This window comes from Onychomys torridus, chromosome 7 (assembly GCF_903995425.1).
Source record: "Onychomys torridus chromosome 7, mOncTor1.1, whole genome shotgun sequence".
NCBI lineage: Eukaryota > Metazoa > Chordata > Mammalia > Rodentia > Cricetidae > Onychomys > Onychomys torridus.
In genome coordinates, this window is record NC_050449.1 from 16132661 (window position 1) to 16198433 (window position 65773).

Genomic DNA, 65773 nt, shown 5'->3' on the forward strand with positions numbered 1-65773 from the left:
TGGCTGTCCTGGAACTCAATCTGTAGACCAGGCTAGCCTCAAACTCACAGAGATCCACCTGCCTCTGCCTCCTGAGTGCTGGAACTAAATGTGTGTGACACCACTGCCCGGCCTCAGAAGAGCTTCTTGATCCTAGGAGTTGGTAGCCAACTGGACAACACAGAATGATGAAATCTCAAAAAGTGGGAAGATTTGGCCTTGTTGGTTCACATCTATAACCTCAGCACTTGGCAGGCTGAAGCAGCAAGACTGAATTTGAGGCCTTCCTGGGCTACACATCAAGAGTCCTCTCTTTCTCTCTTACACCACGTCACACACCACATCCAAAAGCAGACAGGATCTTCTTCTTTTTGTTTGTTTGTTTGTTTTTGTTTTTTCAAAACAGGGTTTCCCTGTGTAGCTTTGAGCCTTTCCTAGAACTCACTTGGTAGCCCAGGCTGGCCTCGAACTCACAGAGATCTGCCTGGCTCTGCCTCCTGAGTGCTGGGATTACAGGCATGTGCCACCACTGCCCAGCTTCCCTCCCCCACCCCTGATTTATTTATTATGTATACAGAAGAAGGTGCCAGATCTCATTACAGATGGTTGTGAGCCACCATGTGGATGCTGGGAATTGAACTCAGGACCTCCGGAAGAGCAGTTGGTGCTTTTAACTTCTGAGCCATCTCTCCAGCTCCAAAGCAGGGAGGATTTTTTTTTTTTTCTCGAGACAGGGTTTCTCTGTGTAACAGTCTTGGCTGTCCTGGACCAGCTCTGTAGACCAGGCTGGCCTCGAACTCATAGAGATCCGCCTGGCTCTGCCTCCCGAGTGCTGGGATTACAGGCATGCCAGGCTAAGGAGGATCTTATAGCTATGTAGTAGCATGCTTGCCTGTCATGCAGGAGGAAACCCTGGCTTTAACCCTTAGCTCTGTCCCTCCCCCACAACTTTAATAATTTCCAATAGACTGGAAGTTATCTACATGAGTTCCAGCACCCAGAAATATCTTAACTGGGTGTGGTAGCTATTAATCCAGCACATAAAAAAAATGGAGGCACACTGGGCGGTGGTGGCACACACCCAGCACTCGGGAGGCAGAGGCAGGCAGATCTCTGAGTCCGAGGCCAGCCTGGTCTACAGATCTAGTTCCAGGACAACCAGAATTACACAGAGAAACCCTGTCTCAGGAGCAAACTTGGAGGTAGGAAGATCTGAGTTCAAATCCAGCCTAGGCTTCATAGCAAGTTTGAACCAGCCTGGACTATGTGGAGTCCTGCCTGGAAAAGAAAGAAAAGATAAACCTTCTTGCCCTCCTGCAGCTGGTGTTCTATCTTCTTTCTTTTAAAACAAAAATTTCTTGAGACAGGGTCTCAGTATGAGTCCTGCCTGGCTTGGAACTCACTATGTAGACCAAGCTGGCCTCACACTCACGGACATCAATCAGCTTGCCTCTGGCGCCAAGTAGTGGGATTAAAGATGTTCCACGTTTTTCATTCTGGTGTTCGTGTGTTTGCACCTGTGTGGGTGCGTTCACATGTGGGTGCACACGGCAGCCAGAGGTCAACAACACATGTGTCCCTCTATTGCTCCCCTCCTTATTTATGAGACAGGGTTTCTCTGTGTAGTCCAGGCTGTCCTGGAACTCACAGAGACCCACCTGGCTCTGCCTCCTGAGTGGTGGGATTACAGATGTGCGCCACCACCATGCAGCGCCACCTTATTTTTATTTTAGAGACAGGGTTGTACTATGTAGAACAGGCTGTCCTGGGACTCACTATGTAGCCCAGGCTATCCTCCAACTCACAGATGAGATACACCTGCATCTGCCTCTGAGTGCTAGGGTTAAAGGCTTGCACCATAACGCCCGACTTTTTTTTTTTTTTTGGTTCTTTTGAGACAGGGTTTTTCTGTGTAGCTTTGCACCTTTCCTGGAACTCACTTGGTAGCCCAGGCTGGCCTGGAACTCACAGAGATCCGCCTGGCTCTGCTGGGATTACAGGCGTGCGCCACCACCCGGCCCAACATATTTTTTGAGACAAGGTCTCTCACTGAACTTGAAGAAAGTAATTTCTCTAGACTGGCTGGTCATCGAGCCCCACAGTCCTCATGTGCACCTCCCATCGCAGCATGGAGGGTTACTGGTGTACCTCACCCCACCCAGCTTTTACGTAGGTTCCGGGAGTCTGAATCCAGGTCCTCATATTTGCATACAAGCACTTTTCTTATTCCATCTCTCAGCCCAGGCTGCAGCTGGTATTCCAATGTAGGCAGACAGAGGTCATAAATGTAGTAAAAAAGTAACATGTCAGCACTGTGGCCATGTCTACTACAGAAAAATTAAAGCAATCTACGGAAGAACAGGAGTTCCAGGTGGGCTTGTAATTTTGCTTTGGGAGCCCTAGAAGGTGAGGAGCACGAGGTAGAGGGTGAGGGTATATGAAGCAGAAACCTACCTGGTGAATGCCTTTAATCCCAGCACTCAGGAGGCAGAGGCAAGTCGATCTGAGTTTGAGGCCAGCCTGGTTTACAGAATGAGACCTTGTCTAAAAAAAGAGTCTGGCCAGGAAAGGCGCAAAGCTACACAGAGAAACCCTGTCTTGAAAAACCATACACAAACAAACAAATAAATGCATAAATAAATAATAAGTAAATAAACGAATGCATGGATAAATAATTAATAAATGAATAATAAAAGAGTCTGGTCGGGCAGCGGTGGCTCACACCTTTAATCCCAGCACTGGGAGGCAGAGCCAGGCGGATCTCTGTGAGCACAGCCTGGTCTACAGAGTGAGTTCCAGGACAGCCAGGGCTACACAGAGAAACCCTGTCTCGGGGGGGAAAAAAAAAAGTCTGAATATGGCTCAGTTGATAGTGCACTTGCATACTGTGCAGCCCTAAATTGGATCCCTTAAAATGGGCTTGGTGTTGCAAGCCTATAATCCGGGCACTGAAGTGGAGGAAGAGGATTAAGATGTTCAAGGTCATAGGGTGGAGGTCTGAGGCTCAGAGAGGTGAAGTCAGAGACCCATGGCCACATAACCCACATCTTCAATGTCAGGGTGTGAAGGTAAAGTGAGCCAGCCTCTCCCTCCCCTGCGCCTGTGTCCCTGTCTGTCTGTTTCTATTTCCACCAGTCCCTGTCTGTCTCCGCGCCTCTGCCTTGTGCGTCCCCCATCTGTGCCCAGAAGCCGCCGTCTCTCTCGGCGCCGGCCCCCGCACACCGCAGCTATTTTGGGGATTTTGGGTGTAGCAGAAAGCCCAACAGCTCGCAGGAGCGCTTCCTCCGGCCCCCGGCTCTGACCACGCGCAGCACGCGGCCGGCTCCTCCGTGGGATTCCCGGACGGGGAAGTCCCAGCGTGGGGCCGCGAAGAGCGAGCAGAAGGACCACCGCGCCCCCAGCGGCCGGCCGCCGCACCTACACCCTCCCGAGCGCGCGTGCGTCGCCCGCCGTCATGGTAACGGGAGGGCGTCATCTCCCGCAAGCTTTGAGTCAGCTGCTTGCTGACGTCCGCCGACGTCACACACACCCTTGGGCGAGATGAGTGCTGAGCGAAGGGGCAGGGAAGGTTCCAGACCCAGTCTTCAGGGGGAACCCGTGGGTTCTATGGGAAGGCGCCTCTCGTCCTCCGCACAGGCAGGTGACCCTGAGCGGGGACCACAGAGGAGATGAGGGAAGCCGGATGAGGAGGGAGCAGCAAGGGTCAGCAGGAGCCTGTGGTCCCGACCCAGGCCCCAGGGGCGGGGGCGGCACCTGGGCTTGGGGCAGGGCTTAGACCAGGAATCCGTCTGGAGACAGCCCTCTAGCCACAGTAGTTGTTTCTTGAGCGTACTTATGCCTCAGTTTACCCCTTTGATGACTGCACTTACACACACACACACGCGCGCGCGCGCGCTTTCCACACTGACAAATACTCAGCCCAAAGATAGTGAGCAGGAGCCTTTCCTGTGGCTTCTCAGGTAGGGAGACAGTTTTGGCCAGCTGGTGGGGAAAGGTCGCCCAGGTGAGGTCTTGTAGGTCTCAGTTGTAAGGAAAAGTAAGGCAGGAGACAGAAACCCCTTAGAAAACACGAGTGGAAGGCCGGGCGGCAGTGGCGCAAGCCTTTAATCCCAGCACTCAGGAGGCAGACAGAGGCAGGTGGATCTCTGTGAGTTCGAGGCCAGCCTGGTCTACAGAGCAAGATCCAAGACAGGCACCAAAACTACACGGAGAAACCTTGTCTCGAAAAACCGAAAAAAAAAAAAAAAAAAAAGGAAACACGAGTGGATCACTGACAAAGGGTGGTACTGGATGCAGAGACGCAGGCCTTGAATTCCAGCGCTTGGAGGAGAGGCAGGTAGTGATTTCAAGGCCAGCCTGTGCTATTTAGCGAACCGCTAAAAGGAACAAAAGAAATAGGTAGAAAAGGATGGTAAATAGGGCAAAGAGGCACAGGCCTGCAATGCCAGCATGTGGTAAGCTGAGGCAGGAGGAGGCCAGCCTAGGCTACATAATAAGTTCCCCCACACTCCAAATTATATGGCTTAAAGAGACTCTTTCACACCTAAGTGTGGGAGGGCACCATGGGAGCTCAGAAAGGAGAGGCCTGCATGTGCCCATTAGCTGCTCCCTGGGGTAGCTAAGTAGTTGTGTTCCTGGGGGCAGCATTTAGGCCCGCAAAACACATCCCGATTCCACCCATGTCCCTCCACAGAGGCCCAGGGAGCCCACAGAGTCCTGCTGTGCCAACATGCTAGGGGCGGACCTGTGCCGCCCTCGACACCATCTCCTGGTCGGGGCTGGGCTCAGCCTGAGCCCTTGGATCCTGGGGTCCCTCCAATGCCAAAGCCCACCACACTACCGCGGCTGATCCCGCCTCGAATATTTATCACCAGAGCTATCCCCAGTGCGGAGGCCAACAGGTAGGCAGGAGGGAGATCCAAGTGGGAGCAGAGCCAAGCGGGAGCCCTTCCCCAGCTTCCCGCGTTTGTAAGCGTCGCTTGTTCTGGCTGGGACGGCTCTCCTAGGAGGCGCCCTGGCAGCCTCAGCGAGCCTTTTCCTAAGCCGCGGAGTCAGCAGGAGCCTACCTACATAGAGGGAAAGGGTTTGCACCCCTCCAGAGCCTTTTGGACGCCCCCAAAATTCGCAGAGCTGAGGGGCTGGCCTTTGACCAGTGTGTGGTGCGGCTGCCTGTTTTCCCGCCAGCAGCATGCTAGATCTCTCAGCTTTAGCCAGGACGGTGGCGTCTTGGAGTAGGTCCAGGACTTACAATTTTTACTGGGGCGGGGGATGGGGGAACAGGGTATGAAAAAAGTCTGAGCCTGTCTGCAGTTCTTTGTGTGTGTGTGTGTGTGTGTGTGTGTGTGTGTGTGTGTGTGTTTTAAACGATTTTTATTGCTTTATTTATTTATATACATATTTAGTGGGGGGGGGGTGTCTTGTTCAAAGGACAACTTTGGCTCTCTCCTTCCACCATGTGGGTCCTGAGGATCTGACTCAGGTCATCAGGCTTGGCAGCAAGCCACCTTTACCTGCTGAGCCGTCTCACCAGCCCAGTAGTTGTGCTTTCTAGCTGTTCCTCATCCGGGTCCTCCCAGGGCCGCCTAGCCCCTACTCCTGCTTCTTGGCTGGGAGCTCAGTCAGAGCCAAACAGCTGAGCTGGCTCTGGCAGCCCACCCCTGCAGCCCACCCCTGCAGCCGACCCCTGCCCGAATCTCCATCTTTGTAACGCTAGTCTCACCTGCCCGCAACCCCCATCCACTCCTTTGGAGGGTGTTCTCTGTTTAAGCCATGATACTTTTTCCAGATGAGAGGAAAAGTCCCCTCGCCCACCCTCCAGCCTGTATTTGGTTCAAGTCCAGCTTGTTTTCGCCTCAGGGCTTGAGCCTTGGCCCACAGCTTCGAGCCTTCCAGCTGCAGCTCCCCCACGTCCCAACTCGAGGATCACATGCCCTTGACCCTCATCCAGAGTTGGGGCCAAGGCTACACCTCTCAGCCCCATCCCCAGAGACTTTGGTACATCTGGGCAGCCTCAACACTTGCAAATCCCGCTTAGATGCCCGGGGGAAGGTTCCTGAGAGAAGTGGGGGACAGACACAGTTCTGGCTTCGAGGAACACCTGGGGCTGTTGGGGGGGCAGTTCTTTTGCAGCGCGTTAGCCCACGCTTGGAGTCCCCTCCAGCTAGAGAAAAGTGGTTGACGAAGTTGGAGACTGGGAAAGGTTTGTTGCCTGTATGTTAATAAGAACCGGGGTTGGGGAGGCTAGAGTACAAGGCTTGTCCCCCTAGGCGATCAGAAGAGGGGGGAACGTACGGGGGCGAGGGCTTGGACCAGGGGACACTGCAGCGTCTGAGCAAGGATCCAAGCTGGGAGGGAGGTGGGGCACGGGGGAGCAACAACCCCCCCAAACCCAGCAGCCATCAGGGCTCCGCCAGAGCTAGGAGGAGGGACAGGGAAGCGCTGGAATCCCCGCTCACTCTTTGCTCGATCGCTCGGCACGGCGCTGAGGGAGGCGGGAGCGTGAGTCACGGCGACTCCGGATTTAGGTGCCGGAAGGGGGGTTCTGCGGGCGGGGGACGAGGGGAAGAGGCTCCGCTTGTTTACTCGCCTAAAAACGACAGAGGTGGGGTGTACCCTCCAAGGCTCTCCTGTCCCAGCTACCCCTCTCATTTGCCTCAGTTTACCTTTCGCAGAAGCGCTTTGAAGTTTTTAATAATAAAAAGAAGAGGGGGTGGCAATTGGGCCGGTGAGATGGCGCAGTAGGTAAAGGCATTTGCCTTCAAGCTTGACTGAGTTCGATTCCTGGGGCCCACAAGGTGGAAGGCAAGACTTGACTCCCGCGGATTGACTCTGACTTCTCCTCTCCAAGGCATCTAACGGATATTCTCAAGGACTAAGGGTGCACAGCTGGACCAAATCTTGCTGCAGGGGAAATTGAGATATGTAGCATTTGGATGGTGAGGTGGGGGACACGTGTGCCCACACACATGCACACAAAAATAATGTAATAACAAAAGAATGTTTTTAAGATTAATAAAAGGGTAGAGATACCTGTGTATCAGCTGCAGGGGAACCCAAAAGGACACACCCCCGACACACACACACACCTCAAGAGGCCGAACACACCAACATGCACCAGCACACACTCTCGGGAGTCGCAGTCAGAAAACAGAAGAAATCCCGTGGACAGCTCGCACCAGCATCCTCCCATCATAATCACAAAACAGCGCCGGAGCGCGTGGGAAGGTGTGCGCAGCCCCGGGCCACCGGAACAGACCCCATGGGACGCTCCACCCTCCCGACGGGCTGCACACGTGCGCGCGCATCCTTACACCCCCGACAGCAGCAGCGGGAGCAACCACCACGTGCGCGCACACACTTCCAGGCGACATCGAAAACACAGACAACCCTCGGAAGGGGCCACGTGCGCTCACACCCCGCCAGGCTGTGGGGGAGCCACTCGCCGTCACGGTCCTGCGCGCAACACTACTGGCTTGCAGACCCGGCGCCTTGGAGGCACTAGGACCACTCCCCGAAAAGGGGGCCTGGGAGAAAGGGTGACTGGGGTTCTAGAGACAAGGAAACGACAGCCCCTGACTCCGCCCCAGCCTTGATGGATGCGGCTGAGTGACACCCCGCCAACCAGTCGGATGTCTCCGTCCGGATGCCATTAACCCTTTAACTCTTCGGTCCCTGAGCGTGCCTTGCTGTTCTAAAGGGCTCTCGGAAATAGGCGCGCGGTGGCGCCCCCTCCCCGGAGGGATTGGGCTGTGCGTGGGTGTGGAGGGCCGCCACCCTCCTCTTCTTGGAGGAGGAGGGGGTGGTGCTGTGACAGTCGCCGGGCGGGCGGGGGGCAGGGAGGGGCGGACCGGGGCGGGGAGTCGCGGCTGGCGCCGGGTTCCGAGAGCGCAGCGGGCTCCAAGCGCCGAGAGGACTCCGGCGCCGCCGCCGTCCGCGCTCTCCGCCCTTGGGCGCCATGGCCCCACTGAGGCCAGGAGCCCCCGTGGGTCCCCAAGCTACTCGGCCGTGGCGCCGCTGATCTCGGACAGGTTAGGGGACGCCTTGCCCCCCGGGCGCCCCGAGAGACAGAGCCGGAGCCATGGAGCCTCCGGCCGCCCCCTCGGAGAGGAGCCTGTCTCTCTCTCTCCCTGGGCCCCGGGAGGGCCAGGCCACCCTGAAGCCGCCCCCCCAGCACCTGTGGCGGCAGCCGAGGACCCCGATCCGCATCCAGCAGCGCGGCTACTCGGACAGTGCCGAGCGCTCAGAGCCGGAGCGCTCGCCGCACCGGCCCATGGAGCGCGCCGACGCCGTGGACACTGGCGACCGGCCAGGCCTGCGGACTACCCGCATGTCCTGGCCCTCGTCCTTCCACGGCACCGGTACCAGCGGAGGCAGCAGCAGGCGGTGAGATTCCCCCGCGGCGCGCAGAGCGCACAGGCGCGCGAGGGGCACCACGCGCAAATCTGGCCAAAGGGGGCGCTGTGGGGCGGGTGGGGTCAGCGTGACCCGCGTGGGTGGTGAGGGGGAGCCACTGCACCAAAAGCTCTTTTACTGTTGTGGGTTCCCGGGTGAAGTTGGGGATCGGGAGATTCATGCAGCTTTAGGACTCTGTACAAGCTTAGCCAGTAATGGTACAGAGCAGCTGCTGGAGAGGAGGCACCACTAGGAAAGACTCACTGAGGGCTGGGGGCATTGTGGGGTACCCTAGTGATCATTCTGTAGAGGGTGCCTGCAGAACCACGCTAGGGTAGCACTCGAAATGCATCAGGGGAGCCCTACAGTATGGTGTTCGGAATCCAGGTGGATCTTCTGGGGAGCACTATCCAGCCCTGTATTAAGATTTGGAACAACTCCTTTTCCAGCTATTTAGGGCTCAATGGCACCCCAAGGCGCCCCATGGATCAGTGCCATGGGCAAGGGCATATGAGGTCCGATCAAAGGAATTCCCACCTTTCCGAAGTGACAGGTGAAGGGGTGTGGTGTAGTGGGATTCCTGCTACCGTAGTCCCGGGAGAGACAGGGGGCCTTAGGTGTGTAACTGGCTCGGGCTGCCTGGACTCAGGGCTCTGCCTGAGGCTGCTTTGGGGACAGTGACTGTAACAGTGTGGCAGTGTGCTTCTGGGCTGCTGTAACTGTCCCAGGGTGTCTGTGTCTGTCACAGAGCTGTAACGGCATGGCTGTGTTTGCACCCAGCAGAGTAGGGCTGACATGGTGACAGCAATGTCTGTCTCTGGCATAGTGTCTGTAGTGGTGACAGAGTGACTGTGTGTTCATGAGATATGGTTAATGTGGCATAGTGACTGTGTGCTTCCAGAACAATATATGATGGTTTCCATGTTCCAGGGGACACCTCCACGGTGACAATATGTGTTCCACAGACTCAGGAGTTTGGGGTGGGATGTGTGCCTATGACTTGAGACTGGATGAGACAATGTGACCACCCTTGTCTGCCTTTTTTTTTTTTTTTTTTTTTTTAAAGAAAGTAGCCTGGCTAACCTAGAACTCACTAAGTAGCCCAGGCTGGCCTTGAACTTCCGACAGCCCTGCCTCACTCTACCCTGCACAGTTATGCTGTCACCTGAGTCTAGTGACAGTTCTAACAGTCAGTAGTACTCTGATAAGCATGCACCATCTGCCCTTGGTGTCCTAATTACTAGTGTCTTCTTGACCTAGGACAGTCTCAGTGATTGAGGCCACAGCAAAAGGTGCCCCAGGCTGACTGTGAGCTCTCCAGGCTACAGGGTGATTGACAGCTAACCACACGGCAGTTGCCTATTCCTGTGGAGCATCTGTAAGATGTCGTATCTGGGCTTCTCATGCCTGGAGTTCCCAAGCAAGGCCCCTTTAGACTATGACTGCAATCTTCCTAGATCCTTCTGGGACCCCCCTTCCTACAGCTCTCCAAGGACCCCCCCCACTTCATACCCCCCACCCCAGCTCCCTGAGTCCCTACCAGGAAGCCAGTGTCGGTCAGACTCCTGAGATTTCTCAGAGGGAACTAGGAGAGGGAAGCTGTGTTAAAAAAAAAAAAAAAAAAAGGCAAAACACCAAGCTCACATCAACAGGAAATGCCAAGCCGAGGCTCAGAGCCTCTGGGATGGCGCAGGGGGTGGAGCGCTAGGAATCAGGCCCTAGTCTCTTTTAAGGCCCTAGGGACTTCCTGGCCCCTGTTCTCTGATGAACAGTGGCTGAGTGGTAATAATTATAATTCATGTGCCCTGTCCTCAATGGCTCACTCTTGGGCTTCAGCCTTCAAACACACACACACACACACACACACACACACACACACACACACACACCTTTACCCTGCTCCTTGCCAGCAGCCTGTGTGGGATCCCGGTTGGACTGATAGGAAACAATGAGTCAAAGATGTCAAAAATCCCATTCTACGCCCTCAAGCTCGGAGTTTCTGGTTCAGGTCTCCCGGGCACCTTTTCAGGAGCGCCCTCTGAGCATCGGGTTCCAGTTAGGCACTACCCAGGAGGAATCAGTTTGAGAGTTCCCGGTGTGTGTGAAGGATCTTGCAGAGATTGTTGCCCGAAGCCCCCGAATTTAGAGGATAAAGGAGGGGCCGCAGTGAAGCGGCTTGTCCTGTTGTGAGAAATCAAAAACAGGAATCTCAGCCCATCCCTGAACCAGCTCGGGTTTCGGTTTCCCTGCGGGAAGTATGTGGCCTGCGGAGGCCGCAGCTGGGACAGTTAAGTGGGTTGTGGACTGGAAGATGGCATTGGTGCCTGAGGCCTGCACAGAAAGGAAAAGGACCGCGAACAAACGCAGTTCAGCTTCTGCGCACACAGTGAGTCCCCGACACCCTCCGCCGTGGAGTCCAGGCCACTAGTGCAGCAAAGATCAGCCACCCTGCTAGGCTTAGAAGAACACCCAGAGGGGAGTCACTTTTCCTCTTGGAGGTGGCGCCTGCACTAGGTCCTCAGATCTGGCGGGGGGTGCGCGAGACAGCGTTCCTGGCGCGGCCTCTGGGGCTGAGTCACATCCCCGCTGCGATCTGTCAAAAGACAGATGGAGAGAGGAGCGGCAGAGGCAGGGGAGAGGGGCACTGGGTTGGCCTCTTACCACTCATTGGACCTTCCCACTCTCTCCTCCAGAGGAATGCTTTCTGGCTCCCCACGAAGGGCGTGCATGCAAGCAGGCTGGTGTCTCTCTCGTGGGTGATATCTGTTTCCACTGGGGTCCTCTGCCCTTGTGGTCCCTGCTGCGCGCCACAGGCCTGGCCCTGCGCGGGGAGCTGGGCTCTTGGCGCGCCCTCTGCTGGATTGCGAGAAACGTGCAGCGTTGGCTCTCATATTATTATTTCATGCTTATCGAATGCCGGGGGAGCAGGGCGCCAGGCCGGCCAACCGCAGGCTGGGACGGGGCTGTGTCCCCTAACTCCACGAGCCTTAGGTCACTGCAGCGGGAACAGCCGCTTGGCGGACACTCCCGGAGGAACTTGAAAGCAAAGTTGGCCTAGGAACGATTCCCAGCCCTGTCCGGAGCCTGGCTCCAACCCCTAGGGTACAGCTTGCAACGTCCTTGCCTGAGCACTGTTTTGTTTTGTTTTTGTTTTTGTTTTTTTTGACTCTAAAAGACCCATCTGCCTCTGTCCTGGGAAGTTCCGGGACTGAAGGCCTGCGCCACCGTACTTGCCTTCTGTTGTTTTTGTTTTTTATTTTTTGAGACAGTGTCTCTGTGTGTAGTCCTGGCTGTTCAGGAGCTGGCCTTGAACTCACGGAGATCCTCCTGCCTCTGCCTCCTGAGTGCGGGGCCACAGGTGTGCAGCACCATGCCTAGATATTTGAATTTTTTTTTGTTTGTTTGTTTTTTGAGACAGAGTTTCTCTGTGTAATTGTGCCTTTCCTGGAACTCACTTGGTAGCACAGGCTGGCCTGGAACTCACTTGGTAGCCCAGGCTGGCCTGGAACTCACAGAGATCCGCCTGGCTCTGCCTCCTGAGTGCTGGGATTAAAGGCTTGCGCCACCACTGCCTGGCTTGAATTTTTTAAATTTTGTGTGTGTGTGTGTGTGTGTGTGTGTGTGTGTGTGTAGGGGGTGGGGTATATGCTTTTTAGTGCAGAGGCCAGAGGCATGGAATCATCTGGAACTGCAGTGTGGGGGGGGGATGTTTCTGGGATTCAATCCCCCATTCTTTGCAAAACCAGTACCAGCTCTCAACCCCTGAGCCATCTCTGAGAGCTTCTCCCCAAAGTAAGGTGGCCAAGGTCACAGAGAAATAACAGGGTTGAAGTTACAGACAGAGCCAGGGCTCCACTCCAGAACAGCAGGGAGATTTGAATGGTGCCCTCCCTGGGTGATACAGGAGCAAGGACTGTTTCTCTCTGAGCCTTGTCTTTAGTGTATTGTGTCTTATACATTATAAGTTTTTATTACAGTGTGTGTGTGTGTATGTGTGTGTGTGTGTGTGCGTGTGTGTGTGTGTGTGTGTGTGTGTGAGCACTCAAGTGCCAACCAGAGGACTACTTGCAATACTTGGTTCTCTCAGTTTACCACGGGAGTGCCAGGACTCAGATCTTCAGGCTTGGCTGTAAGCTCCTTTACCCACTGAGCCATCTTACAGGCCCCATTTTATTTTTATTTTATATGTGTGTTGTATGCATGTGTGTGTGGAAACAGACAATGTTATGCGTGTTCCTCTTTTGCTCTCCACCTTATTTTATTTCTTACTGTGCATATAGTTGAGCATGGTGGTGCACACCTCTAATCCCAGGAATTGAGAGGCAGAGGCAGGTGGACCCATGTGAGTTAGAGGCCAGCCTGGTCTACAGAGTGAGTTAAAGGGCAGCCAGGGTTATTTTATTTTATTTTTAATATTTATTTATTTATTATGTATACAGTATTCTGCCTGCATGTGTCCCTACAGGCCAGAAGAGGGCACCAGATCTCACTACAAGTGGTTGTGAGCCACCATGTGGTTGCTGGGAATTGAACTCAGGACCTCTGGAAGAGCAGTTGGTGCTCTTAACCACTGAGCCATCTCTCCAGCCCCCTAAAGCAATGGGGTTGTTGTTTTTTCGAGACAGGGTTTCTCTGTGTAGTTTTGGTGCCTTTCCTGGAACTCCTTTGGACATCAGGCTGGCCTGGAACTCACAGAGATCCACCTGGCTCTGCCTCCCGAATGCTGGGATTAAAGGCGTGTGTCACCACCGCCCGGCTAGTTATGGTTATTTATTTATAATTATTATTAATAACATTTATTATTTTGTTGGGTGTGATCTGGGTGTGAATTTGGGCCCAGTTCCAATGTGAAGAACTACCTTAAGGAGCTGGTTCCCTCCGCCCATCATGTCTTCTGTGGAAATGCTGGCTCCGTAAGTCTGTGTGGCAAGTGTTTCACACACTAAGGTATTTTCTTTTATGTGTAGGGACCTAAGTGTACGTATGTGTACCAGGTGCATCCAGGTGCCTTCGAATATCAGAAGTAGATGTCAGATCCTCAAGCTGGAGTAAGAGGAGCTGTGACTGCCTGTGTGGATGTTAGGAACCAAACCCGAGTCTTCTGCAAGACCAACAAGCGTTCTTAGCCAGTCAGCCCTGTCTCTCGCCACCACCTTGCTTTGGCATGGATTCCTTCACTGAACCTAGCTTGGCTGCTTGGCCAGCTCGCCACACAGGTGTGTCTGTGCGAGCGGAAGTCACAGGACAACGTCAGTTTGAGTTCTTCAAAAGCCATCAGCTTTTGTTTGTGTGTCTGTGTAGACCAGGCTGGCCTCAAGCATGTGTGCCATCACAGCTGACCTACCTGATTCTTTGAGACGGTGTCTCCCCAGTCTCCACCCCTCCTGGCTCTGAGATTACAGGCTGTGGCCACTGCCAGATTTCTTCCTTTAAAAACTTTATTGTTCTTTATTTTATGTGTGTGGGTGTTTTGCCTGTATGTATGTCTGCACAGCACGTGCATGTTGTACACATGATGTGTTGGATCCAATGGGCCAGAGTTACAGATGGTTGTAAGTTCCTGTGTGGGTGCTGGGAATTGAACCTGAGTCCTCTAAAAGAGCAGCCAGTGCTCTAACTGCTGAGCCATCTCTCCAGTTCCTACATCCTCTATCCCCCTGCTGAGGACCAAACCCACGACCATTGAGCTAAATCTCCAACCTCGATTTCTTTGTTTTAGTGTGGACTCTGGGACCCAGACTCTCTCCCCAACCCTGTCACTGTTTGTACTTTGCCCATGTGTGCCGTTTCTGTGTGTGTTTATGCTACGGAGGCCAGAGGAGGACACTGTTCTCCTGTTTCCTTCCCTTGAGACAGGTTATATCCTGGGGCCTGAAGTCATTGCTGGACTGGCTGGCCAGTGGACTTCCAGGGACTGCCCTCTCTCCAGCCCCCGACACTGGGTTACAGGCACGTGTGGCCAGGCCTAGCTTCTGCGAGAGATTTGAACTCAAGGCCTCATGTCTACACAGAGAGTGCTCTCATTCCTGGAGTCGTCTCTTCATCCCTTGCTGTTGTTGGTTTTTGTCTATTTGGTTTTTGTTCTGTTTTAATGATAAACATTCAGCCTTAGCTTGGCTTGTTGCTAGCCAGATTTCCTTAGCGTATCCCTTCTACCTTTTGCCTCTGGGCATTTCTTTTCTCTTACTTCTATAAATCTTATTCTTATTGCCGGGCGGTGGTGGCACACCCCTTTAATCCCAACACTCAGGAGGCAGAGCCAGGCAGATCTCGGTGAGTTCAAGGCCAGCCTGGTTTACAGAGCAAGATTCCAGGCCAGGCACCAAAACTACAGAGAAACCCTGTCTCAAAAAAAACCAAAACCAAAACCAAAAACACCTCTTGCTCTGTGGCTTGCTGTGTAGCTGGGTGGCTGGCCCCTGAAGTTCTCCTCCTTCTCTGGCTGCTACTTCCTTTTTTCTCCCAGATTTCTCCTTCTATATATTCTCTCTGCCTGCCAGCCCCACCTATCCTTTCTCCTGACTCGCCATTGGCCGTTCAGCTCTTTATTAGACCATCAGGTGTTTTAGACAGGCACAGTCACACAGCTTCACAGAGTTAAACAAATGCACCATAAACAAAAGTAACACACCTTAAAATAATATTTTACCACGTTTTGGGTTTTTTTTTTAGACAGTCTTTCCACACAGCTCTGGCTCTTCTGGAACTAACTCACTCTGTAGACCAGGTTGACCTCAAACTCACAGAGATCCACCTGCCTCTGCCTCCTGAGTGCTGAGATTAAAGGCATGGGCCACCATGCCTGGCCTCCCTGCTTTTGGTTTTTGAGATGAGGTCTTGTATAGCTCAGGATAGCCTTGAACTCCAGATGGCTCTGCCTTCATTTCCTGAGTGCTGAGATCACACGTGTGTGTCACTGTCCTTCTCTTACTTGGTGCTGGAGGCAGAACCCAGGGCTAAAGAGATTCTCGGTACTCGTGCTGCCCACTGGCTCCATCCCCAGCACTTGAACCTGTTTCTTTCACCAGGCTATAAAGAGTAAGAATCTGTCCCGGGGCTGTGGTCTAGTGATGCAGGGCCTGGGCAGCCAAGGACTCTTTGGAAAAGCATTTCCTCAAATGATATCGGTCAAAAGGAAAGTCCCTTTGCTGCAGAGCCGACTCTGTGTCCCACAGACAACACAGACGCGGGCCCCTGGACACAGCCTGGGGAGCTACCTGCCACTAGGGTGAGAGCATCAGATACCACGGTTTCTACTTTGTTGTGGTTTTTTATTTATTTTGATTTTGATTTTCAAAACAGGGTTTCTCTGTATAGCTCTGGCTGTCCTGGATCTCACTCTGTAGACCAGGCTGGCCTCGAACTCACAGAGATTGCCTGCCTCTGCCTCCTAAGTGATGGAATTAAAGGTGCTCACTACCACCGCCTGGCTACTTTTTTTTTTTTTTAAGATTATTATTGGGGCTGGAGAGATGGTACAGCAGTTAAGAGCACTGGCTCCTTGCCAGGCATGGTGGTGCATGCCTTTAATCCCGGCACTCAGGAGGCAAACGTAGGAAGATCTCTGTGAGTTCAAGGTCAGCCTAATCTAAAAAAGAGTTCCAGGACAGCCAGGGAAAACCCTATGTCATAAAGCCAAAAAAAAAAAAAAAAAGCCAGGAGGTGGTAGCCGCTTGTAATTCCAGCACTCAGGGGACAGAGGCAGACAGATCTCTGTGAGTTCAAGGCCAGCCTGGTCTACAGAGCGAGATCCAGGACAGGAACGGCAGGTGCATAGAGAAACCCAGTCTTGAGAAACTAAAAAAAAAGAAAGAAAAAGGTGCAGGCTCCTGTTCCAGAAGACCCAGGTTCAATTCCCAGCACTCATATAAGGTTTGCCTTAGACCTGAGATAATTTCTCTTCCTCCTCTCTGTAACTCCAGTTCCAAGAGATCAGACTCCTTCACACAGACATAAATGCTGGAAGAACACCAATGCACATAAAAAAAAAAATCATTAAAAAGATTTTAGCTATTTTTATTGATGTATATGGTTGCTCTGCTTGCATCTTTTGTCTGTGTACCATGTGTGTGCAGTGTGTTCAGAGGCCACAAGAGTGTGTCAGAGCCTCTGGAACTGGAGTTAAGTAGTAACTGGGTGTTGGGAATTGAACCTGGGTCCTCTGGAAGAGCCAGAGTGCTCTTAACTGCTAGGCCGTCTCTCCAGACGTTTTTTACTACTTTTATGGCATTCTTTTCTTAGATTTATATATACTTCTTTTTTAGATTTATTCTGTGTTGAGGGGAGTGCAGGGGCCCCACGGCGAGCATGTGGAGGTTGGAGGGCACACTTGGGAGCAAGTTCTCCCCTTCCGTAGTGTCCCAGGGATTGAACTCAGGATTGCAGCAGGCACCTTTATCTGCTGAATCTCTTGGTGTGAAATGAATCAAATACAACCACCCTGTCCCTCCCTTGCTTGGTGTCCTCTGCCCCATCATCTGCCAGGAACCTGTCTTCCAGAGAAGTACCACTCTGGCTTTGGCTCAGAATTGCCGCTGTCTAGACTCAGTCGATGGAGTGCTTGCCCAGCACTCGGGTGGCCCCAGTTTCATCCCTAGCCCCAGAAAACACACCTGTCAGTCAGCACTCAGGAGGTAGGTGAAGGAGGATCAGGAACACAGTAATACACTGTCACATAGTGAGTTCCAAGCCGGCCTGGTACGTAAGACCCTGCTTCAAAAAAGAAAAAGGAAAAAAAAATGTCTTGCCATCTGGAGTTCTCAAGACGGTGGTTGAGGCAGAAATAACAAAGCCATCAGATAACTGTAGATGACGTGTGGGACAGGAAGCAGAGGAATCCTGAGGTCAGGCAAGGCCTCTCTGCAGAGGTGTCATTTGAGTAAAGACCTAGTGATGATGCAGAATGGGTGTGTCCGGTGGTAGCGGGAACGGCCAGTGCAAAAGTCCTGGGGCAGAGCGAGAGGGAGGTAAAGAGGCAGCTTCGAGGTTCTGTCAGGAGTGACACCCTAGGAGAGGGCTGAGCTGAGTGCGGCAGCCACACCTGTAATCCTAGCACTCTGAAGGTCAAGGCTGGAGGAATGATATGATTTTTAAATGTTTATTTTGTATGTGTGGATGTTTCCTGCACATATGTCTGTGTGCCATGTGCATTCCTGGTGCCCTGTGAGGCCAGAAGAGGATGTTGGACCCCCTGGAACTGGAGTTACAAATGGTTGTGAGCTGCCATGTGCTTGCTGGGAGTTGAACCTGGGTCCTTTGGATGAGCAGGGGATTCAGTACCTGTTTTTGGCCTCTGTGGGCACCACAAGCAGAAGAAGGAATTGGCTTTATGGGTCAAGCGGTACAGTGCTTGCCTGAATGCAAAAGCCACGGAGTTCCATCCCAGCCCTTCATGAGCCAGGCACAGAGGCACACCTGTGACCAGCACTTTCTGAGGTGGAGACAGGAGGATCGAAGTTCAAGGTCTCAGCTCCTACAGTGTAGTCAGTTCCAGGCCAGCCTGGGCTACATGAAACTCTGTCTCAAACGCACTGTTCTTACAGAAGGCCCCAGGTTCAGTTTCCAGCACAGACTCACAGCTGCCTGTGACTACAGCCCCAGATCTGGCACCATCTTCTAGCCTCTGTGGTCTCTGCACTCAAGTCTACATCCACTCACAGACACACACAACATACATCATTAAAAATAAAATAACTTTGTTTCTTTGCTTTTAGAGACAGAGTTTCTTTGTATAGCTCTGACTTTCTTAGAACTCTCAGTAGACAGGCTGGCCTCAAGTTCAGGAATCCACTGGCCTTTGCGTCTGTTAAGATTAAAGGTGTGCACCACCAGACCTGGCAAGAATAAAATACAATTTAAGAAATCAAATTTATTTTTATCTTTAGAAATTCAGCCCTAGGAGTCTGCAGAGCTGGCTCAGCTAAGGTTAAGAGCATTGGCTCCTCTTCTAGAAGATCCAGGTTCAGTTCCCAGCACCAACATGGCATCTCTGTTCAGCCTCTTCTGGCCTCTTCTGGTAATCAGTATACCCATGCAAACCTCCTGTAGATATAAAATAAAAATATGTATTTTAAAAATCCAGCTCTATTTCGTCTTGGCTAGGTAACTCTATCCAAGTGACTTGCTTTTTCTGGCTTCTGGTTTCTGCATCTCTGAAATGGTCCTAGTTCTTGGCTGTTGTTCCAAAGGACCAAGGTTCAATTCCCAGCACCCACATGACAGCTCATGACTGTAACTCCAATTCCAGGGGATCTGATACTTCACACAGAGTATATACAGTGTGCACATTAAATAAATAAATCTTAAAAACAACAAAACCACCACTGCCTGGGTAGTGGTGGCACACGCCTTTAATCCCAGCTCTTTGGAAGCAGAGGCAGGCAGATCTCTCTGAGTTCAAGGCCAGCCTGGTCTACAGAGTGAGTTCTAAGATAGCCAGGGTTACACAGAGAAACCCAGTTTTGAAAAAAACAAAAACAAACCCCACCACCAAGGGCATTCTAAACAACACATAGAGCTGTAACAGACTGCAGAAGGACTTTATCGGTCAGTGGGCAAGAACAGCCTGCTTCTGGTTTGAGCTGGAACTTTCCTGGGTCCTGGTGCTTGGACCTTAGAGGGACTGAGGCAGAGATCCTCAAACCTAACGGCAGCCTTGCCGCCTTTCAAGGAAGTGTGGCCAAGGCTGTACATATTTCAGCCGCCAAAACCAAGTGTGCTGCTGACATCTAGTGGGTAAGGCAAGGGACGGTCAGTTGCTACACAAGACAGCCACCCAGAATGTCAAAGGTCACTTAACCCCCAAGGGCAGTGGGAGCCAGGGGTGGGAAACCCAAGTTTGCAGCCATGTGACCCCACATCTGGAGTCAAGATGGCTGCTTCCTGAGGATTTCTGAATGCAGTTTAAAATTTCAAGCTTACATTTATTTATTTATTTTGCCACACTGGGATGAAACCCAGGGCCTCACACATGCTAGGCAAGTACTCCGCCACTGAGTGACATCCTTGAATGTCATGGATTCCAGGACACCCCTGCCACAACTGCAGTCTATGACATTCTCCTTGCTTCTGTAGAGCGGCATGGTTTCTATACAGATTCAACACAAGCCTCTCTTTGGCCAGAAAACTTTTTTTTTTTAGAAGATTTATTTATTTACTTATTTATTATGTATATAGTATTCTGCCTGCATGTGTCCCTGCTAGCCAGAAGAGGGCGCCAGATCTCATTACAGATGGTTGTGAGCCACCATGTGGTTGCTGGGAATTGAACCCAGGACCTCTGGAAGAGCAGTTGGTGCTCTTAACCACTGAGCCATCTCTCCAGCTCCCAGAAAACTTTTATTTTGGGGAAAAAATTAAGATTTATTCTTTTATTTCATGTGTATGGGAGTTTTGCCTATGTGTGTTTATGCACCATGTGTTTGCTGTGCTGGAAGAGTCCAGAATAGGGTGTCACAACTCACTGGAACTGGAATTACAGATGGTTGTGAGCTACTCTGTGGGTGCTGAGAACCAAGCCCAACTCATTTATAAGAGCAGCCAGTGCTCTTTTTTTGTTGTTTTGGTTTTGTTTTTTTGAGATAGGGTTTCTCCGTATAGTTTTGGTGGCTGTCCTGGAACTCACTGGTAGCCCAGGCTGGCCTCGAACTCACAGAGATCCGACTGGCTCTGCCTCCCAAGTGCTGGGATTAAAGGTGTGCGCCACCACCGCCCAGCCACAGGGCTCTTGACTACTTAACCAACTCTCCAGCTCTCCACACTTTTAAAAAAGTTACACTTATTTACTTATTTTGGGATGGAGGTGTGTATCATGGCTCACATGTAGGCTTCAGTTGGGAGTCCTCTGCTCCCACTTCGTGGGCTCCAGAGGTAGCCCTCAGGTCTGCAGGCCTGGCAGCTGCCTCTACCTGCTGAGACATTTCTAGGGCTCCCCACTCCCCAACACCCCCGGACAGAGTCTCCATATATATAGGCCAGGCTTGCTGTCAACCCCTGATTCTCTTGTCTTACCCTCTCAAATATTTGGGTGACAGGTGCACACCCCCACACCTAGCTCCAAATGCACTTAAAAAGCAAATTTGGGCTAGCAGAGCTGGCTCAGCAGGTAAGGGCGCTTGAACCTAGCCCTAGCCCGGCGTCAGGTACCTTTATTGCACCTACTTTACAGTTGGGCAAACTGAGGCTCTGTGAAAGTATTTCAAGTCAAGTGGGTAAAGTGATGGTAAAGCTGAGGCTCAAGTTTAGCCTGTCTGTCTCTGGCCCTGTGGCACCAGTGCCAATAACTCTGGACCGAAAGCGCTGTCCTCAGACTCCCTGCTCCTTTCTGATACAGAGCAAGCATCTTGCCTGGTGAGGTGTGCATGCCTGTAATGTCAGCACCCAAGAGGCCAAGGCAGGTGCATTTTGAGTTCGCAGCCGGCCTGAGCTGGAGGGCAGGGAGGCTGGGGTGGTTTAAGCAGCTGGCTGGCTGTATTCAAGTCTCCCACCCTCTGACTGTTTTCCTCACCACCAAAAGGGCTTTCCCTGGGCCCACTGGATCGCACTGTTGAGGCTCTGCAGTTCTGTCTGCAATCCCAGCCGGTCACCCTCTGTGTTCTGCTGGGCCTGCCTCTAGGAGCAGGTTGGATTCTTGGGGCTACCTGTGAACTGTGGGGGACCTAGTCACGAAGTAGGGTGAGCAGGACTTAATGGTGCCTTAGACGTACGTGTACAGGGGCTGCGGATAGTCCTGGCTTCTAGGGTAGCGCTCTCTCTCTCTCTCTCTCTCTCTCTGTCTCTCTGTCTCTGTGTCTCAGCACAGAGCCTCACTCGTTGCCCTAGCTGGTCTGGAACTTGCTGTGTAGACCAGGCTAGCCTTGAACTCATACACATCTGCCTGCCTTTGTCTCCAGAGTGTCCAGATTAAAGGTGTGAGCCACTATGCCTGGCTTTCTAGGGTTCTTGGGAGTTAGAAAGAACACCATGGGTGTGGCTCAGATGATACAGTGCCTGCCTAGGCTCCATCCTCAGCACCAAAAAATTGGACATGGTGTCTCATGCCTGGAATCCCAGCGCTAGAGGAGGTGGAGGCAGGGGGATTAGGAGTTTAAACTCAGACTGCCACATAGTGAATTTAAGGTCAGCTCGGGCTACATAAGACTGCTTAGGCAAGCAGGCCAACGGGAGCTGGTGGTGGCACTCTGAGGCACTTCCACGATTGTAGACTTATCAGATTATGCTCTAAAATCTGGGCGGGGGGCCAGTGAGATGGCTCAGTCGCTTCCCTAGATTCAGTCCCTGGGACCCACGTAGTGGAAGGAGATTAAAGTCTAGGACTGGCCCAAGAGTTAACCTACTTACACCCCTGGTGTCTTTGGGATCCCTCAGCATGTGGCAGTGTCACTGTGGTTTGCACACATGCCTTGCCCGAGATAGCCCTAAACTTACGGCATGGTCTCAGAACTTTGGGGGATGCTGTGGTGGAGCCCCTGGAGGGTGGAGGGACATGTGAGGGAATGCGGAAATATTTCCTGCTATAGGCGATGGACTCTAGGATTTGGAGGATCCAGTCGGCTTGTGGACATTGCCTTTGCCTGTGGGAGGTGAGTCAAGGGGTGCTGGAGACGGTGTCTGCGTGCTTTGGGAGAGTTTTAAGCTGCTTGCTGCCCATAGTGGCACACACTTTTAATCCCCGAATTGCATGGCAGAGGCAGGTAGATCTCTGTGAGTTCGAGGCCAGCTTGGTCTCATGTTCCAGGCTAGCCAGAACTACAGTTAGACCCGGCTTTAACACCGCCCCCCCCCCAAAAAAAATACTAAATAGTCAACCTGAGTTGCTGTGTCTGTGGCTTGGTGTCTGAGGGACCCCCTTGGGCTCTCAGAACACACCCGGATTTGTGGGTGTACTCTGAGAATCCTGGTGTACCCTGTTGGGAGTGGGATGTCTCTGAAAACCACGGCGACGCTAGGAAAGGGGGATACCCCGGGATCTGTGGCTACCCCAGGCGGCGCGCCTTGGAGGAAGGTGGTTGGGCTTCCTGAGGTCTGAGGCGCCCCGGCCGGGCTCCGCCCCGAGGGCGGCCCGAGCGCAGCCGGAAGGGCCGGAGCGGCGGGAGGCGCATGGCGCTGCGGGGCTGGGGGCGCATCCGCGCGCCGCGCACGGCCGCCTGCCTGGAGGCGGCGGCCGAGGACGACGCGTTCCTGCCCGGGCCCTCCGCGGCCTCTGCGTTCTTCTGCAACACATCCTCCACGCCCCACAGACGCCTGCGGCTCTTCCGTGGTAGCGTGCAAGACTGGGGCCGCCAGGCGTGGGCCGGGTGAGTGCATGCCTCTCCAGCCACGGGTTCGAGGCCCTTCTTGGCTAGGCAGCAGAACTGTCTGTTGGACTTGGAGAGGGGGCTGACAGCAGCCTGGCTTTTTCCTCTTCCGTTTGAGATAGAGATAAAAATCATCTTGCCCTCCAGGGTTGCTGTGGAGAAATCCGATAGGGCGTGCAGTAGGCGCTCAATAAACGCAGGGTCTCTCCCACTTCCGGTGCTTACCTGAAGCTGTGGTAATCCCTGGGGGGACTTGAGGCCAACCCAGCATCCGTTGTGACCCTGGGACTTGTGTTCTTTTCTTTTCCTCTTTAGGGGCTGGAGAGATGGTTCAGAGGTTAAGAGCACTTGCTGAGGATCAGCTCCCAGTACCACATCACACACGGGGGCTCTCAAGCACCGGTACCCCCAGCTACAGAGGACCAAAGCCCTGTACGCAGTGGCTCATTCACTCATGCACATACATAGATATAAGATTTATCTTTTAAGTTATGTGCACTCATGTGTGTGCACATGAGTTCGGGTGCATGTGGAGGCCAGAAGAGAATTGCTGTGTCCCCTGGACCTGGAGTTAGAGGCAGTTGTGAGCCACCATGTGGGTGCTGGGAACCAAATTCAGTCCTACTATGCGGTTCTGGCTAGCCTGAACTCCGTATGTAGACCAGGCTGGGGTTAAAGGTGTGTGCCACCATGCCTCTCTCTCTCTCTCTCTCTCTCTCTCATTTTGATTTTTTTTTACTTAGCTTTTTTTTTAATTTTAAATCATTTTTTATGTGTATGAGTGTGCCATGTGTATGCTATGTGTGTGCCTGGTGCCTTTGGAGGCCAGACGAGGACATGGGATCCCCTACAAATGGTTATGAGTCACCATGTAGATACTGGGAATTGAACCCAGGTCCTCTGGAGGAGCAGCCAGTACTTTCAACCATTGAGCCATCGCTCCAGATGTGGTTTTCTGTTTTTGGAGTTTGTTTTGAGACACAGTCTCATGTAACCCAGGCTAGCTTCCAGCTCACTGTCTAGCCAAGGATGGTCTTGAACTTCTGACCCTCTTGCCACTCCTGAGTGCTAGGGTTATAGTCACACCACACCATCCCAGCTCAGGCCAAGCCCTCTGTGTGTTAGGCAGGCACTCTACTAGCTGAGAGTATAGTTCATGGCTTTTGAGATACAGTGCTGCTCTGTAGCTCAGGCTGACCCAAGAGTGCTCAGGATGCAGGTTTGAGCTACCACACTTGGGAACAAGTTCCTGTTGGGTTCTTCTAGCCTCTAACAACCTGTGGAATGACATTATTCTGTTGCCTTGTGGGGGTAGGTTTGACTCTGTCCCTTCTCTCCCCAGCTCTGCCTCCCTGCGTGTCACCCAGTCCCTCCCTTGGGTCTTTTTTTTGGTAGTGATGCCACCTTGTGCCATGAGGGATGGATGGTTGCTTGGCCAGAATGGGATGGGCTGTGGGGACAGGAAGCCTGAGGGAGCCAGGCCTAGAAACCACATCCGGTGTGCCTTCCAAACATCCCTTTCTCCTGGAGACCGAACTTCGTGGTAGTCCGGAGGTCGGCCCAGGTTTTGGCTGGGTCTCCTCCCCGCCAGCCCTGTGCCCTGTTCTCTACACATACTTGTTTAGGACAGACTGTTGGAAGTCACCCTGGGCTCTGGGCAAGAAGTGGGCGGGGAAAGAAGAGGAGAGGCCTGGCCTCTGGGACCGGGCAAGGTGTGGGGGACCTAAGTGTCCCTTGGTTTGATTCTATGCCTGCCCCTTGATTGCCCCTCCACTGTCCATCCCCACCTCCCAGCATCTGTCACCTTGTCCCTCCCTAGGGTCTTGATCACCCAGCCTTGCACTCCGCCCTCTGGGGTGTGTCTGGTTCCCCCGCGGGCGCTTGGTGGCGATCTGAGACCTGGAGGTGGCACAGCTCGACGTCAGGCCGGGGAGGGGTGGAAGGCGGGGCCGGGGCAGAGGGGAGGGCCGCGGGCTAGGAGCCGGGGAAACCGGAGCCCCGGGCGTCCCTAAAGCCCGGGGAGGGACCGGCGGGAAGTGGGCGCTCAGTTTCACAGGGCCCTTCTGCAAGAGGGAGGGAGGCGCTGCGGACACACACCCGTGAGGAGGACGCGAGCACCCGGGATCGTGTCCCTTGGGGGGCCACATGGGTGGTGCCAGGGGCTAGGACACGACAAGTGTGGAGGCGGGGCCGGCGATCGCTGGCTCCTCAGGCCTGCCTTGCAACGCCGCACACCCCCCCGTGCAGCAGCTGGTCCCCAATGCCGGCCCCGACGGCGGCGCTTGGCTCCCATGCGCTCCAGTGCAGCACCCCGCGCCCGGCCCCGACCCCCGGCCTTGGCATTGCCCCCGGGACCAGAGTCACTGACCCACTTCTCCTTCAGCGAGGAGGACACTCTACGACACCGCCCTGGCAGATGTTTCAGGTGGGTGGCCTGCAGCCTTTCTTTGTGACCTGAAGGTGCTCTTGCCTGTTTGGGGAAAGAGGACCCTTTCCAGAGTAGCCAGCCTTCGGGGGATCCCCTAAGTAACTTCGCACATCAGCTAGGGACCCTGCCCCCTGCCCTAACCTTAAAAATGTGGGTGCCTGCTGATGGTAGGGCTCCAAAAATGGGTGCTAGTTTCCACCTCAGCCTGCCTATTCAGGGTTGGGGTTCCTTGGCTCTTTCTGTTCCCCTCAACCTGAGTATCTAGTACTCTCCCTGGCAGCAAATATGGGTGTCCAGCCTGTCACCTCACCTGGGCTCCGTTCCCAAGCCACTGGCCAAGAGCCAGGTCCCTAAGGCCTTACATGGTTTCTCCACACACAGCTCCCCCCAGCTTGGGCTGTCAGGCTGCAAGCAAGCCCTGGTGTGTGGGGGCAGGCGAGGGAAAGTGTCTGAATACCCAGAGGGCATTTTGAACTGGGTGGGTAGAGCTGCGGCCAGGAAGTGACCTTTAAGTTGTTCATCGTCCCTGCCTCGCTGCACAGTCTGGTCAGATACCTTGATGGAGACAGACACGCTGTGTCCAGCGAGAACACACGTGGCCACACCCACATTTGGGTTAAGCTGGGTCACGGGTGTTTGCTATTCTAGACGTGACGGGGTCTCCAGGTTAGTCAAGGCACTGGGAGAACCCACGAGGGACCCATGACCATGACAGGAGGTCATAGATGTTAACACCTATAGAACACCCCTACCCAGCCTGGTGTGTACCTTGCTTTTCCCAGGAAGCATTGGTCACCCGAACACTCCCAAGCCTCTTGTATACACATTCCTGCAGGCAGGAAAGAACACACACACACACTTCATAACCACTTGGGTCAGGACAGCCATAGTGTCTGTGTGGGCTTTCTCATGAGGTCACAGGAGCATGGGGACAGAGACAGACAGACAGACACCTGCCCCTCCCCTCCTGCGTAGTTCTTCATGACAGGTATGGACACACTGGAATCCCCTGCCCTAGACCTATCACATGCCCCAAGACTTGACATCCAGTCCCACAAACATCAGTGGCACCTGGCACCGTGCGCCCGCCGGACACTTGCCAGAGCCGACACTCAGCCTCCCTGTGACCTTCACAGAGCAAACCAGTCCTTTCCATAGAGGCTTCCTGGCACTTCCTTTAAGGCAGTCAGGTGGAGACAGGCAAGGAGCCTGGGAGGCAGCAGGCTGGTCCTCTGTTTCTACCCCCAGAGTGCAGAGCCCAGCAGCCCCAGGTTCAAAGCCACCCTGACCAAATTATCCAGCCGTTTTGTTTGCTTGTTTAGTAGCCAAGCTAACCTCTGATTTGCTGTGTAGCTGAGGGTGAGTAGCTGATCACCTGCCTCCGCCCCTTGGAGTGCTGGGGATGGAGCCCAGAGCCTTGTGAGTGCCAGCCAGCACCTTAGCACGGAGCCCAGCCCCACCATCCTCTCTGACCTCCTTATTGTCAGTTTTTGGGGGGTTTTTTGGCCTAGAAAATGGGATAATGATGCATATGTGGACATAGTTAGACCTAGCATGGGGCACTTAATAGCATTTGTTTGTGTTTGGGTTCTTTTTTAGTATTACATTTGTCTGTTTATTTTTATTTCCTGAGGTGGCACATACAGAAGTCATAGGGCAGGTGTCTGTCCTTTCTCCCTTTCCACTGTTCGGGCCCTGGGAACTGAACCTTTACCCGCCCAGCCGTATCTCCGGCTGGCTCCTCATCTTACTTTGTTGTTGTTTCTTTGGGTTTTCCAGACAGGGTTTCTCTGTGTAGTTTTGGTGCCCGTTCTGGATCTCGCTCTGTAGACCAGGCTGGCCTCGAACTCACAGAGATCCACCTGGCTCTGGCTTCAGTGTGCTGGGATTAAAGGTGTGTGCCACCACCACCCGGCTCTCACCTTTTTTGAGACAGGGTCTGTCCCTGAACCTGAAGCTCCTTGATTGGGCGAGGCTGTGTGTGAGGCTGTGTGGCGAGGGAGACCCGGGTGTCTTCTTCCCAGAGCTAGCCTGCTGTGCACATGCTGTCCCTGGCCTGTCTGCCATGCCCCTGCTGGCAGTCCAGCCGCAGGTCTCCCTGTGGCTGGTACTTAACTATGAGCAGGTCACTGTACCCGTGCTGACTGGGCCGGTGGCTCTAGCGCCAACCTCCGCTCCTCCCTCAGTGTAGTTTGTGACTTCTCCTGTTGAGATTTCTCTGGCTGACTTTGGGCCACCTCCAAGGAGCCAGTGACAGACAAGGGAGGCAGGGGTCTTTTTTCCTTACATTTGGATGTTGTGGGCATGGGTATGACAGTGCCCATGTGGAGGTTAGAGGACAGCTGTGGAAGTCACCTCTTTCTTCCCGGATGTAAGTCCCAGGGAACAAACTGAGGTCTCTCTGCTTGGTTGCAGTCTAAGATTAGCTGACTCCTTGTTTCTCCCCAGGCTTCAGTTCAGCAGCCCAGTCCCGTCCCCTGTGCCTGCCGTCAGCTCAGGGGACATTCAGGCCTGAAGCGCAAACAAGGGTGCCCAGGGGACCATCTGCTTACCACCAAGGCCCCTGCGCTCCCACTGACGTGTGCTGCTTCCCTAGGGGCAGCAGATTTGCCACCAGGATGTCAGCCGTGGGCCTTCTCGGGTCTGTGTGGGTCTCACCCTCCCTAACCGGCAACCTGGGCTCCTGTGTGAGGCCCAAGGGTTGGGGGTCCTCAGTGGGACCAAACTCAGGATGTGGTCATCAGGCAGCTAGGCCCCCAAGTACCCACCGACACTGTGCCTCAGTTTGCATGTTCTCTGGGATTTCACCAGGACCCCGTCAAGAAATGGTGCAGAAATAAATGGTCAGTGTGTACAAAGCATTTTAGCAGGAGGAGCCAGACAGCGAAGATATCAGACCTCCAAACTGCCATGGCACACCACTCTTTCTCACAAATAAACAAACAAGTAAAATGTAATAAAAATTCTTTTTGAAAATAGCCAGGTGGTGGTGGTGCGTGCTTTTAATCCCAGCACTCGGGAGGCAGAGACAGGCGGATCTTTGTGAGTTCGAGGCCAGCTGGGCTACAGAGTAAGTTCCAGGACGGCCAGAGCTGCACAGAAAAACCCTGTCTCAAAAAAAAAAAACCCCCAAAAAAAAGAAAGAAAAAGGAAAAGAAAGTGGAAGTCAGTTCCACATTTAGACTGGAGTTCTGTGCCCAAGATATGTCATTCTTTGAAGACCAACATGCCGAGTCTAAAAAAACCGTCTGAACTCAGCAACAGTGGCTGTAAAATGCGGCAGAGAGGCATGCAGCTCCCACCATGCACTTGACAGGGCAGGTGTGCACCGATGAGCATTGTCATCAAAGGTTGAAGTTCATCTGTGAACTTTGGATTTTCTAAATTTGATTATTTGATTTTTTTTCAAGACAGGGTTTTACTGTGTATCCCTGGCTGTCTGGGAACTCGCCTTGTAGACCAGGCTGGCCTCAAACTCAGAGATCTGCCTGCCTCTGCCTGGGATTAAAGGAGTGTGCTACTATGCTCAGCTTTTATTTTTAAACACAGTGTGTATGTGTGTGTGTGTGTGTGTGTGTGTGTGTGTGTGTGTGTGTACATGCCAAGGAGTGTGTGGAGGTCAGAGGACACCTTTTAGGGGTCTCTCTTTCCTCTTTGTGGGTCCTAAGAATCAAACCTCAGGGTCAGTTTGATGGCAAACACCTTTACCCCGCCGCCGCCTTGGCTGTCTCCCTGGCCTGAGTCTTTACTTGGTCCTCTTTCAACACCAGATATAGTATAGAACCCAGGGCCTCAAAGGCAAGTGATTTACCACTTCCCTGGGCTTTGACTTTCTCAGGTAGGGTCTCACTATGTGTGCCATCCAGGCTGACTTTATGCTTGCCATCTTCCTGCCTCAGCCTCCCAAGTGCCGGGATTACAGCTGTGCCACCCTGTGCTGGGCTAGTTCTGTGTAATGACATGTGCAATGTGGCATGAATCTGTTACAGTTTTACCTTTTCCTTTTGTGTATGTATTTGTGTGTATCGTGTATATGGGGTGGGTAGGCACATGTGCCAGGTGTGTATGTCTAGAGGTCTGAGGTCAACTTCTGGTGTCTTCTGTTACTCTCCATGCTATCTTTTGAGACAAAGATCTATATTATGGAGGTGCCGTTTGGCTGTACTGGGTGCCCATTAAGCCCCCAGGATCTGCCTGTTTCTGCCCCCCAGCCCTGGGGTTGCAGACCCCGTAGATGCATGCCACTGCACCTAGCTTTTACATAGGTGTTGAGACTGGGACGGTTTCTCATGGTTGCACAGCAGATGTATCCACTGAGCCGGCACCTCATCTCTGCCTTGTCATGTTAATACAATTCATTTGAGCTGAGAGGTTGTTCAGCAGGTAAGGGACTGGCCGTCAGACAGGAGGACCTGAGTTCAGTCCCCAGAATCCACACGGTAGAAGCAAAGAGCTGATTCCTCAAGTTGTTCTCTGACCACCACATGGGCCATAGCACACACTCACATGTGTGCACCCATGAACACAAACAGATAAATAGACACACTCAAGTTTTGTATGTCAATCATCCTTTTTTCCATGGTGTATACTAGTCCGCAGTCCGGATTTGCTAGATGATATCAACTCATTAGTTGCTGGGTTGTTTTGGTTATTTTGTGTTTGGTAGCTCACAGCTACTATAAACATTTTTGTCTAGCTTTGGCCTATGGCCTTTTCAATGGTTTTTCTGTATTTAGCCAGCCAAGTCCCTCAATAAAATTTTAAAAATATTTTAAGTAACTTTATTTCATGTGCACTGGTGTGGAGGTGTCAGATCTCCTGGAACTGGAGTTACAGACAGTTGTGAGCTGCCATGTGGGTGCTGGGAATTGAACCTGGGTCCTCTGGAAGAGCAGCCAGTGCTCCTAACCCCTAAGCCTTCTCTTCAGCCCCTCTCAATAAAAATTTACTTTTAAAAAAACTTATTTTTTAACTTATGAGTGTTTTGCCTACATGTACGTCTGTGTACCATGTATGTGCCTGAAGCCTGCAGAGGCCAAAATGAGGCATCAGATTCCGGGAACTAGATTCCAGACAGTTGTGATCCTGTAGGTGCTGGGGATCAAACCCAGGTCCTCTGCAAGAGTGGCCGGTGCTGCCAAGTCATGTCTCCAGTCCCTCGGGTGACTGTTTGGTTTTGTTCGAGACAGGGTTTCTCTGTGTAGTTTTGGTGCCTGTCCTGGAACTCGCTCTGTAGACCAGGCTGGCCTCGAACTCACAGAGATGCACCTGCCTCTGCCTCCCAAGTGCTGGGATTAAAGGCATGTGCCACGACTGCCCAACCCCTTGGTTGATTTTTTTTAAAAACTTTATTTTATTTTATTTTTGGTTTTGGTTTTTGAAGACAGGGTTTCTCTGTGTAACTCTGGTTATCCTGTAACTCACTGCCTGCCTCTGCCTCTTGAGTGGTAGGATTAAAGGTGTGTGCCGCCACCACCTGGCCAAGCCTTTCTTGAAAGATGTGGTCTTGCCAATGAACTCAAGGTCACCTTGGTTTGCTCACCCTAGAACCACGGTTTATCTTCACACAGCCCTTCCTAAGTGCCGACATTTTGCCTGTAGCCTCCTGCCAGCCCACAGTGCTTTTCTTTGGATTACCTGTATGGGCACTGGGAACTATTGGGACAACTCCTGAATTCTCCTTAATTGACCTTAGACAGGGTTAGACCATATACCTAGATTTGCTTCAAATCCATGGCAGTGCTCTGCTGCTGCAGCCTCCCAAGCGCTGAGATTACCGTGTGAGCAAGCACACTAGCTGTGTGCGTGTGTGTGTGTGTGTGTGTGTGTGTGTGTGTGTGTGTGTGTAAAATAAAAGTAAAGTGGGCTACCTTCGAGGACTGAACTCAGGTCCTCATGCATAACAAGCACTGAGCTGTCTCCCCGCTGTGTCTCTGCCACAAATGTCCTCTGTCTCTTTCACACCTCTTGGCCTCACCAGCACCATCTCAGTCCCCCTGACTCCTCTTCCCTCTGTCCTTTGCAGTTTGGATGCAGAAAATGGGCCGACAGCATCCCCTGGCCGCAGCCCCCTGGACTCGCAGGCGAGCCCAGGGCTTGTGCTGCATGCTGGGGCGGCCACCAGCCAGCGCCGAGAGTCCTTTCTCTATCGCTCAGACAGTGACTATGACATGTCACCCAAGACTATGTCCAGGAACTCATCTGTCACCAGCGAAGCGTGAGCACACCCTGCCCTACTCACCAGATCCCCTAGGCCTGGCCCTGCCACAAGCTGCCCTCCCCAGCAAAGAGCGGGGCACCCAACCCCTGCTTGCTCAGCCCACACACATTGTCCTCCCCACTGAAGGGTAAGCTGCTCCTTTCCCTCTGACAGAGAATTTACAGGATTATAAAGTTGGGCTGTGCCCACCAGCTCTGCTCACACCCAATCATTGGTTGCCTTCGAGTCTGGCTCTCCCTCTCCTCGGACGGGGTCTCTAGCCCAGGCTGGCTTCAGACTTCCTATGTAGCTGAAGCTATTCTAAAATTCCTGATCCTCCTGCCTCCACTGCCTGAGTGCTGGGATTACAGATGTATACCACCATGCCCCATTTATGTGGTGCTGAGGACTGAACCCAAAGCTTCCTGTATGCTAGGCAAGCACTCCACCAAAAGCTGCAGCTCCATGAGCAGGCAAGCTAACCTCAGACTTGTGACCCTCCTGCCTCAGCCCTCTGAGTAGCTGAGATTACAAGCGTACGGTACAGACTGGCTCTTTTTAGTTTCCTCTGTTGTTTGGTTCTGGCAATGGTTCAGGAAGTAACATGTGGTGGGCATGGCTGTACCACTGAGCTGTATTCCCAGCACAGCCCTACAAAGTTGTCTCTCCAGCAAAAGGGGAGCCGCACTCTTGGGACCCCCCTCTAGCCCTCACTTGCTTATAAGCTCCATTGGGATGGGGCCCCATTTACCACTTTCCTCTCTGGACCCCACTTCCTGCGTGTACACGTCCCACTCTGTGGCCCCTCTGGTATGTTGCTACTGTGGCCTTGTCCTGTGTCCTCGCTGCTAGTCCTGACCTCACAGTGTCCACCCTGAAGACCTGGCCCTCACCTGCCCTGTTCTTAATTTCAGGCATGCCGAAGACCTCATTGTGACACCGTTTGCTCAGGTGAGACCTCCTCCCCTCATGGGACAAGGGCCTAGCCTGGTGGTCCCTGAAGGTAGACATCTCTCCTTACGGCTGTCCCCCACCCCAGGTGCTGGCCAGTCTCCGCAGCGTTCGAAGCAACTTCTCACTCTTAACCAATGTGCCCATCCCCAGCAACAAGTAAGTGGAGCTGAATCCCCAGCGCCCATGCTCATGAGATGTGGCAGGAGCTATGGGGGATGGATTCAGTGAGTAGAGGGCTGGCCTAGTATTCAGGAAGCCCGGGGTTCTACCCCAGCACTCCAGAACACCTGTAATCCCAGTACTCAGGAAATGGGGGCAGAAGAACAAGAGTTCAAGTCCATCCTTGGCTACATAGGGAGCTTCAGGACAGCCTGGGCTACTCGAGACCTGGTCTCAAAGTGGAGGAAAATAAAAAAGAACAGCTGGATTCAGTTTTCAGCTCTGATTTGTGACCTCAGGCCAGCCAGTACTTGAACCCTCTGTTGAAGCAACACTTCTAAGTCAGAGAACCACTCCCCTAGGAATAAAGGCCTAGAGGCCTTCATGGATGGTCAGTGCTCTGGCTCTAGGTTCCAGCTCCAGCCCTGGGCTCTAGGTTGTGACATCAACTTGCTAGACATTCACAGTTGGGGTGCCTGGGCGTCTCTTCTGTAAGATGAAAGCTGTAGAAAGCTTCTGTGAGGAACCGAAAGACAGCATGCAGACAATGTTAGGACAGTGCCTGGTACCTAGTATATGCTCAATAAACAAGGATGGTTCAGGTGAGGCAAGCTGGCTCACCTGATAAAAGGGGATTGCTGCCAAACCGGACAACCTGAGTTCAATCCCCAGAACCCACACAGTGGATAGAGAACTGACTCCCACAGGCTGTCATCTGACCTCCACGTGTGCACTGTGGCCTTCATGTACCCCATCCTCATAATAAATGTGAAAAAAAAAAAAGTTTCTTAAAAAACAGGGATGGGGGCTGGAGAGATGGCTCAGCGGTTAAGAGCACTAACTGCTGTTCCAGAGGACCTGGGTTCAATTCCCAGCACCCATACGGCAGCTCACAACTGTCTGTAACCCAAGATCTGACCCCCTCACACAGACACACATGCAGGCAAAACCACCAATGAACACAAAGCAAAAGTAAATAAATTAAAAACATAGGTATGAGGGCTGGAGAGATGGCTAACCAGTTGAGACTGAGCACTGCTCCTACAGAGGATTTGAATCCAGGTCTCAGCACCCGCACGGGGCAGCTCACAACCGCCTGTGTATCACCAGCTCTAGGGGATGCAGTGCTTTCTTCTGGATTCCGAGGGCACCTACATTCACAGGTGCACATGTGCACAAGCACACACACAGTTAAAAATAAAATTGGTACAGGCCACGCATGGTTGTGCAAACCTTTAATCCCAGCACTCTGGAGGCAGAGACAGGGGGAGCTCTGTGCTTTCAAGGCCAGCCTGGTCTACATAGTGGGTTCCAGGCCAGCCAGGGCTACACAGTCAGACCCTGCCTTTAAAAAAAGAGGAGAGGACAGAGAGTTCTTCTTATCTTAGGACAGAGGGGTGACTGGGATTTACCAGTCCTTGAGGGTAGTAATGCCCATCCTCAGAAGCTGGAGAAAGCTGGGGAGAACAGGACATTTGAAAACACTGGATCTGGCCCTACCACAGTCCAACAGTGTAACTAATTGAAATGAGGTTCCAGCCAGATGTGGAAGCCTTCACTGCTATCCCAGTACTCAGGGGGAGTCTGAAGCAAGATGATCCCAGTTCCAGTCCAGCCTGTGCTACAGGGAGGCCCAGTTTCAGACATTGCCACCTGAAGAATCGACTTTCACCCATTTGAGCCTTCACGTCCTTCCTGTGTGTGAGCTCTTGAGCTGGGCATAGTTCAGAGGCCAGAATTTAAACAAAAATAACTGGAGCTCAGTTTGCCTCACATGCATGAAGGCTGGGTTCTCCCCCGTGCTCCATACACAGGGAAAAGTGTGCCCATCTGCAATCCCTTCGCCGAGAGGGTGGGATTATGAGGATCAAGGTCATCTTTGGCTACCTAATGAGTCTGAGGCCAGCCTCAGCTGAGACTGTCTCACAAAAGACAAATTCAGGCTCTGACATCCTGTGAATTCAGAACCAGGGAAACCGGTGTTACTCATGGAGAGGGAGCCGATTCTGAGAGAACCCAGGCTGACATTGGAGTCCCATTTTTTTGCAGGCGGTCCCCACTGGGCGGTCCACCCGCTGTCTGCAAGGCCACGCTGTCAGGTAGCTAAGCCTAGAGCGTGGGAAAAGGCCCCTCACCCTGGGTGGACCCTCATCGCTGGGGTGGGAGACTGCCCGGGAGCCCTCTGGGTCACTTCCCTGGACGCCCATTTCTCAGAGGAGACGTGCCAGCAGCTGGCCCGGGAGACCCTGGAAGAGTTAGACTGGTGTCTGGAGCAGCTGGAGACCATGCAGACCTACCGTTCTGTCAGCGAGATGGCCTCGCACAAGGTGGGCGGGGCCGGTGAGCAGCTACTTCTGCCTGGAGGGCTGGGTGAATCTGTGGTGAACAGGGCTAGTATCCTTGAGGGAGAGAGCTGATGGGCTGGGCAACTCTTGGTGGGTGGGCGGGACCAGTGGACAGGGTGACCGAGGTGGGTGGGGCCAGTGGGCAGGTGAATCTTGTGGGATGGAGGGACACTGGGCAAGGTGAATGTTTGGGGTGGGTGGAGCCAGTCGCCAAGGTGAAGCTTGTGGATTGGGCCAATGAGCGGCCTGAATCCTTCAGAATGGGTGATATGGTGGACAGGGTTAATCCCCTGGTGTGGGTGGGCAAACCTCTAGGCAGGGCTGCGGGGTAATATGAATCCATGGGTGGACCCAATTCCGTGATAGGACCTATGTGTTTACCTTAGTGCATGGTCTCTGAATGATGCCAGAGGCTCAGCAGGTCCAGTGTGGCAGAACCAATTACTGTGTAGGGAAGCAGCGTGAATGCCAGGCCTGGGGCCAGACTGTGTGCAAAGCTAATCACCACATTCGGGTGGTGAGCAGGACTGAGCTCTGATATACAGCACCAGGCCTGGGATTTGACTGTACCTTTAGAAAAAAACACAAAAGTAGCTTGTAACTTAGGCTCTTCTATGAGCTGAGGAGCCTGGTGTTGGGGGAAGGTGCTGGGTGTGTGTGTGTGTGTGTGTGATTTAGTTGTACATGGTTTTTACAGATGGTTGTCTCTCGTGGAGGTTGTGTGCTTGTGTGTATCCCTGGCTTCCAACTTGTATGGCTGTTGGCTTTTTGACTACTCGTTTGCAAGTATGTTTGGAGTCAGTCTGAGGGGTTGTGTGCAGGTGTGTGCCTTCAGAAGGGTGTAGTTGTGTAGTGTACTGTGGGTGTTCAGGCTGTGCTGGAGGGATCTGAGGGTGTGAGTTTGGTCTGGGTTTGAACCTGAGAACCTCTGATTTTTACAAGTTCTAGGCATTGTAAGGGGAGGGCATAGGACTTCCCTGTCCAGCTGTGTGGAGTGTGAATGGCCCCAACTCCAGGGGCACCAGTCAGCAGACAAGACCATAGGAAAGAGGCTTCTGGGGGCTGTGCTGCCCCTGTGGGCGGGTGTCTATCAGGAAATGAGTGTGCAGGTGGGGGCGTTCTTCAGGAATGCATATATCTCTGTGGGTGGAGGCTTGTCTGGAAAAAGGAGTTCAAGGACAAACGTGTCCCTGAGGATGGGTTAAACTATCTCTAAAAGTGTGTGTGTGTGTGTGTGTGTGTGTGTGTGTGTGTGTGAGAGAGAGAGAGAGAGAGAGAGAGAGAGTGCACACTTTCTTGCACATGATTTTCTGTGATAATGTGTGTTGATTTGCACCTTAAATGTGTCAGGTCCTGGGCAATTGTTCCTCTCTGCTGCCTGTGGGCTCTTGAAAGAAGTGGAATTGAGGACCTTTGTGTGCTGTGTTTAAATGTGCAGCCAGGGCTTTATTGTGGCCTTGAAGCTTTGGCTTTCGTGTGTGTGTGTGTGTGTGTGTGTGTGTGTGTGTGTGTGTGTGTGTAAGCATTTGGGTGTCTGGCTGTATTTCGTGTCTAGTTTGAGGACAGTGTGTCTCAAGGCATGTGTGTGGTGTGGAGTATGTTTCCATATCTGGCTGTGTCCCTGGATGAGATGTGTTCTCAGAGAGGCTTGAGGGTCCCCTTGCAGCCTACTCTGAGTCCTGACTGAGGCCCATGGACTTGATGCCCCTTTAACGCCCCCCCCCCCCCAGCACCACCTGACTTCAAGTACAGCCTCCATTACCGCAGTGAGCGCGCGCGCGCACACACACACACACACACACACACACACACACACACACACCAGTGCACACACGGAGAGCGCCCAGCCTCCTCAGCACAGCTCTCCTTCCCAGGACACTCACCCTGCCTGTCCCCATGGGCACAGGTCCCCCACTGCCTCAGGCCTCTGCTGCAGAGGGACCCATCGTGACCAGGGGCTGGCAGACCATGTAACCAGGGCTGCTGCTGGGAGCGCGGAGGGGAGGGGCCCCCAGTCCTGCTGGGCTGGCCCAGACCCCTCCGCAGCTCCCCTTGGACATTGCCCCCACCTGCCCAGCTCCCCCCCTCTTGCCCCTAGTCCCCAGGCATCCTTGACCCAGGGACTCAGCCAAGCCTACTTTACCTGTTTGCCAGCCCAGAGCTGAGCTTCCAACATGCCTCTGGTTAACTTCTTCTGCGAGACCTGCTCCAAGCCCTGGCTGGTGGGCTGGTGGGACCAGGTAGGGGAGTGCAGGGTTGGGGTGAGGGGGGTGGGCATTGTCCATCAGGGACCTCTGACCTCATGGGCTGGGCACTTGGCTGCAGCTGTGTTCATGTATGGGTGGGCCATGTAACATGCTTTATGGTTTCTGTGTGTGTGACCCAGGGCTGGGCATGGATGACAGTGTCTGTGTAAGTATGTGTATGTGGGAGTCTCACTGGGGAAGGTGTCTCTCTGGCTGGGTGTGACTGACCTGTCCCTGGATGTGCATGTATCTGTGATGCCTGGGTGTCCTGCCTGGTCCTGGGATGGACCAGATATTGTGTTAGGGTTTATTTGATGTTTCTTGGGGTGTGTGACCCCCAAATGTCAATGACTACTTATTGGGGTGTGTATCTTTCAGTTGGCGCATCTGAGCTGTGTGACGATAGATAGATTGGGGACACTTTGGGATTATGTGCAGTTGTGTGAGATTGTGTCTGTGTCCAGGGTCTCTGGGTAGTACTGAGAAAAGTGACCACCCTCTCACGTGTAGGTTATCCCCTCCTCTCTGCTACCCTCTGCCTTGCCCATACAAGAGTCTGTTCCTGGTATGGGGTGCTGGGGGTGGGGAGCAAATGCCCTTTCTGCTCCAAGCCCAATGTCACAGAAGACGCCTGTGTGAAGGGACGTGGGGGGGGCCAGGAGGGGACCCCCAAATCCATTTGGGGGCATATTCCACCCATCCGTACATCATCTACCCCCTAAGGAGGAAAGGGGGCTTTGATGGGAACCCCCTCCCTCAGGTGATGGGACTGGAATTTCCTAGGCTCATTCATTCCCCACGGCTGGCCAAACCCTGTCCTCTCCAGAGCTTGGGTGCTAAGAAACATGTAACCTCCCAGATTCCGCTGGGGCTGAATAGCAGACCCCCACCCTCCCCTCCAACCTCCACCCCTGGATTGAGGTCATGTTTGGCAACACCTAGGCCCTGAGGTAGCTCTGGGAGGGAAAGGGTTAAGGGGCCTCAGACTTGCCCCCCTTTTCTGGACTCAGCAGCTGGTTGGAGGGGGAGTTGCTAAGGAGACTCCCATCACCATGGTGACGGGAGTCCTGGTGTGCTATTGGTTCCGCGGTAGCAGGAGCCCCTCCCTTCCACAGGTGTGCCTCGCGCTCCTCTTTGGGGGGCGTTCTTTTCCTCGACTGGGAACTCCTCCTCCCAAGCTGGGGGAGTCCCCCTCAGAGCCAAGCGGTCAGGAAAAGCTAACCGCGCCCATCAAGCAGCCTAACTGGGGGCTCTGAGGGAAGAAAGTGTGGAGACTGTGGGGATTTGCTGGGAAGGGCTCTCACATACTCATACTCACGGTGACCCCCATCACCCATTCTTTCTTGGCTCCTTCTCCTCAGTTCAAAAGGATGCTGAACCGCGAACTCACACACTTGTCGGAAATGAGCAGGTCGGGAAACCAGGTCTCAGAGTACATTTCCACAACATTCCTGGGTGAGTGAAGCAGCAGCGGAGGGGGTGGCACCGTGTTCAAGAGCCCCCCACTCATGAGTCCTCTCTCAGACCTAGTGAAACCACCCAATTTCTGTGGAGCCCATGTTTAGAAATATCTTAGAAATTGCTCTGTCATGGAGATGCTGGCCTCACAAGTGTGAGGACTTATACTCAGATCCTCAGCACCCATGAGAGGAGCCAGGAGCCACACTGCACGGATAATCCAAGTCCTGAGTAGATGAAGACTTGGCCAGGCAATGTCGCCAAGTCCATGATCCCCAGGTTCAGTGAGAGACACTTCATTAAACAAAGTAGAACGAGCCGGAGGTGGTGGCGCACGATTTAATCCTAGCACTGGGAAGCAGAGGCAGGAGGATCTCTGTGAGTTCAAGGCCAGCCTGGTCTACATAGCAAGCTCCAGGATAGCTAAGCTACATATGTCTCCAAAAAAAAAAAAAAAAAGAAAGAAAGAAACCAAGGTGGACAGTTTTGGAGTAACGCTGGAGGTTGACCACAGTTAATAGAAGATCAAAATCTCTATAAAAATTCAAATAAAATGCTTGCTTATTTTTCATCATGTATTTATTGAGACAGGTTTTGCCGGGTAGCTTTGGCTGGCCTGGAACTCGATATGTAGACCAGGCTCAGATAGAATTCATAAACTCTGAAAAGCCTCCCAGCAGTGGCCAGGAAGGGCTCCTTTACCAGCACGGCATAAACGCACCCGGTGGTGCAGGCCTGTCTCCCACCACTCTGGGAGAGTAGAGGAAGAAGTTCAAGGTCATAGTTTGCTAAGTAGCTTATTGGAAGCCATCTGGGCTTTTAAAAAAAAGACGCTGTCTCAAAACTAACCCCCCCCCCACACACACACAGTAGGGCAAAGAATAGGGTGTGATGTTGCACACCTATAATCCTAGTACTCAGGGTGTTAAGTCTGAGAATTGTAAAAGAAAAAAGAAAGAATTTTTTTTTCTCTGTGTAGCCCTGGCTGTCCTGGATCTCACTCTGTAGACCAGGCTGGCCTCAAACTCAGAGATCCACCTGCCTCTGCCTCCTGAGTGCTGGGGTTAAAGGCATGTGCCACCACCACCCAGCCAAATAAATACTTTTTAAAACTTAATAAAATTGAGCCAGTGTGGTGGCACATGCCATTCATCATGGCACTCAGGAGACTAAGGCAGAGGATCTCTGAGAGTTCTAGCCTAGCCAGCCACAAAGATACCCTATCTTGAAAAACAAAACAAAATAGAACAATAAATCAATATCATCAGGCATGGTGGCACACACTTTTAATCCCAGCACTCGGGAGGCAGAGGCAGTTGGATCTCCGTGAGTTCGAGGCCAGCCTGGGCTACAGAGTGAGTTCCAGGAAAGGCTCAAAGCTACACAAGAAACCCTGTCTTGAAAAAAAGAAAAAAGAAAAAGAAGGAAAGAAAGAAAAAAGCAGGAGGCTCTGGAGAGATGCCCCAGTGATTGAAAGTGAGTACCTGCTCTTGTAGAAGGCTCAGTGTGGGTTCCCAGCACCCACATCAGGCAGCTCACAACTACCTGTAACTCCAATTCCAGGAGATCTGATGCCCTCTTCTGGCCTCCCAGGGTACCTGCAGCACATACATACAGGCATATATATACAAATAAGAAACTTTTTTTTAAAGATTTATTTATTTAGTATACAGAAGAGGGCGCCAGATCTCATTACAGATGGTTGTGAGCCACCATGTGGTTGCTGGGAATTGAACTCAGGACCTCTGGAAGAACAGTCAGTGCTCTTAACCTCTGAGCCATCTCTCCAGCCAACTTTTTTTTTTTTTTTTTTTTTAAAGTAAAGATAATAAACTTCAAGCTGGTCAGTGGTGGCGCATGCCTTTAATTTTAGCACTTGGGAGGCAGGGGCAGGTGGATCTCTGTGAGTTCAAGGCTAGCCTGGTCTACAAAGCGAGTTCCAGGATGGCTAGGGCTGTTACACAGAGAAATCCTGTCTCGAAAAATCAAAATTAATTAATTCATTAATTAATTCATTAATTTTTCAGACCTTTAAGAAAGCTGGGATGGTGGAACACACCTGTAAAATCCCAGCACTCAAAAGACCAAGAAGCTGAGGCAGTAGAATTCTGCCTCTGTGTATAAGACCCTGTGTCAAAAATGTTTCAGAACTGGGAGATTCAGAGTTTTAAGCCTCCCTGCAATAGTGAGGGTGTGGTATGTCCCAGAATTCTGAGGGCAACCAGTGGAAGGGTGGCATGCAAATTAGGTCTTCCAAGGTCATAATGGGGTGGGTCTGGCTGGCCCTCAGAAGCCTTTGAATCTCAAGAAGAGTCTCTGGGTCTGGTCCCCACGCTGACTGGCACCAAGAGGAGAGGGGGTCATGGACCCAGAGACCCCCGTTCCCTCCTACCTACCCACGATGCCCCTTCCTACCACCACTTCGGACCATCATAGGGATGGCTTCCCTAGCCAAGATGGTCCCCCTGGCTATCCAGGGTCAGCATCAGCTCATTCTGGGACCCCCCTCCCACCTCCTCATGTCTCATACCATGTTGTGACCCAATCTGAAGGTACTCCATAGTCCAGGGCCATCTCTAAGATCCCCACTCCAGCCCACCACCTCCCAGAAAATTTCTTATGTGTGCCCTGGCTTCCAGCCTCAGAAAAGAGACCAATTTTACCCCCAGGAGGATTGCCTCATATCAAGTGAGATGTCTGAGGACACTGCCAGGGATGTGGGGAAGCCTCCTTTGGAAGCGGGTCTCATGTGTTGTTACCTGGTCTTTGACAGACAAGCAGAATGAAATGGAGATCCCATCACCCACGCCACGGCAGAGAGCCTTCCAGCAGCCCCCGCCACCAGTGGTGCGAGAGTCCCAGCCTATGTCTCAGATCACAGGGTTGAAAAAGCTGGTGCACACCGGAAGCATGAACACCAGTATCCCACGATTTGGAGTCAAGACAGATCAAGAGGAGCTCTTAGCACAGGTAGGTGGTGGTGGCTCAGCAGGGACAGCGTTGTCTGGGGAGGCATTCATCAAAGGACTAACCCAGAGTCCCAGGACACAGAGCCTGAGCTATCTGGAGATGGAAGTAGAGGATGGGCAGGAAATGATTCCAAGCTTGATTCAACTGGGGCCTGGATTTAGACAGCCGTCATCCTAACTCACCCATTATTAATCCAGCACCTGTTGTGTAATGTGTTTCCGGGAGACCAGTATCCCTTCCCTCACCCCAACACAGTTGAGGTCTCATGGTCAGGTTAGCTTGAAGTTTGAGCTCAGCTTGGGGATGAGCCTACCTTGGTTCCCATCCCAGCTTAGGAGCCGAAGGAAACCATTAATCACATCTGGGCTTCCTTCATCCACCTGCTGAGCTCAAGCACTTGATAGGAACACTGTGGCCAAGGGCTGGGGGTGCAGCTCAGCTGGAGAGTGCTTGCCTGGCATGCATGACTTCCCAGAGTCCATTCCCAGCACCACATAAACCAAGTGGAGCGGAGGATCAGGTATTCAGGGTCATCCTCCACTACAAAGTGAGTTCAAGGCCAGCATGGACTACAGGAGAACCTATCTCAAAAAAAACAACAGCAACAACAACAAAAAAAAAAGGTGTGACTGGAATGGTTGTCAGTGTTTCAAGTGCGATCTGTGTTCAGATCCCCAGTGCCCACATAAATAACCAGGTGTCCTGTGTAGACTGTCATCCCAGTGGCGGGTAAGTGAAGGCAGGACAGGAAGATCCCTGGGGCTTGATGGGCAGCCGGTGTAGCCAAACCTGTGAGCTCCCAGTTCACTGAACTGTCTCAACCAATAAGGAGCAAGCGCTTGCCACCAAGCCTGGCGACCTGAGTTCAATACCCAGGACCCCACATTCTCGAAAGGGAGAAGTAACTCTCACCTGCTGTCCTCTGACCTCCACACATGTAATCACACACACACACACACACACACACACACACACACACACACACACACACAGTCGTGCACACGCTAGGAGCTAGAGTGATGCTTCAGCCATTGATGCTTGCTACTGTTATGGAGGTCTCCAGTTCAGGTCCCAGCACCCCGTGACAGGGAAGGCAGGGACTCACAGTTGCCAGTAATCCCAGCTCCAAGGGATTTAATGCCTCTTCTGGCCTCATTGGGCACCATACATACAAACGGTATACACGTAAAAATATTTTAAATGTTTTCTTTTTAAAGATTCCCCCCAACCCCGACTGAGACAGGGTTTCTCTGTGTTGCTTTGAAACCTGTCCTGGAACTCTCTCTGTATACCAGGCTGGCCTCCAACTCACAGAGATCCAAGACAGCCAGAGTTCCAGGACAGCAAGGGCTACACAGAGAATCCCTGTCTACAAAAATAAAAGTGGGGAGAGGTAGCTGTAGAGGGGCTCAGCGGTTAAGAGCACTCACCAGCTACTACTCTTCCAGAGGTCCTGAGTTCGATTCCCAGCAACCACATGGTGGCCCATAATCGTCTATAGTAGAATCTCATGCCCTCTTATGTCTGCTCTCTTCTGTTATGTAGACAAGCATCCTTTAGGGGGAAAAAAAGTTAAGAAATAAAAAGACCATGCATTTGGACACATTTTGTTAGGAATAATGAGGCCCAGGGTCCTAGGAAGTGGCTTTCAGGTCTCCAGGCCACGCAGGCCCCTGACCTCTTACTCCATCACTGCCAGGAACTGGAGAACTTGAGCAAATGGGGCCTGAACATCTTCTGTGTGTCGGAGTACGCCGGAGGCCACTCACTCAGCTGTATCATGTATACAATATTCCAGGTGATGGGGGCATGAAGGAGCTGGCTGGGGTACAAGGGAATGGGCCAGGGTTCTGGGGCCATCGGGGCTCACTGCCCTGCCCCTGTTGGCTCCCAGGAGCGAGACCTGCTGAAGAAATTCCGCATCCCTGTGGACACCATGGTGACTTACATGCTGACCCTGGAAGACCACTACCATGCCGACGTGGCCTACCACAACAGCCTGCATGCAGCCGACGTGCTGCAGTCCACACATGTGCTGCTGGCCACGCCTGCACTGGACGTAAGTGCCTACCACCTCTCCCTGTCCCATCCTTCTGTGCTGGTCCCTCTCCCCTTCTGCCCCTCTGATCTTCTCCCTATCCTGTTTCTCTCTCTAATCTTACCTTCTCTAGTTTATTGTTTTTGTTTTTATCTTGTGCTCAAGTGTGGAGCGGGGTGGGGAGGGGAGGGCAGGCTGGGGACGGGAAGGCTGCTGCACATGTGTGGAGGTCGGAGGACAGCTTTTGGAAGTCTTTTCTGCCTTTTTACCATGTAGGACCTGGAATCAAACTCAAGTTATCTAGCTTGGTGGCAAGTTCCTTTACCCACTGAGCCATCTTGCTGGTGTCTGTTTTGTTTTATTAGTGGAACGGGGGACAGGGGAATGGGGGAACGTGTGTGTGTGAGCCACAGTGCATATGTGGAAGTCAGAACACATTCCTGGGTATCAGTTACTTCTTTTTCCTTGTTTGAAGACAGGATCTCATTTGTTGCTGCACAGCCCAGGTTAGCTAGCCCCAAACCTAGACTCCTGGCTCTGACGCCTGTCTCATTGTGAGAGCATTGGGATCACAGTGTGCACTGGGGCTTTAGGAACATTGGGATCACAGTGTGTACTGGGGCTTTAGGAACATTGGGATCACAGTGTGTACTGTGGCTTTAGGAACATTGGGATCACAGTGTGTACTGTGGCTTTAGGAACATTGGGATCACAGTGTGTACTGTGGCTTTAGGAACATTGGGATCACAGGTGGGTGGCTTTAGGAACAGTGTTGGCTTTAGGAACATTGGGATCACAGTGTGTACTGTGGCTTTAGGAACATTGGGATCACAGTGTGTACTGTGGGCTTTAGGAACATTGGGATCACAGTGTGTACTGGGGCTTTAGGAACATACAGATGAATACTGTGGCTTTTTCATGAGTTCTGGGGATTCAAACTCACGTCCTCATACTGAAGGGACAAGTACTTTACTCCCAGAGCCATCTCTCCAGCAACCCCTTTTTGATTTGAGATGGTCTCACCATGTAGCTGGAACTCACTGTGTAGACCAGGCTGGTGTCTAACTCATAGAGAGCCCTATCTGCCTCTGCTCCCTGAGCGCTCAGTGGCCTGTGCTCTCAGAGTCCGGAAGATTGGCCGGCCAGGGCACCCCAGGGATCCACCTGTCTCCCTCCCCAGTGTGCTGGGATTGCAAGAGCAGGTCATCAAGGCTGGCTTTTTTTGTGGGGTCCAGGTTTGAAACTCAGGTCCTCATGCTTGCACTGGTTCAGCCAGACTCTTCTCTTTCTCTTCTCTCCTCTCTCTGGACTCCCATCTTCCTCCCCACCGTCTGCGCTATCCCTCTCACGCACCTCTCCTTGCCCCCAGGCTGTGTTCACAGACCTGGAGATCCTTGCCGCCCTCTTTGCTGCCGCCATCCATGACGTGGACCACCCTGGCGTCTCCAACCAGTTCCTTATCAACACCAGTGAGTGGCCTTTCAGGATACAGACAGTCAGGCCCAGGGCGTGGCCATATGGCCTAGGAGCAACACCTGCTTGAATGGAAATGGAGCTGGCCTACCAGAGCTGGGCTGAGAACGACGCTTAGTCTAGCTGGGGCCCGAGCTGGTCACGATGAAGGTGGAGCCAGCTGTGCTATTGAGACTGGACCACCTGGGCTAGGGGAGGGGCCAGCAAGGCTAGCCTGGGGACTTACTATGCTGATAGGAACCAACCTGTCTGTGGGCCCGGCTTGTGGGCATGGAATTGAACCAACTGAGCACAGGGTGGAGCCAGTCAGATGAGGACGGGGCTTGTGTGAATGGGACTGGCCGGCTGGGTAGAGGGTGAGGCCCACCAGACAGGTGGGGAGGTGCAGGAAGAGCCTAGGCGGGGCGAAGCTAACCTGAGGGCGGGGCTCCCGGTGATGCGCTCCTGGACCTGCGTGGCACCGGCCGGGGCTTGTCATGCTGAGAGTGGAGCCAGCTGGGGACAAGGCGCAGACTGGGCGGGACGTGGTACCCAAAGTCGCCTCCCCTGACCTCAGTCTTGCCGCAGATTCGGAGCTGGCGTTGATGTACAACGACGAGTCTGTGCTTGAGAACCACCACCTGGCTGTGGGCTTCAAGCTGCTGCAAGAAGAGAACTGCGACATCTTTCAGAACCTCAGCAAGCGCCAGCGGCAGAGCCTGCGCAAGATGGTCATCGACATGGTGGGCGGGGCCGGTGCGGTGGGCGGGGCCGGTGCGGTGGGCGGGGCTAGTTGGACGAGGTGGGGGCCGGTACAGGGGGACCTTCAGAGGAAAATAATTCCAGGGCCAGGGCGGCAGCAGGACCGAGGGCAAGCTTTTGCCACCTGACTTGACACCGCCACCTTGCCCTCAGGTGCTGGCCACAGACATGTCCAAGCACATGACCCTCCTGGCCGACCTGAAGACTATGGTGGAGACAAAGAAAGTGACCAGCTCCGGAGTTCTCTTGCTGGACAACTACGCCGACCGCATCCAGGTGCCCCAGATCCCGGCCTGCCCTCAGACCCTGCCCCCTGAGTGGCCCACTGGTGCCCTGTTCCGTGTTCTGTCCGCCTCTCCCCTTTTCCTTTTCCGACCCATGCCCTCCCTCCCTCACATTGCTTTTCCTCCCGGTTATGGACCCCTTCCCCCTCCGGCTACCCCTCCCTCCGCTCTCTCTCCCCAGTCTGCTTTCCTGATCTACCCCAGCTTGCCCCACATTTCTCTCATCTCTCCATTTCCCTCACATATGCTTCTCACCTCTACTTTTTCTTCCACTCCATTTCACACACGCACACACGCACGCGCGCACACGCATGAGGTAGGAGTTAAAAACCTTAACCCTGGTGAGTGCCTGTAATGCCAGCATTCCAAAAGCAGACACAGGAGGATGACCACAAGTCTGAAACCAGCTGGGACCCCATCTGGAGACCCTTAAAAAAAAAAACAAAGACACTAAAACCTAAATCTGAATGTGGTGTTGCATACCTGTAATCGCAACACTTGGAAGATGGGGTCATGATCAAAGTTCCAGGTCATCCTTACTACATAGTCAATTCAAGGCTGTCTGAGCTCCAGGAGAACCTGTCTCCTATAAAGCAGAGAGAAGACAGTCAGAGGCTCCACAGACTGAGGTTCAACCTGGGCTGTGAGGGTCCTTCCCTGTGCTCCCCAGGTCCTCCGGAACATGGTACACTGTGCGGACCTCAGCAACCCCACCAAGCCCCTGGAGCTGTATCGACAGTGGACGGATCGCATCATGGCCGAGTTCTTCCAGCAGGGTGACCGGGAACGGGAGCGTGGAATGGAGATCAGCCCCATGTGTGACAAGCATACAGCCTCTGTGGAGAAGTCTCAGGTACGGGGCCAGGGCCTCGGGGCCAGGGCCTCAGGGCCAGAGCACAGGGGTAGCTTGGCCCCCTCTGCAAATTGGTTTCCAGTTTTCTGTCTCTGTGGGAAAGAAAGTGTGTCCCCCTTCTGTGGCATTATCATCCGAGGCATTTCACCCGTGTTGGATGGCTGGTTCCACAGCTGTCAGACTTCTTGGCACCTACCTTAATACCCAAGTCTGCTGCAACACTAAGCAGTTTTCAGAGCAGTACTGGGGCGAGGCGGGCCGGGGGGGCAGGGGCAGTTTTTGCTTTTCTCTAACGTTTAAACCTTGAACTTGGCATAGCCGGGGATAAGTTTGACTCTCTGATCTTCCTACCCTACCTCTCTGGTCTGGGATCACAGGCCTTCACCAGCACACCTGGTTTTTGTGATGCTGGGAATGAAACCCAAGGCTTCATGCATGCTAGGCAAGCATGCTCTACCAACTGAACTACCATCTTAGTTCCCCTTTATAGGATTAAAAAATAATAAGTTGTGTTAATCTCACCGAGGAAAGTAAGACCACTACCCACAGTTTTTGAGCCAAATTTGAAGCAAGCTTTATTAAACACTGGCCAGAAGTATGGACACTGGCCAGGTCCAAACCCGGATTCCCAGAGTATAGCTGTAAGTTATATTAGATGGGACTTTTAAATGCAGAACTCATAAGGCTACGAACTCCCGCCTCTGTCCAGTCAGGGGCAAGCATGCACCCTGACATACCTCCTCCGTACCTCACACCTGCATGCGATCAAATACATCCTGTGCAGTTGGGCAAGCAAGCTTGTTTACTAAAGTGAAAACACAGCCAGGCGGTGGTGGCGCACGCCTTTAATCCCAGCACTCAGGAGGCAGAGCCAGGCAGATCTCTGTGAGTTTGAAGCCAGCCTGGGCTACCGAATGAGTTCCAGGAAAGGCACAAAGCTACACAGAGAAACCCTGTCTCGAAAAACCAAAAAAAAAGTGAAAACACACGGCTTGTTATCTTACATTAACAATAGCCGCCACCACCACCGTACCCCCCCTTCACCCCCCCTCACCCCCCCCACCCCCGCACTCCAGGAAGTTATCTGTCCGTGGACAAGTGGGACTTACAGGTTAGAGGCATTGGTGTTTTATAGATCTCCTAAGCACAGTAATTAAAATATAAAACATACCTTTAGCCCTCAGTTTCACTATGTTTACACTGGGCCAGTGACACACCTGTAGTGCCAGCTACTCCTCATACTGAAGCAGGAGGTGTGTTTTAGCCAGAAATTGGGGTAAGCTGGGACAAGATAACAAGATCCTGTCTATGGGTCAAGGAAATGGCTTAGCAGGTAAAGGTTCTTGACACACTAAATGGAGAGAAATGGAGGACTCCACAAGATTGTCCTCTGAGCTTCACACCATGCCAAAGAATATATGTGCCCCCCTAAATAAATTAAAGTTTAATAGAATTTTTTTTTTTTTTTTTTAAATTTTTAGACCAGGCCACATTATGTATTCCTGGCTAGCCTGGAGCCTACTTACTGAGTAGACCAGGCTGGCACACACCTGTAATCCCAGTACTCAGAAGGTAGAGGCAGGGGGGTCTCTCTGTAAATTAGAGGCCAGCCTGGTCTACAGAGCTAGTTCCAGGATAGCCAGGGCTACACAGAGAAACCCTGTCTTGAAAAACAACAACAGCAACAAAAAATTTGTCCTCTTAACTGCTAAGCTTCTTTCCCAGCCCAATATGGAATTTTTCAAGTTTTTTGACCAGCTGGCTGTTTGGGTTTTGAGACAGGGGCTACTATAGACTAGGCTGCCTTTGAATTTATGGTAATCCTGCTGTCTCAGCCTGGGTGCTTCAGTTATAGGCATGTCATGTCCAGTATTGGGTTTGTTTGTTTGGTTTGGTTTTTCTAGACAGGGTTTCTCTGTGTAGCCCTGGCTGTACTGGATCTCACGCTGTAGACCAGGCTGGCCTTGAACTCAGAGATCTGCCTGGCTCTGCTTCCCAAGTGCTGGGATTATGAGCGCCACCACCCAGCCAGTATTGTTTTCTTTTTGTTGTTGTTGTTGTTATTGTTGTTTTGAGACAAGGCCTCCTCTTAGCCGAGGCTGGTCTCAAACTCCCTGTGAAGGATAGCCTTGAACTACCTCTCCAGTGTCTAAATTACAGGCATGAGCCATTACAATCATCCTTTCCCAAGTGTGTGTTGTTGTTTTGATTTTTTGAGACAGGGTCTCACTCTATAGCTCAACCTATTGTGGAACTTACCATGTAGACCAGGCTAGCCTTGAACTCATAGACACCTGCCTGCCTCTGCTGGGATTAAAGTCACCGCAATCAGCCGTCGTTGAGACAGGGTTTCTCTGTGTCGCCCTGGCTGTCCTGGAACTCGCTCTGTAGACCAGGCTGGTGTCTGCCTCCGGAGGACTGGGACCAAAGGTGTGCACCACCACCGCCTGGGCCATCAGTCATTGTGTGTGTGTTTGTTTCTGTTTTTTTCAAGACAGGGTTTCTCTGCTCCAGCAGTCAGGTTTTTGTTTGTTTGTTTGTTTGTTTGTTTTGTTTTAAGCTGAGGATCGAACCCAGGGCCTTGGGCTTGCTAGGCAAGCGCTCTACCACTGAGCTAAATCCCCAATACCCAGCAGTCGTTTTTTAACATCTCAACACATATTATGTTTTTTCGCATCTTGCTTGTGCAAGTTAAAGAAGCAGATTTTCTAGGTTAGAAAATGGAGGGGTGTGTGTGTGTGTGTGTGTGTGTGTGTGTGTGTGTGTGTGTGTACATGGGCCAAGGCCAGAGTTCAACCTCAGTATCTTCAGGACAGCTATCTTGTTCATTTGGCTGGCTGGTGTTTTGGAGTGTTGTTTAGTTTTTTTGTGGCAGGATCTCATGTAGCCCAGGTTGGTCTCAAACATCTCTTCCTCCTGCCTCGAAATCCCAAGTGCTTGGATACAGGCATGGAACCAGCATGCCTGAACTACACAGCTCCGGGGTGGGACTCAAGGCTTCCTACAGGATAGATAAAAGCTCTAGCCGGGCGGTGGTGGCACATACCTGTAATCCAGCACTCTGGAGGCAGAGGCAGGTGGATCTCTGTGAGTTCGAGGCCAGCCTGGTCTACAGAGCGAGTTCCAGGACAGCCAGGGCTACACAGAAAAACCCTGTCTTGAAAAACCAAACCAAAACAAAACAAAACAAAAAAGCTCTACCGGCCAACCAACTGAGCCACATCCCTGGGCCTTAGAAGTGTGTTTTGTTGTTTGTTTTGTTTGGGGGGGTTTTCAGGACAGAGTTTCTCTGTGTAGTCCTGGCTGTCTGGGAGCTCTCTCTGTAGACCAGGCTGCCCTCAGCCTCGGAGATCTCCTTGCCTGTGCCTCCAGAGTTCTGGGATTAAAGATGTGTGTCACCACCGCCCAGCGGAAGCTTGTTGTTTCATTTGAGTAGACCCTGTTATTAGCCGCACCAAGCCTCTTGTTTAGACTCTGTCCCTCTTCCCTAGGTGGGCTTCATCGACTACATTGTCCACCCACTGTGGGAGACATGGGCAGATCTTGTCCATCCCGATGCCCAAGACATTCTGGACACGTTGGAGGACAACAGGGATTGGTATCACAGTGCCATACGGCAGAGCCCACCCCCAGAAGAGGAGCCCGGAGGGCTTGGCCATCCGGCCCCACCTGACAAGTTCCAGTTTGAGCTCACACTAGAGGAGGAAGAGGAGGAGGAGGATTCCTCGGAGGTTCTGGGATTGCCTACAGCTGAGGAAATCTTTGTAGCTCCAGATGACATCACAGCTCAGGCTACAGAACAGTCAAAGGTCAAGGTCGAAGGGCAGAACACCGCAGTGAGAGAGGAAGAGGAGAGCTTGAGGCAGGGAGCCGTCCCCGCATGCGTTGCTCCCAGGGAGTCCATGGAGACCCTGGGCTGCGCTTTCAGCCCTGGAACCCCCATTCTGCCTGACTTGAGGACCCCGTGTCCCTCAGCGGAGGCCCCGGGCCTCCCGGGCCTCCCCTCCACGGCGGCAGAGGTGGAGGCCCCAAGAGACCAGATGGCTGCCATGAGGGCTTGTGCCTGCTCTGGGACAGCAGGGGACAATACCACCATTGTCTCAGCTCCAGGCAGGTCGGGGTCAGGCGGGGACCCTGCCTGAGCCCTGTTCCCGTCACCCGCGGGTCCTCCCTCCTCCCTGCTCTCCACTCTCCACGGACCACCTCAACAACTCCTGGCCCTCCTGAGAAAAAAGAAAACAGAAAAGTGGGTTTTTTTTCTCTTTTCTTTTTTTACCCTTCCCCGATGCCCTTACCTACAGGGCTTTTTTGTGGAGGTGGGGTGTGGGGAGCCAGGGGCTGACGTCCCCAAAAAAGGGATTTTATTTTTTGAATTTTAATTGTAATGTTTTTAGAAAAAGAACAAAAAGAAAAAAAAAAGAATGAAACACAGCAACTGTAGATGCACCCATCTCCCCATTCCTGGATCCCCACATTTCCCTTCTCCTTAAGTCACATCAACCTCAAGTCCAAGGCGCCATCTTCCTGCCTCTCTTGAGACTTGTTCCTCGAGACTCAAGTCTAGGCTTGGCACTGTCCTTTGGGCTGTTCTTCTGGGGTTCGGAGGGAGTCTAGAACCCAACTGGGATAGCTTCAGGAAGAGCTACAGGAGGGCTGGTCCGCAGCAGGGCCTCTCCCCGGCTCGCTGTCCCCTCCCACAACGTCTTCCATCTCTTCCTTTTCTTTTTTCTTATCTTTTTTGTACAACCCTGGCCGTACGGAAGAGAGAGGTGGTCAGAAGAGCTGTTGCTTTAAGATCCAGAGACCCTCGGTTTCACCCCTCTACCAGCGTCAGGCCTGGGCGCAGAAGTCCCTTCTCCAGATGCCATCTCCTTCCTGGTCCACTTGGGTCACTTTGAATTTTCTCCGTTGGAGGAAGGGGCTCTGTTCCATGCGCACAAACATCTTCCTTCCAGCTGCTTCCTCCTCTTGTTTCTGCCTTAAAGATTCCTGTGGCCATAGATGAAGTCTCGGTGGCTCCCTCCTGCTCCCTGGCCCACAGTCCCCTTTCCAACATAGACACCCCTTTCCCAGCATCCACTCAACTACCTTTTCAGAGTCTCACTCAGCCCCCCACCCCAACTCTCATTGCCCTAGGAGGAAGCAATAATGGTGTGTATGTAGCACATCCTCCCGTCCTGGGCAGCCCTTCCCTTCCCCCAGGCACCCCAGCCACAGTCCCTAAGCAATACAGATAGAGCAAGGCCATTTTCTCCAAGCCATGGGGTTGAGGGGACTTTTAAAAGGAATGACCCCATTTCCCCCTGCCACACCAGCCAATGTGCAGCAGGGCGGTGGGGAAGCACTCATTCCTTGCCTGCCCTGTTACATCTCTGTACACGGTACTGTAGCCCTCCACCCTCCCCACCAGTTCCTCCCCAGCTGTCCATCTGTCTAACCCACTAACCCCTCTCCCAACCCACAATGCTTCCAGATTTTTTGTTTGTTTATTAAGCAAAGGTAGTTTCTGTCCTAGCTGGTGATGAGAATAACCCCCCTCCTCCGTGTGTGTGGGTTCTTTGTACATACTATAAAGTTGGCATATAAATTATTCTGAGACAGAAAGGGAGACTAAACTTGCCTTTCCCTGGCTGATCCCTGGGAAGGTGAGGAAGGGAATCTCCAGGGAGAGGTAACCCCTTCCCGCTGTATTATACAAGCTGTACCCTATTCCCTGAATGGAGAGTGGGCATGCTGCCAGATCATGGGAAATCGTGTCATAACGGAGGAGGGACGAGGGTGGGCTGGGCAGTGTTTGTACCGTGCTCCCTTCTCCAAGAGCCCAGGACGGGGTAGGAAGAGAACAGCCCCTTGGACTCAGCCAGGGCTCCTCCCTGCCAGGGTGGGTGAGGACCCCATGAGCTGCCTACATGTTGTCGTCCACACTGACAACTGATAATTGGTCTGTGGATTGACAATCATCCTTCAATCTTGTCCCTAATTAAAGCGAGGCTCTCGCTGATGCTTCCAGTTAATGGCTGATATGGCTTCATTTAATTTGTTTCCTGTGGGGGGGGGGGTTGTTTTTGTTTTTTGAGGTGTCTTTATGTTAAAGATTCTTTATTTGGGGGTTGGGGACACATGCCACAGTGCATGTAGAGAACAGGGGCAGCTTCTAAAGTTCTCTCCTTCACCGTGTGAAACAAACTCAGGTGGTCAACACAGGCAGAAAGACCTTGACCTGCTGAATCACCTCGCCTGTCCATTCGCTCTGAACCCTGACTCTCACGTAGCCCATGCTGACCTCTCTGTAGCTGAGGCTGGCCTTGAACTCCAGAATTTGCCGATGTGTGACATCCTCCTTGGCTGTTGTCATTCATTTCAAGGCATGGTCTCACTGGGGAGGATCTGTCGCTTGAAGCTGGTGTGGAGCTTCTTTTTCTCTCCTGATTCAAGGGCTTTAGCGCAGAACAGTCTTGAATGTAAGATCCTTCGGCCTCTACCTCCCCAAGTGCTAGGATGGCAGGCCTTCTGTCTCCACACTCAGTTTATCCTGTGCTGGGGTGGATTCCAGAACTTCTGCGTACTAGGCAAACGTGATGCTGACAGAGACACATCCCCAGTCCTAAATAGCATATTGTTTCCATAGACCCTAAGCAATCCTCTTAGACACCTTTTTAAAGTTGGGCTGGGTGGTTGTGGCGCACGCCTGTAATCCCAGCACTGGGGAGGCAGAGGCAGGCAGATCTCTGTGAGTTCGAGGCCAGCCTGGGCTACCAAGTGAGTTCCAGGAAAGGTGCAAAGCTACACAGAGAAACCCTGTCTCGAAAAAGAAAAAAGAAAAAAAAAAAAAAAACACAGTTGGGCTCTGAATGCAGAGGCAGGTGGATCTCGTGAGTTCAAGACTAACCTGATCTACAGAGCTAGTCCCAGTTCAGCCAGAGGGATGCAGACAAACTCTGTCTCAAAAAAACTTTAAATAGGGCTGGAGAGGTGGCTCAGAGGTTAAGAGCACCAACTGCTCTTCCAGAGGTCCTGAGTTCAATTCCCAGCGACCACACGGTGGCTCACAACCATTTGTAATGAGATCTGGCGCCCTCTCCTGGCTTGCAGGGATACCTGCATATATAAATAAATAAATAGATCTTTTAAAAAAATTCTAAAAAGCTGGGCGAAGGTGGCGCACGCCTGTAATCACAGCACTTGGGAGGCAGAGGCAGGTGGATCTCTGTGAGTTCGAGGCCAGCCTGGTCTACAAAGCGAGTTCTAGGACAGGCTCCAAAGCTACACAGAGAAACTCTGTCTCAAAAAACCAAAATAATAATAATAATAATAATAATAATAATAATAATATAATATTAATTAAGCAATTTACTTATCTTTGTTTTATGTTCATTGGTGTTTTTGCCTGTATGTATGTCTGTGTGAGGGGGTCAGATCTTGGAGTTACAGTTGTGAATTGCCATGTGGGTGCTGGGAATTGAACACAGGTCCTATCTTTCCAGCCTCTGGGTTCTTTGTTTGTTTTGGGGGAGAGGTTCTCTGTGTAGCTCTGGCTGTCCTGGATCTCGCTCTGTAGACCAGGCTGGCCTCAAACTCAGAGTTCCACCTGCCTCTGCCTCCTGAGTGCTGGGATTAAAGGTGTGCGCCGCTGAGCTGCCGCTGCGCTGCTGCTGCTGCTGCTGCTGCTGCTGCTACCACCACCAACCACCAATTTGGGCTCTTTTTTAAACATGTTTTTACATTACATATATCTAGTATGGGGGTCTGAAGTAAATGAGGGTGTGTGCATGCCACCACATGTGTGGGGTTAGAGAACAACTTTCAGGAGTTGGTTTCTCCTTCCTCTGAGTCCTGGAATAGAATCCAGGTCACCAGGCTTGGCAGCCAGGGCCTTCACCAGCTGAGCTGTTTTGTTGGCCCCTAGATATTAGGTTTAGTGGGACTATCTGAGAACCTCTCCCCAATAGACACATTACATGCTAAAGCAAAATTTCCAAGTGTGGGTAAAGATGTGGGACATTCTGGAGGGGCCTGGAGATGGCTAAGTGGATAAAGGGGCTTGCTGCCAAGCCCGACAGCCTGAGTTTCATCCCTAGGACTTGTGTGGACAGAGAGATGATTCCACAAGTCGTTTTCTGACCTCCACATGTGTTCTCTAGCACAACTGTGCCGCAGACAAACACAAGTGAGTTTTTATAAACATTTTTTGTTTTTGAGACAAAGTCTCACCATGTAGCTCTGTCTGGTCTGGAACTCACAGAGAGATCTCTGCCTGGCTCCTCAACGTTGGATTAGAGTCATGGGCCACCACACCTTGCTTGAATTTCTTTTTTAAGATTCAATATTAAAAACTGGATGGTGGCGGCACATACCTTTAATCTTAGCACGTGTGAGGCAGATCCAAGCGGATCTCAGTGAGTTTGAGACCAGCCTGCTCTGCAGAGCAAGTTCCAGGCCAGCCTGGTCTACAGAGTGAGTTCCAGGATAGCCAGGGCTACACAGAGAAACCCTGTTTAAAACAAAACAAAGAGACAGGATTAGAAAGGCTTATAGCGTAAGTTGTCCGAGTCTGGAGAGATGTCTCAGTGGTTAAGAACACTTGTTGCTTTTGCAGAGAACTCTGGTTCCTGGTACCTAATGCTCACAACTGTATCTAACTCCAGTTTCAGGGGATTGGGCTCCCCCTCTTCTGTCCTGCTCAGGCACTGCACACACAGTGCAGACATACATGTAGGCACACACTCAGACACATAAAAAATAAAGCTTTTTTTTGTTGTTGTTTGTTTTTTTTTGAGACACGGTTTCTCTGTAGCTTTGGAGCCTGTCCTGGACTAGCTCTGTAAACCAGGCTGGCCTCGAACTGACAGAAATCCTCCTGCCTCTGCCTCCAGAGTGCTGGGATTAAAGGTGTGCGCCACCACTGCCCGGCCAAAATAAAGCTTTTTTTTTTTTAAAGAATTTATTTTTTAAGGAAGGAAGATTTTTTTTTTCTAGATTTATTTATTTATTTATATATGCAGGTATCCCTGCAAGCCAGAAGAGGGCGCCAGATCTCATTACAAATGGTTGTGAGCCACCATGTGGTCGCTGGGAATTGAACTCAGGACCTCTGGAAGAGCAGTCAGTGCTCTTAACCTCTGGGCCATTTCTCCAGCCCCCAAAATAAAGCTTTTTAAAGAATAATTGTACAAAATACCTTGAGTTGAAACTCAGTGGTCATGAAACTGCTCAATCACTGAGCTCCACTTGTAAACTGAACAGCACTTTCAACCACAGCGGATGGACTCCTAGCTACAGTGTGAAGGCATCTGGCCAGGGGTCCAGGTGGCGCATGCCTGTAATCCCAGCTCTCGAGAGGCAAAGGCAGGCGGATCTCTGGGTTCAAGAACAGCTTGCTCTGCATAGTGAGTTCAAGGACAGCCAAAGGTACACAGAGAAATCCTGTCTTGAAAAACCAAAAACAAAGAATTGCATCGAGAAACTTTGTCTCAGAAAAACGAAAGGAGAAAAGCAAAGAGACAGATGGTGTCAGACTGTGCTCAGTGACAGCCTGAAGAGACTCTTCCAGCCAGGCTCAGAGTGTGGCTCAGAGGGAGTGTTCCTGCCTAGAATTCTCCTGTGAGAGGCTGTGAGGTGCCTTGGTGGTACAGCCGTTCCTCGCCTCTTCTGTTCCACCCCAGCACCACAATAAGCAAAGACTTTAGGAGTTCAAGGCCAGCCTGGTTAGCCTGCAGAGTTAGACCATCTAGAGTTATGTAGTGAGACCCTGTCTCAAAACAGTGGTCTTTCTGACCTTCAGTTGTGCCATCTGTGAAACAGGAAGGTGGACGCACAGCCGAATGGTAACATCTGTACTTCTGAGATGGAGCACACCAAATACACGTAATCGCATTCTCAAGATTTAGGGGTGCCCTAGAGTGCCACAAAACCTTTGACACACACACACCCACACACACACATATATTCTAAGGTTGAACCTATGTAGCCCATTGGCGCAAAGTCAGGAAGATCTTCTCAAGTGCCAGAACTAAAGATGCACACTGCCATGCCTGGGTTTTTCCCATTTGCTGTGTACTTCATAGTTTCAGGCTCGCATATAGCCAGCCTGGCTTTAAATCTGATGTGTAATGGCGGTTGACCTTGAGCGGGATCCTCCTGCCTCCACCTCATAAGTGCTGAGATGACAGCATTCAACCCTACTCCCAACTTAGTCCATTTCCTTTCTGTGAAGTAGCCCCATGGCCAGTGACTACTGGATGGTTCTGAAATCAAAGTCAAGACATTCAGGACAGGTTTTGGGGGACAGATCACCTGTTTGATTGTTCCTGGAAAAGTTCCCAGGAACAGTCATCCCAGAGGCTTAGGGACCATCTTGGACCCCGGATGGAAGAGCAAAACTGGAAAGCTAGAAATTTCCGGACGATCTTGAACTTTATGCAGAAAGCAAAGAGAAGACCCAGACATTGTCCCAGGAGATCTTCAAAGGCTGGCAGGGTTGAGGAAAGGTCACTAGGCTAGAGTTCAAGAGGTCACAAGTAATTCTGGGCTACAGGGAACTGTTTGGAATCTGGGTGGAGACCTAGGTGTGAACCTGTTTGCTCCCAGCCTCGGTTTCCCCAAGTGTAAAACGGTTGGTGGGACACTAACATATCAAATAGAGGGCACAAGCCGAGCATGCCAGTAAGGATCACCATCAAGCTGCCTCATTAAAACTGGGGGTCCATCTTTCCTCAAGCAAAGGGAGCCAAGTACACTGGGACGCAGCAGCAAGACAAATGGAGGTGGGAGACAGCACCATCTGCCATCCCAGCTCTCAGGAGGCAGAGGCAGGCGGGTCTCTGTGAGTTCAAGGCCAGCCTGGGCTACAGAGTGAGTTCCAGAATAGTCAGGGCAATTACACAGAGAAACCCTGTCTCAAAAACAAGGCCAGGCAGTGGTGGCGCATGCCTTTAATCCCAGCACTTGTGAGGTCGAGGCAGGCAAGTCTCTGTGAGTTCGAGGCCAGCCTGGTCTACAGAGCAGATGCCAGGATAGCCAGAGCTCTTACACAGAAACCCTGCCTCGAAAAACCACACACACACACACACACACACACACACACACACACCACAGATGATTTTTATTTAGAGGGAGGACTGGGGGAGAATATACTTGTGCTACACTGCCCATGTGCAGGTCAGAGAACAACTCACAGGGTTGGTGTTCTACTCTGTGGTTTCCAGGGACTGAGCTCAGGGCATGAGGCTTGGCAGCAAGGGCCTTTAATCACCAAGCCACCTCACAGCCCACTTTTAAAATTTACTTTGTAGAAGAAATTATCATGTGTGGTGCACATCTTTAATCCCAACACTTGAGAGGCAGAGGCAGATTCATCTCTGAGTTTGAGACCAACCTGGTCTATATCGCAAATTCCAGGATATCTGGGGCTACAAGATTGGGCCCTATCTTTTAAAAAGTGTTATGGGGGCTGCAGAGATGGCTCAGAGGTTAAGAAGCACTGACTGCTGTACCAGAGGTCCTGAGTTCAATTCCCAGCAACCACATGGTGGCTCACAACCATCTGTAATGAGATCTGGCGCCCTCTTCTGGCCTGTAGTCATACATGCTGTATACATAGTAAATAAATACATCTTTTTTAAAAAGGTGTTTATTTTTATTCAGATTTATTTTTATCCACTAGTCCATGTGTGTACTAGCTGTGTGTGCAATGCCCACAGAAACCAGGGGGAATGTCAGATCCCTAGGACTGGATAAGGATGGTTGTGAGCTGCCCATGGGTGCTGGGAACCAAATCCATGTTCTCTGAAAGACCAGCACTTAACCACTGAGTGAGTCATCTTTCTGGGCACCCTTCTATTTTTTTTTTTTTATATATATATATTTTTTCGAGACAGGGTTTCTCTGTAGCTTTGGGAGCTGTCCTGGATCTCGCTCTGTAGACCAGGCTGGCCTCGAACTCACAGAGATCCATCTGCCTCTGCCTCCCGAGTGCTGGGATTACAGGCGTGCACCACCATCGCCTGGCTCAATAAAATGTTATTTCTATTTTTAATTATGTGTATATGTGTGTATGTGTATGTAGGTATGTGTGAGGCCATAAGAGGGCATTATGAAGGAGAGTTATGATGATTTTTTTAAGTCACCAAGTGGGTGTTGGGTCCTCTCAAAGAGCAGCCAGTGCTCTTGACAACATGGCCATTTCTCTGGGCTCTGTGGGGGTGGAGTGGGGGGAGGAGGGGGACAGACAGACTGAGGGAGAGTGTGCTTCTATAGGTCAGAAGACAACTTGTTGGAGTCACTCTCTCACTATGTAGGTTACAGAGATTAAATTCATGTCATTAAGCTCTCGGGCAAGGGCCTTTACCTGTTAAGCCATATTGTGTGTCCTGATTGGGTTTGATTAAACAGGGTCTCACCAGATGTGATTGTGCATGCCTTTTAATCCCAGCACTAAAAAGAAGCAGGCAGATCTCTGAGAGTTTGAAGGCAGCCTTGTCTTTGCAGACCTGTCTCAGAAAAACTAAAATAATAATAATAATAAACAGGTTAATAATAAAAAACAAGGTCTCATGTAGTCCAGGCTGTCCAGTATGTAGCCGAGTGTGTCCTTGAACTCAGGAGGCTCCTGTCTCCACCTCCTAAATGCTAGAAATACAGTTTTCTCCCACCACACCAGGCTTGTAGAAAGCTTAAAGCAGTTAATGTATCTACTTAATTTTCCTTGCTGTCAAATGCAATGACTCCATGCTGGGCACAGAGTGTTTGACTGCATTATTACCCACAGTCTGTATTATTATTACCAACAAATCCGAATTATGAAGGATCCCGGGACAAACAAGAAGCCAGAACCGGGAGCGCAAGCCCTCACGCGCCCTCTGGTGAGTACCTGTGGAACTACACCAACATCAGGAAGTGGCGCAGGTGCAGACTATCGGAGAGGCGGAGTCAGGACAGGGACTGTTCCGAACTATTATTGGCTGAAGTCGCTGTCAGTTGCGGAGAAAATATCCAATGAGGGTTGCGGCCGCTCGACTTCTGACTCTGGAGGCTGGCTGGCCTCTGACGCCTGTAGTCCCCCAAATGACCTTGCTGTCACTTTGATCTTGAGCACGACACAGGGTCTTCTTCATAGTCATAGCTCCCTCCCCGAGACTACCCTGACGCCAGCCGTACTTTAGGGAAGCACCTAGTTTATTCTTTCGTTTTTGAAACAGGGTTTCATGTAGCACAGAATGGCCACGAATTCTCATGTCTGGAGCCTGGTCTTAAACCCCTAATCCTCCTGCCTCTACCTCCTAACTGCTGGGATGACAAGTGTGAGCAACCACCCTTGTTCACCTAACACTACGATTTTATCCTGAGCGATCTCACAGTGCTTCCCATTTCCTTAAGGGGAGCCTGGGGATCAATCTTGGCTGCTGGGCCCCAACAATGCCCCTTCTTTCTGCGGAAAAGCACCTTCTGTGGCATAGGGGCCTTGATATCATTCCTTAGGGGACCCTAGAATCATTCACCCCTCTTCAAGGTTCCTCAAAATGTTCCTCTACTCCCCACATATGGGATCCTGCCTTGTCCCCATTTTCTCAGGATTTCCCCATACCACCTTCCTCATACTCCTCAAAATAGCCACACACACACTCACACTCTCACACACACTCACACACACACTCACTCACACACACACTCACACACACACTCACTCACACACACACACTCTCACACACACTCACTCACACACACATTCTCTCACACACACTCACACACACTCTCTCACACACACTCACACACTCTCTCTCTCTCTCTCTCTCACACACACACACACACACACAATTTTTTGTTGTTCCGTTTTTCTGATGGCTTTCAATTGAAGAGAATCTTTGCAAAAAACTTCGGGGGTCCCAACGCTCTTTTCTCCTCTCTACATTGGGAAAAAAACAAAAAACAAAAACAAGACAGATCATTCCCTTAAAATTGAGAGTAGAGCCCTCACTTGGTGGAGTGCTTGCCTGTCAGGCACCAGGCCTGGGGAACTGATCTGCCCCCAGCACTCTGGAGGAAAGAGCGGCATGATCAGGTTTCAAGGTCACCCACCCTCTTTTGGATTCATAGTGAGTTTGAGGCCAGCTTGGGATACACGAGACACAGGAAAGAACTTAGCATGTCCCATACCTAATGAGACGCTGCTTGTAGAATTAGGTTGCTGCTTCTTAAATGTCGACATAAGATTTATATATATATATATATATATAATTTTAAAAGTTTTTTTTAGGTTTTTAATTTTAAAAATTAGGTTTATTTTTCATATTTTGTGTGTATGAGTGTTTTGCCTGTTTGAGCATCTACACACTCCGTGTATGACTGGTGCCCACAGAGGTGGTGAGCCTTCATATGGGTGCTAGGCATCAAACCTAGGTCCTTCAGCAAGAATAAGTGCTCATAACCACTGAGCCAATATTTTACATGTGTAGATGTCTTACCTGCATGTGTGCACCACAAGGATGCAATACCCAAGGAGGTCAGAAGACAGCGATGATTCCTTAGAGTTAGACTCTTGTGAGCTGCCATGTGGGTGCTGAGGACCAAACCTCAGCTGTCTGTGAGAGAAGCCAGTCTCTTAACCATCGCACAGCCTCTGCATTCTCATTATTTTTTGGGGTGATCCTCAAGCATTATGACATGTCAGCAGGAAACACTTGCAGAGATGCCTCCCTGAAGACAAGGGGTCTGTTCCCCCAAGTTCCTGGCCCCTGGTAACACCAGAGGGAGATAGGAAGGGCCTGTCCTAATACGATGATGAAATTCCCACACACAGAGTGCTGTTCTCCAAAGGGCCACACTGGTACAGCCAAGTAGAAAGTCTAGCCAGTTCCATACAGCCCCACATGTTTGTTTATTGGTTGGTTTGGGATATGTGTGTGTGTTCAAAGGTAGAAGTAGGTGGGGTTGCTCTTGTGTGTGGTGCTGAAGGTCAGCACTGGATGTCCTCCCTCTACACTCACTCTCCATCTGTGTGTATGTATGTGTGTGCATGTACGAGAGCACGCCACATATATGTATGTATGTATGTATGTATATATATATATATATATATATATATATATATATATATATATATATTATTTTTTAAAGGTTTATTTACTTTATGTGTGTGGATGTTTTGCCTGCCTATATGTCTGTACACCATAGGCCCTTGAAGGTCAGAATAAGGCATCTGATTGATTCCCAGGAACTGGAGGTACAGAGGGTTGTGAGCTGCCATGTGGGTGCTGGGAATTGAGCCCAGGTTCTCTGGAAGAGCAGCAAGTACTCTTTTTTTTTTAAATTAATTTATTTTTCTATTGTCAGCTTGACACTGTATAAATTCTTATCCTAATAGTGAAATGTTTGATTGAGGCTTGCCCAGTAACTGAGTAAAAGCAGAACTTATTATAAGCCACCATCATCCTAGGGTCCCCCCTGCTATGTAGCCTCCCTGGTTCTGTGGGTTGCAGTCTGATTGTTCTTGCAGCAAGTACTCTTAATCTGAGCCATCTCTCTAGCCCACATATAAACTTTATTATTTTTATTATTTGTTTGTTTGTTTGTTTGTTTTTTGAAACAGGTTTCTCTGTGTAACAGCCCTGATTGTCCTGGAACTCGCTCTGTAGACCAGGCTGGCCTCAAATTCACAGAGATCCCCTGCCTCTGACTCCTGAGTGCTGGGATCAAAGGTGTGCGCCACCACTGCCTGGCATTTTATCATTTTTAAAAAATGATTTTGGGCCGGGTGGTGGTGGCGCACGCCTTTAATCCCAGCACTTGGGAGGCAGAGGCAGGCGGATCTCTGTGAGTTCGAGGCCAGCCCTGGTCTACAGAGCGAGTTCCAGGAAAGGCGCAAAGCTACACAGAGAAACCCTGTCTCGAAAAACAAAACAAACAAAAAAAATGATATCCTAGTTAGCTTCAGCTGTCAATTTGATGGCCCAGAGTTATCAGAGGCAGTCTCAATTACGGAATCGCCTCAGACCAGATTAGCCATAGGCATGCCTGTGGCGCATTTTCTGTTTGTTTTTGAGACAGAGTCTCTCTAGGTAGCCCTGGCTGACCTCTAACTCACAGAGAGCCTCTGCATACTGGGCACTGGGATTAAAGTGTGTGCCACAGTGTCCCATGGAGAATTTTCTTGATTGCTAACTGATGTGAGAGGATCACTGTGGGTAGCACCATCCTTGGGAGGGGCGGTCCTCCACTGAGCAGAAGCTAGAACTAAACCAGTAAGTAGTTTACCTGCCGGTTTCTGCTTCAAGCTCCTGCTTTGAGTTCCTGCCATCACTGACTTCTCTCATTGACGGACCGTGACCTGGAAGTGTGAGCTGAAACAGACCTTTTCCCCAAACTGGTTGTCTTCAAGGTCTCAGGGAACAGAACGTCATAGCAACAGAGAATATAAACCAGAACAAATGATGTCCTTAGGAATTTCAAAGCCCAGCAAGTGCTCCCTCCTTCCCAGCTGAACAGTTTGCAAATGTGGGCCTTGCTCCGACAGACGTGTGTTTCTTTGCGCTGGGATGAAGAAGATTTCAGCCCAGGAGCATGGCAGCTTACTGTGCCTCACCACACAGATTTCATGGCCATTTCCTGTTCTTGGAGACGGAGGGGAGATGTGTGCTCCTCCGTGGCGAAAGCTCTTCCAGGCTGTTTTCTACTCTACACAGGCTTGATTTTCCCTTTCCTGTTGATTATTTTGGCTTCCCTTGTGCTGCTGGATATGGGTGCTCAGGCCTGTGTTTGCCACGCTAGGGCCTTTACTGACACTCAAACCTGGGTCTTCCTCCATAGCACTGTGCTCTTAACTGCCCAGAGGCTCCCAACCCTGTTGTGTTTCCCGTATGTGAATGTAAACCTGCTTCACAGACAGTGTGGTATTGGCAAGTGGCCACCAACACCTGAATTTGCTGCTGACCTACCAGACTGCCATCCTGAAGAATCAGAGCCAGGTGTGGTGGCACCGCCTTTAACCCCAGCACTCAGGAGACAGAGGCAAGGGGATCTCTGAGTTTGAGGTTCTATGTAGCAAGTTCTAGGACAAACAGAACTACAGAATTACATAGTAACTACACACTGAGACCTTGTCTAAAAAAAAAAGGAGGGTTGGTGTGATGACCTAAGGTGAGAGAGCACCCACATTGGAGGCGCTCAGTGATCTGGGGTAGAACCCTTCCTTGTGAGAACTGAGCAGTGGCCAGGCAATGGTGGCACATGCCTGTAATCCCAGCACTTGGGAGGCAGAGGCAGGTGGATCTCTGTGAGTTCGAGGTCAGCCTGGACTACAGAGGGAATTCCAGGATAGCCAGGGTTACACAGAGAAACCCAGTCTTGAAAAACCAAAAATAAAAAAGAATCCTCCAGTGAGGGGCTGGAGACATGGCTCAGTGGTAAGAACCCATCTAGAATCCTCTAGTGAGGGCTTGGGGGTGTGACTGGACAGTGTACTTAAACAGCATGTACAAGACTGAGTTTTTGAGTTTTAGCTCCAGCATAGTGAGAGAAAGAGAGAGAGAGAACGTCAGAACTTGTTAATAATCTATCATTGGCTTCACTCAATCCAATTAGCTTACTTGTATTTTTCTTTAGTACGTGCCTACCCACACGCACCCAACTTGAATAGCCACCCCCCCCCCACTCCCTGGATTATTACCAACACCTTTCACCTAGCTTTCCCTAATGCATTCCCGTCCCCAGACAGACTGAGTTGACCTGAGGTACCAGGCTTATGAATACTGAGGTTGAAGTTTGACCCCATCCACCTGCCCCTCCCATATTGGCTGATGAGTTTATTTATTTATGGCCATGCTGGGGGATGGGACCAGGGCTTTGCACAAGCTCAGCCCATGTTCTATCAGGGAGCTCCACTCCCTGCCCTACCTGCTTGCAATTCTTCCTTGCAGTGTGACCAAGGTTTGGGATTCTCATTTGTGCATGTGTGCACATGTGGTATGCACGCATACGTTTGTGTGGGGGGATGCTTTTCTGTGAAGGCCTGAATTTGAGATCCTGGGGTAGCTTCCTCCACTGGTCTCTGCCTTACTTCCCCAGGCAGGGTCTCAAGGAACCTAGAGCTCTGGGATTCAGCCAGGGGGGCTGGTGATTTGCACTTGGGATTTCCTGTCTCTGGCCCCTGTGGGCCATGACTACAGGCCACCACCTGGGTGCAGGGTACCCAAAATGAGATTTGCCCTGTGTGGTAAGTACTTTACCCACTGAACCATCTCCTTAGCCCTTGTGTTATTGCTTTGCTTGAAAACAAGATCTTGGACTGGCAAAATGGCCAGCAGGTAAAGATGATGCCACACTAAGCCTGCTGCCCACTGAGCCTGCCCTGAGTTGATTGCCAGCACCCACACAGTACAAAGAGCTGACTGCTTCAAATTGTCTTCTCACCTCTAGTGCTCTCCTCTCTCTTTCTCCCTCCCTCTCTCTCAAACATAATAAAAATTAAAAGTCAAATTAAATGAAAGACAGACTCTCACTCTGAAGCTCGTTAGCCTGGAACTCCTGGAAATCCTTCTACTTCAGCCTGCCAAGGGCTGGGATTACAGGTGTGAGCCACCATACCCAGCTCACTCAGATGTTTAAAAATGTAGGCAGTGCACCACCTGTATGCAATACCTGTGAAGGCCAGAAGAGAGCGCTGGAGTTCCCTAGACCTGCAGATAGGAATGGTTGCAAGCCACCTTGCAGGTGCTGGGAACTGAACCAGGTCCTCTGTAAGAGCAACAAGTGTTCTTAACCGCCGAGCCTCTCTCCAGCCCTCTCCTGGATTTTGACTGACTAGGTGAGTGGTGATTGTGTGCAGGGCTGCTGAGTTCCCAGTATTCAAAAGGAGAAACTCCCAAGCCTTGTAACCTGAGCACGTGGGGGGCTGAATCAAGCAGCCCAGGAGTTCAAATTCAGTCTGGACTTCACAGGCAAGTGGCTCTCTGTGATTCATCTCTTCTCT

General features: G+C 51.6%; 2 protein-coding genes across 4 annotated transcripts in view; one reads left to right on the forward strand and one right to left on the reverse strand.

Moving 5' to 3' along the window:
• Window positions 1-7823: 7823 nt before the first annotated feature.
• On the forward strand, window positions 7824-52826 carry Pde4a (phosphodiesterase 4A). Of its 3 annotated transcripts, none has more exons than XM_036192900.1 (15): window positions 7824-8361; window positions 31118-31309; window positions 32206-32242; window positions 32331-32401; window positions 34454-34503; window positions 34619-34731; window positions 38357-38450; window positions 41227-41423; window positions 43123-43221; window positions 43318-43482; window positions 44831-44930; window positions 45502-45656; window positions 45829-45951; window positions 46630-46812; window positions 50304-52826. In XM_036192900.1, the coding sequence occupies exons 1-15, from the start codon at window positions 8057-8059 to the stop codon at window positions 50952-50954; spliced, it is 2535 nt and encodes an 844-aa protein (XP_036048793.1). In that variant the 5' UTR covers window positions 7824-8056; the 3' UTR covers window positions 50955-52826. The 3 variants fall into 3 exon arrangements, with proteins under 3 accessions (XP_036048793.1, XP_036048794.1, XP_036048795.1); XM_036192901.1 differs by lacking the exon at window positions 7824-8361 and adding an exon at window positions 24941-25089; XM_036192902.1 differs by lacking the exons at window positions 7824-8361; window positions 31118-31309; window positions 32206-32242; ... (1 more) ...; window positions 34454-34503; window positions 34619-34731 and adding an exon at window positions 36538-36989.
• A 7977-nt stretch (window positions 52827-60803) lies between these two features.
• The window catches only part of Keap1 (kelch like ECH associated protein 1), a 19743-nt gene continuing 14773 nt past the window's right edge, over window positions 60804-65773 (reverse strand). Inside the window, exon 5 of the mRNA XM_036192432.1 lies at window positions 60804-60843. Coding sequence (XP_036048325.1) covers window positions 60804-60843 — 40 coding nt within the window. The remainder of the gene's footprint in view (window positions 60844-65773) is intronic.

Bases quoted from the DNA above. Each gene is read 5' to 3' on its own strand.
- Pde4a (XM_036192900.1), top strand. From the start codon at position 8,057: ATGGAGCCTCCGGCCGCCCCCTCGGAGAGGAGCCTGTCTCTCTCTCTC. The intron at 32,402-34,453 runs GTAAGTGGAGCT...ATTTTTTTGCAG, and splicing joins GTGCCCATCCCCAGCAACAA to GCGGTCCCCACTGGGCGGTC. The intron at 43,483-44,830 runs GTAAGTGCCTAC...CCTTGCCCCCAG, and splicing joins TGGCCACGCCTGCACTGGAC to GCTGTGTTCACAGACCTGGA.